The sequence below is a fragment of the Alosa sapidissima genome, chromosome 7, assembly GCF_018492685.1.
Source record: "Alosa sapidissima isolate fAloSap1 chromosome 7, fAloSap1.pri, whole genome shotgun sequence".
In the NCBI taxonomy this organism is placed as follows: domain Eukaryota; kingdom Metazoa; phylum Chordata; class Actinopteri; order Clupeiformes; family Clupeidae; genus Alosa; species Alosa sapidissima.
In genome coordinates, this window is record NC_055963.1 from 34,480,174 (window position 1) to 34,534,897 (window position 54,724).

Genomic DNA, 54,724 nt, shown 5'->3' on the forward strand with positions numbered 1-54,724 from the left:
GGATGGGTATTGCTGTGTGCGCATGCACATATCAAGATGCGATAAGCATCCGTTATATTTAAAGTAGCTTTGGCCTCACACATTTTTCATGCACATAGTGCAACCCAAAGCGCTCCACACAAAACATTGACACATAAGGCAGCATAGTCGACACCTTATCTGTGACGCCAAGACATAAACAAATATATTCACACTGTTCTCCATTTGGAAAATAAGTAATGTAATCTAGTGTATGGATATGTATGCTACCATATATGGAGACTACAAATATGTCTGCCACATATTCACACATAAAGTTCTCCATATATTTAGAAAATAAGTAGTGGAATCTAGTGTATGGATATGTATGCCACCATACATAGAGACTACATATAAGTCTGTCACATATTCACACATAAACTTCTCCATATATTTGGAAAACAAATAATTGGATCTAGTATATGAAGATATATAGCATCTTATATGGGAAATTAAAATATTTTGTATGCATGTATGGACATATAGCTTTGAATATATGTTTGACATAAATATTTGAATCACATATATGTCCATAAAAGTAAAATTATAAGTCCCTGTTATTTGACATATATGTTCATATATTGCCATATATCACATTTTTGTATGGGTACATATTAAGGCTTATTCTCAAATTCAGATTGCGTTAGGGGGGCGGGATACATTTTTTCGGACATTTCATTTTTTTTCCGGCCAATGTCCGGTAATTACTGGACAACGGAAACCCTGGTTTATACACAACTGTAAGTTCACCAGAGGGCAGGTTGTTCCTTTTCAGAGTAAAACAGGGCCGTAGTCACCATAGACATTGAGGGGGACGTGTCCCCCCCAATATTCAAATATGACCAAAATGTCCCCCCCCCCCCCCAATATTCGGACATAGAAAAATAAAGAAAGAATAAAGCGCTATACTAGGCCTACAGGAAACCAACACGTATCTGAAATGTAATCAAACGTAAATAACGCACAAATTAGTGACCTATGGTTTCAGAGTAGCCTACACCCCTGAGTGGTTTGTCCTGGTGATTTTCCGTTTTTCGTTAGTGGCGTGCGCTATCAAAAGCTTCCATTTACTGCACCCTACTGCGGTGAGGTAGGCTAGGGCTGTCAACAATATCGCAAAAGCTACCGGTACAATTTTCACAAAACTTCTTGGAAAGGTGTAGCACAGGCTAAGGAAATCCCATACATGTTTGGAGCCGATCTAACTGAAAGGGAACATTTTCCATATTGTAGCCTATTCTCGCAATGATAGCGAAAGTGAAACGTTTTATTTTAAATGATGAATTTGTGAAAGCCTGTGTCATTTCTTTCACGTCTTTCAACATAAATAATGCATTCATATGCTAGTAGTAATGCCAGAAATTACAGTGTATAGGCCTCTTAGAAATGATTGTTGCATCTTGCATATTATTTAGATGTGCACTCAATCGCGCATCCATGCAGGCAAAACGTGATCAAATGTGGCGACGTTTACAATACGTGATAACCTACAGTTAATGTGAATCGCGGACAATCACCAAAGAAAGTAATTTGCACCTCCATTCACCAATTAAAGGCTGTAGTAGGCCTAGTGTTTCTACGTTGGCACAAAACGTCATTTCTGTCAGAAGCCAGTCTATAATGCATACAGGGGTAACATGAGGTGAGTCAGACAGAAGAGGGGCCTGTCTTAGTAGCCTATTCCTGAATCCTGTCCCTTTCAAACTACGTTAAAATTGTGTGATTAGCCGCCAGCATAATAAAATCTAAATTAAAAGACACAATCTTATTAGGCTCCAAACCTATGAGTCTAAGCCTTAGTTTAAAATAATCTTCAGGTGTAAGTAATAAGTCAAAGAACCACATTCTGTGTAATATAGAGGTTATCATAAGATACTCAGGATGGACCAGTGAAGTTGCTTCTTCTCCACCCTTCTCTTTTCACAAAACTCACCGGTGTGGGGGGGGGGGGGGGGCATCTGTGTCCGTCAAAAGTTTGGAATAATTGACTGACCTAACTAATGACTTGTTTGTGATTTTTAATAATATTTTTGCATGGTAGGAAATGTATTGAAATTCTGTTTGGGGGTCCCTCAGACCCCACCACAGATTTGGTCCCCCCCAATGTTGACATCATGACTACGGCCTTGGAGTAAAAGATATTGTCAAACCTCGACTGAATTGTGTGTATTCCAGAAGGAGCTTTTTATTTTTTTTTACAGAGATTTATGTTTTTACAGTGCCAGAGTCCCCCCCGCATGCTGGCGGAGTCGTAAACACACGATCTGTGTGCATGTGTGCTTGAAGAGGTGGAACGGCGACCGTGACGGGGATCTAATGCGATGTGATGGCCGCTCTAGTGCCGCGTCCCAACATCTGTAAGGTGGTGATGTCTTTAGCAGGGCTGGCCCCTGCCTAGACTCTCTCTCTCTGTTTCTCTCTCTCACTTTGTTTCTCTCACTCTCTCTCTCAAACACATGCTCTCTCTCCCGCTGGTCATAGTCCGCTCTTAGGGGCCTGGCTAAGGAGAGCCGGGGGGTAGGATTGAGCAGGTACACACACACATACACACACACACACACACACACGCACACACACACACACACACACACACACACACACACACACATTACATACACACACACACACACACACACACACGCACGCACGCACGCACGCGCACGCACACGCACACACACACGCACACACACACAGGATTTGATGTTGACAAATTCCTTGATTTTAAATATTTTGAAAACCAAAGAAATGGTACTTAACTTTAGGAAAAGGCTCCCACTCAAACCAGTTTCTGTACACGGGAGTGATGTTGACATGGTGGAAGAGTATAAGTACTGTACTTAGGTACTATCATTGACAATAAGCTCACAATGAGGGCAAATACTCTAGCAAGATACACAAAGGCACGACAAAGATTTTATTTCTTAAGGAAATTGCGTAGCCTTATAAGGCTGATACAGTGATTTTGACATTGTTTTATTTAACCTTTATACAGAGTGTTGTGACCTTTGCAATTCAATGTTGGGGGGGGGGGGGGGGGGGGTCTGTCTGTTCAAAACAGGAATATGATGGATAAGATTACAAAGATAAGGATAATAAATAATAACTGGATCAGATGTGAAAAGTATCATGCAGATTTCTGATGAATACACCATTAATTTGGCCTTGAAGATACTGGATGATCCATCCCACCCTCTCTTCTCTGAGTACTCCCCTCTCCCCTCGGGACTCAGTTTAAGGGCTGTATTTTGCACACTGGCGCATGGCGTAAAACTCGTTTTCCACCCGCGCAAAGTTTAATTCGGTATTTTGCACGTTTATTTTTTAAACAATGCGCCCAGGGGTGTGGCAATTAACAACCTAGGGAGGGGCCTGGCGCATTGTCTAAAAATCGCTATTGTACACCTGGTCAGAAGTCTATGGCGAGTTGTAATATGTTATTTTAAGAGTGCATTGTCAACAGTCATAGTGCACGCACCATCCTTCTATCATTCATGAACGCACACCAGCGCACGTCCATGCAAAACATTACAAATTGCACGATTACAATGGGAAACATAATTAGAATAAAGATATTCCGAAATACTGTACATCTCATGATGAGTAGTTATTCACCATCATTTGCAAATTGGTAATGACGATTAAAAGTGATAAGGGGAGAGGCAAGAGACACGTATGGAGCACAGCCGAAGACACACTGTCACGAGATATAAGCAACTCCTCTGCAGGATAAATGTTGTTTTGTTCAGTCATGTTCAGTTCAGTCAGTTTGTTCAGGGTACAGTAAGTGTTGCTTTTTTCAGCCTATGTTTTCGATGGTAACCCATTGTCAGTCAATAGTGAAAGTAACTGCATATAACTGTCTTGTCGTTGACTGACACCTTGGTGAAGTTAGTTTCACTTTGCCAATGAGTTCAAATAATAGACAAGTGCAAATGTGTGAAGGCTATGCTAGGTTTTCACGCCTCAAAACATCCTTCATACTGAACACACACACTCACACACACACAAACAGAAGACCCAAAACTTGGTTCACACAGGCAAGAAAAAGGAGTGGCACCCCAATACTGGCCCAGGTAACACAGCCGATCACAGAACAGTAGCTACACACACACACTCACCTGCCCATCACAGAACAGTAGCTACACACACATTCACCTGCCAACCATAACATTGTTAAACTCAGACACGCTGCAATATCACCAGCACACACAAAGCACTCAAATCCACAGACAGGCAGACACACAGACAGACAGAACGAATCAGAGAGACAGGCAGACAGACCGAGAGAATCAGAGAGACAGACAGACAGACAGACAGACACATAGGCAGACAGACAAAACGAATCAGCGAGACAGGCAGACATACAGAAAGACAATTCTTCATTCAATCCTTTCATGGAACAATTCCCTCAAACCACGTAGCAATTTCAGATTTACAGATTTTCTCTGTTTAGGTCTTGTGTGAATATTACCAGCCTCCAAGTCTAGTGGAGTTTGGGGCGCGGCACAACCACGTTCCCTTCATATAAAGAGAGAGGACGGACAAGGCAAGGTTCAGGTGTTGCACACTGGTAATCCTTTATTAGTTAAAATATATTAGTAATAAATACTTAAATATTCAGACAAATCAATGTTCATTCTTCAGACAAATTCAACATTAGATCCACTAACACACATTCTTCAATTCTCTTGCCTTTGACCAAATTGCAAAGCAATTCATCAACTTGTAACATCACTAAAAGCTAATGGCTACATGGTTAATGGTGACGACAAACATTTGCTTGAATTAACATTTTCTTGAATTAACATTAGCTTTAATTAATAAAGATCACATCAAATCATATCAAAATCACTCAAGTAAACAGCAATCTCTTCAAAACACAACCTTAGATGGCAACATTAAAATTACACAAACCTTGATATGAGAGAGAATGGACAAGGCAAGGTTCAGGTGTTGCATACACTGGCATTCATGATTTCTTCTTCTCTGCCAGCTATTTAGTACCTGCCCCCATCTCTCCCACCCAGGGTGCCCTCTACAGGCCCGGAGCTACTCTCCCAGATACTCTCCCAGGCAGCAGTCTTGATGTGTGAACCGGTAATGTATGCTGTGTCAATGTGTGCAGATACTAACATTATAACTAGCATAATAACATTGAAACTTTTCATTTAAATTATTAATTATAAAAATGGGTAATACTTTATAATAACTACACACAATTCATCATGTATTAAGCATTTGTAAACTATCAGCAAATGGTTTGTTCATCATAAAGTCGTAATGTACATACATTACATCGTGTGAGCAATACATCGTAAAGTATTGCTCATACATTATTTCTCATTAGCAAAGCATTTGTACACACAGTTATGGTATTTACTAATAGTTTACAAATGCTTAACAAATGATCAATTGTGTGTAGTTATTACCTAAGTGTTACCTAAAAATGTTATATTATAAAAAAAAAAAAACATTTCCCAACTGGGCCCCCAACATGAACATGTTTGGGTGATATATCTGTGTTGAGTGTGTACTGTATGTGGTCTGTTGGTGATATACAGTATCTGTATTGAGTGTGTATGTGTGTGTTCTGTGGGTGATATATAAGGGAAAACGGCCACCGAGGTCCCATTATACAGAATTAATGGACAATTCATATCCGAGGCGAGGTGCGTCGGGGAGTATCCTCCACCGAGTCCATTAAGTTATCCCGCTTATCGCCCAGTTGCCACTATAGGCATGCCTTTATAGCACACAAAGGAAACAAGCGGTTCAGTTTAAAAAGAAGCCGACTTGTTCACTTTCTTCTTTGGTCCTGACTGTGATAGCGTGGACAGTTTGTTACAGTTGATTCCATTGTTGTGAAGCCTGCTTCCAGTTGTTATAGTTCCCATTCAATGATCATTGATATTTGACATATATTGATATTGATCATTGAACGGTGATTAAACCTTTTTACCAGATCTACTTCATAGGTGTCCCATTATTCAGAATTAATAGCCATCGTACCAGGCAATCAGAAGAGAGTATTTCTTCTCTAGGTGATACATCTCTATTCAGTGTGTGTGTGTGTGTGTGTCTCTGTGTGTATGTATTATGTGGGTGATGTCTATTCAGTATGCATGTATTATAGCGATAGGCGATAGCTCTACTATCGGCGATATAGCTATGGGCGATGGCTCTACTGAGTGTGTATGTATGTGTTCTGTGGATGATACAGTATTTATATATTGAGTGTTTATGTAAGTGTTTATTTATTTATTTATTTATTTATTATTTGTTTATTTATCTTTGTATACAAAGATATGAATACTTCTTACTTGTGCTTTCCTGGACTTCCTCCTAGTTTCAGGCATAATGTTGCCATACGTCAGATCTTTGGAATTAGTATCTACCCCAAGCCGACTGAGAGAAAGAGAGATTGAGAGAAAGCGAAAAAGAAAGAGTGAGAGAGTGAGAGAAAGAGATAGTGAGTGTAAGGGAGAGAATGATTAGAAGAATAAAAATAAGAAATTATGAATTATAGCATAATTGTCTGTAATAAATATCTGATTGTGAAAAGTTGCCGATTGCTCCATTTATGCTCGCTGGCCAAGTAATTCAAGTAGTCACTGGTTTAGCCGGTGGGTCTGCTAATGTGCAATTGCTAATCTGCAAAAATGATGTCTGCCATACCACAACAAATGTCTGATCATGAATGTGTAATTTACTCCCATGACAACAATTTTTGAAGATATTATGTTCACTTTGCACGTCACAGCATAATATCACTGAGATGAATTGACTGGCAGCATTCCATTTGAATCTCCAGCACAAATCTGAATGAGAAAGAGTTGCTATGCAATAGACCATTAATTCCCAACCTTGGGGTCGCCTAAAATTCAAATGGGGTCAGCTGAGATACTGGGTATCTTAAAATTGATCAGGACATTACATGTACATACAAAGTAGTTGGTGCATAGAAAGACAAAAGATATAGTGCAGTGTAGACAGTGTACAGTTGTTTTCAGAAGGTGGTTTAGAGTAGTATAAATTAAATATAAGTATGTGCAGTGTATTAGCAGTAACCTTAGAAGAGCAGAATAAATATGGCCATGTAATATAAACAACATGTACAGATATGTGCAATGTAGTGGCAGTACCATTATAGTAGTAGTAAGAAAATTATTAGATATATGCAGTGTATTATGCAGTGAATATATTACAGACAAACTGAATAAATATGGATATTTAGTATAAACCATATAAACAGATATGTACAGTATGTACAGCTATGTGCAGCGTGGTAACAGTACCATTGTAGTGCAGAAACAGTAACATTATAATAGTGTTAAGAATTAAGTGTATGTGCAGGATGAAGAGCAGTAGAATATGGCTATGGATAAGTTTGTAAATAAATAGACACTATGGATGGGATAGGGTAGTCCAGTTGTGAGGCGGGGGGATGTCCGTCTCCTTATTGTCCCTGTCAAGGCTGCCAGGGTCGTATAGTATATAGTATAAGTATATACTCTACGACCATGGCAGCCTTGAGTCACCATGGTCGTGGACACCTCAACAAGCACAGACAAGGAGGCATCAGGCGGGGGCGGGGGGTGATGGGGGCTTAAGTTCGTTGGATGTCACCGGGATGCAGAGCTAGAGTTTAGTAGGGTGACAGTCGCAGGAAAGAAGCTTCCTCTGAACCTGCTGGTTCAGGTGCGGAGAGACCTGTAAAGCCTCCCTGAGGAGAGTGGGGTGAACAGTCTGTGGTTGGGGTGAGAACAGTCTTTGATGATGCTGCACACCTTACGCAAGCATCGCTTGCCCTGGATGGCCTCAATGGAGGGGAGTGAGGAACCGGTGATGCGTTGGGCAGCCCTCTGCAGTGCTTTCCGGTCATGGGCAGAGCAGTTGCCATACCAAAAAGGTGATGAAGGTGGAGCTCATAAATCAAATATTCAGTCACAGTCTAGCAGATGCCCTGCAGTACTGCAATGTAGAGCTGCAACTTCCTCAGTTCCAGGGGTGTGAGGAGACCGTTCAGCTCATTTGTGGTAGTCCTTGAGCAAGGCAGTTGTTCTGGGGAGATATAAAATAAATAAATGGATAAAAAGGGATTTGAGATGCATCTTATTTTTGTGAATCAGTCATGTGAATAATACAGTGTTGGGCAAGCTACTTTTGAATTGTAGTGAGCGAAACTATCAGTTACTCTGCTATGAAAAACACTACACAAAACTACCTCCCCAGTCAAATGTAGCAAGCTTAGTAACACAAACACAGCAGTAGGCTAGTTCACTACATAGGAAGCTACTTTAAATTGTGCTAATTTCACATGACAAAAGTGTAGCTTGTTTGGCCAAGCTACTTCATATAAAGAAGTTAAGCTATTGAAAAGTTACTTTATTCAGGAAATAGTGAAGCTACCACCAACACACTTATTACTAGCTAAGCTACAAGTAGCAACTGCCCGATAATAGGCTACAGTCTGTGCAACTTGTGTAAAATTCGCCGGCCAATGTTATATTAGTAATATTTGATTCATTTCTACAATAGCATTCTTGTGTCAGTTGTAATGTAAGTCAGTGTTATGGAATATGACTCATCAAGTCTCAGTTCATAGCCGGGTGAACACCTGAACACCTAGCAAGTAGCCTAGCTAGCTGGCTACGATTTACATACAATAACAAAGATCCTTGCTCCTTTTCAACTCTCTGGTAATATTGCATTCACAAAATACAACCAATAGTACGATAATGTTAAATCTTACTTGTGAAAAGTAATCCCCCGAACCCTGTTTGCGATGGTCCGCCGATTTGAGCAGGAATATGCTGCACATTGCTCTGGCATCTTGTTTCTTCTGCTGCAACTATAGCAGCTGCATTTCCTGTTTCCAGCAGCCAATGCTGTGTCTTCTCTGGCACAAAGGCTCTGGCATTGCAGCAAATCACCCAGACATCATTTTTTTACCTCTGACGTCAGACGCAAAGTTTTTGCGCGTGGCACACATAAAAATTTGACGTCTGACGCTCAGACGTCTATTTTTTACTCCTGAAGAAGTAAAAAATCTACACGTGGAGGCGTTATTTTGACAGACGTTTTGTCTTGAACAGCTTGCCATACGCACCTGACCTGTGCCTGCATAAGCGGTCCTAGAAGGAGATTGTCGCGGTTGTCGTATGAGACGACTCAACGTTGTCGGAAAAGGTGAGTTTGTGATGTATAACAAACGAACGATCATCGTCATCAAGTTTTATGAAATGAATTAAAATCTTCTGAAATCCAGGCTGAGTTTGCCACGTTTAGCCTAAATAATCAGACAGATAGCTTGCAGAGAAGCAGCCCGTTATCACAAAGCCTATACTATTTTTTTTGGTAGGCATTAGGCAAACTGTATGCTACGTCTATGTCTGCTGATAGTTTTTCACATTTCGTTTTAGCAAGAAGAATGAATGATGGAAGTAATGCATCACATTAATTATTTTATTCAAAATGGTTAAAGGAATTAGCCGGAGTAAAATGCACTTTAGATCAATTTACGGATGATTGGGAGTACATACGTTGAGTTGACATCAAAATCATGTCATTCGGATGTGTTTTGAGAAAGTTCGATTTTACTGTTTTTAGTCAAAACTCGTTAGCGTGTAAGTGAGAAGGGCATATTATTTCGCCGCTACAAAACGCTATTTTTATACCTCTTCTACAGTTCCAAACAACATTACACTTGGTGGTAGTGAGTAGAGGGTCCCTAAAGCCAAACCGAAGTATCCCGAGGTCTTTATGTGGTCGGATAGAGAGTCCAGAATGAATTTCATCAAGCCAGTACCTTTCCGGAAATGTTGCCATCTTTGCTCCAAACACATTTGTCGCCCTAGGCAATTGCCTAGCTCGCCTATAGCAATCGCAGGCCCTGTACATACATTCCATGTTGGTCAGTGTTGGGAGCAGTCGTGTTTGTGTTGTTATTTGTCTTTGTCTCAGGAGATTCTGTTGCTGAGAAACAGGCAAGTTTAGGAAGTTTTCAGAACATTTCATGATCAGTTTAGCCTTGTGCTAAGCAGCAGTAGCATCAATTACACGGTTTATTTCTATTCACAATGTGAAAGTCTGGAGTAACCTAATCAGGAAAAAAGATGTTAAGGTGTGATATAACGAGTGACACAGTGTAAATTATTTGTTACATATTTATTTAATATTTATTTCACTTCTACAATTTATCGGAGAATTTATCTAAAATTGTCAGGAGGCGCTCCTCCCTGGCAGACGCCTCTCTCTCTGGCAGCCATCTCCCTCTCCCTCCTGTCCTCCCTCTCCCTCATCTCCCTGAAAAACCTCTCCTCCCTCTCTACATCCTCACGGTGCCGCCTCTCCTCCCTCTCCACAGCCTCTTGGTGCCTCCTCTCCTCGCGCTCTGCAGCCTCTCTCTCTCTCTTCTCCTCTCTCTCTCGCTGCTCTCTCTGCATCTCCTGCATCACCTTATCAGCCTGCTTCTCATTCTCCTGTAAGGCTTTCAAAATTTCCAGTGTATCTACCCGGCGCCTCTTTGGGGTAGACACCTCAGGAGTCACCGGTGTCACCACAGAAGGGGGTGAGGCCCTCGCCACTTCCGGGTTGGATGAGGCAAAGAGAGCAGGCGGCTCCATAGACGGCCTGCTCCCTATTGCCTCATCCATCAGTGAGTACCACTTCCAAGAAGCAGCGGTGGCCTCACCCCCCTCTGTACTAACACCAGTACGAGGGTTCTTAAGTGCCTGTGGATGGAACGACAACAAAAAAGCTGCACTATTTCACTATCAAATGCTAAACACTATAACCATGCATTTACATTTCTTACTTACAAAAATACACTACCGTTCAAATGTTTAAAGTCTCTCAATCACCCTAGGTAAAAACACTGACAATGATTCCCAAACAATCCTAAAAGAGTTTTCCAAAAAGATATGTATGGAACAACCTTGTACTAACCTTGTATTTCTGGACCAAGTTCTCCCATCGCTTCCTGATGGCTTTGGCATCCAGCCTCCCCTCCAACCCCCTTTTCTTAATGAATTCCCTGGTAAAAAACACAACAGCAGATCATATCAATGCATTAAATAATACAGAGGCCCACTACCAGAACATTTAACATGACATGAGTACTGGGTTCGCCCACCTAATATGTTATGTTACACATGAAATGCAACTACATTATTACTATATTTCTTATGTTTTGTTTGCAACAAGAATATCACAACATTTATTTTGAGGAGATTATTTATCCTGGGGTTGGGCCAGAGATGCATAGACTGCTTTACATGTGTTTAGCCTCCACTACAGCACTGTCAATAACAACGAGCATATGTGATCACGTTAGTTTGAAGTGAAGAACGTAGCGTAATACAACTGGTAATGCAATGTACTTACTCGAATCCAGTAAGGGTCGCATTTCTCCTCCCCGTAAACAAATCTGCGTTGGCAGCACGCCATGGGATAAGCTCCCTTGTATCTTCGTCCGTCCCTAAAACAGATCAAAATACCTCGATGAGACAAAAGGAACTCACCTTGCCCGTCAATAGTATACGTGATATGAAAAATTACAACGGCACAACACTGTATTCACCAGCACAATAAAATAGTCACGAAGCCAGTTTCATAACTTTCTAGCGTTCACACAGATAACATGCTCGTCCCAATGGATGGATTAACGTGTTAGGTAGCATTAACATACAACGTTATGTTACGTTAACTTGCCAAATGATTATGTCGGCTTCAATCTGTGAGGCCACGTAAGTAATACATTATACGTCAGTAAACGTTTCGTATTACTGCTGTTACTTACATTAATACGATAGAGTTCACATTTAAAACGTGCTCGTCCCAATGGATGGCTTAACGTGGCTTAACGTGCTAGGTTGCTAGGTAGCATTAACATGTAACTTACGCTAATTAACTCGCCAAATGATTATATCGGCTTCAGTCAGTGAGGGACATGTAAGTGATGCATTAGACGACAGTACAATGCCTCGTATTACCACCATTACTTACATTTATATGATTGCGGTGTCGCAGCTCCGGCTGTCTCGGCTGAATTGTCCACCATTATTTTCAAAATTGGAAAATCTTCCCGACGTCCCTGGTCCCTCCCTTTCCGCTTTGTAGTCAAGATGGCGTCCGTTTAGTGCGAGTAGGGTCCATCGTTGCACACTGAATTTTATGACCGTTTTTAGGGGGTCATCCGGGTACCTTCAGTGCACTGACTTTTTGTGTTATCTACACTATATACTTAAAACTAAGTGTTCGAAGTGTAGAAGTAGGCGGAATGAGACAGACCCACTTTCAACTCTCCGTTTGGGACTTCCGGTAATGGCGGGGTGCTGAGAGGCTGCGATAGACCAACCCTCCTGATTATAACTCCTTGAAAACGTTCAAATTCTACTCATTATCGAAAATTTAGTACTGATTTCGACAGATTTGTGACGATGTCACAAAGGAGGAAGAAGACGGCTGCTCAAAAACAGCAAGAGCAAGAAAAAGACACCGAAATACGAGAGCTTTCTGAATCTGAACACGAGGAGGTGAGGGACGGCGAGTGTGAGTCTGAATCTCTTGACGATAACTCCACAAGTAACCCCAGCACTTCGGATGTCATGAATGCAATAAAAGGAATGGAAAAGCGAATTACAGTTAAGATAGATGGGGTATTAGAAAGGGTTAAAGAAATAACCGAAAGAGTTGAAGAAGCGGAAGGACGCATTTCGGGGGCAGAGGACGAAGTAAACCAACTTAAAACTCGCATTACCACTTTACAATCCGAAGTGAAGTTGCTGCTAGAGAAAACGGACGAGATGGAGAATCGGAGTCGGAGAAATAATGTGAGGCTGGTGGGTTTGCCGGAGAACGAAGAAGGACGAGATGCGTGTACGTTCCTGGAAAGTTGGATTCCGTCAATCCTAGAGATGAAGGATAGGCCTACCGCGCTAGCACTGTAGAGAGCACATCGAATTGGCCTACGGCCTCAGGCAGAGAATGACGCCAATGCTAGGCCAATTCGCCCGAGAACTCTCATTATGAAGTTTCTCAACTACAGACAGAAGGAAGAGGTTTTGCGGGCGGCCTAAGCTAAAGGGACAGTAGAATATAAGGAGCAAGCAATCCGATTCTTCCCCGACGTCACCGCGGAAACACACAAGACAGAAGCTACGGCAGAGAGGAATCGATAAGCATCGTGTCGTCTTTCCTGCGAGACTGCTCCTCACCTACGAAGGGAAAACCGTGCTGTATGACACTCCTGCCGAGGTAGAGCACTTAGTGGAAGGACTGGGTAGGCCTAACTGAGGAAGAGAGGTGTTATTTAAAACTGACTTTGCCATATCCTGATTTTTGACCGCAGTTATATGTTTAAAGTAGGCCTATGTTTAAAAAGTTAATTGCAGATGGACTATATCCTAATCACTTCAGACAGCTGAAGATTTTTTTCTAGTTCTAGTATCAGCAGATTTTTTTTTTCTCTCTTCAGTCTTCAATCTTTTTTCAACAAGGTGTCTGATGGATAGCCTTTTTGTATTGTGTTAATCCAAAAGAGGGATAATCAGACTGAAGCCTAATTTGATTAACAGTGTACCTACTCTGAACAAGGTTTTCAGTTATTCTCAGATTGAGATAAGCTAAGTTAAAATAGGCTATCTGCATGTTTAAGGCCTGTGAAATTTGAAGTTCACTTTGGTGAAAATATGAGTAGAATGATACAACAAGGTAAAGGTTAAAAGTAGTAAATTGAGAGAGCCAATCAGTAGTTAGCTCCTCACAGATGTGTGGATCTAATGTACCCATACAGGGAGAAAACACAGAGGGGGGAGGGGGGATACGTAATGGATGGATTTGTGTGAAGGGATTTAAAAGGTTCAGTTTCAGAGTTTTGGTTTGTGTGGTGCTTATTGTGTTATTGTGCGTGTTTTTTGTTTTTAGTTTTAGCTTCTCTTTGGTAGGTTTATCTCATGATATGAAAGAGGTGCAAAAGGTGAGAAATTACAGTAAAAACTGATGTCTGAAACTGAAAAGGTGAAATTCATAACTTGGAATTGTTGGGGAATGGGTAGCCTTAAAAAAGTGAAACAAGTAATGGACAGAATCAAATTACTTCAGGCAAAAATAATATTTTTGCAGGAAACGCACATGACAACAGGGGAAACCATTAGAATACAGAGGAGATGGCAGGGTCAGGTCTTTTCATGTTGTTATGCCTCCAATGCCAGAGGAGTGATGATACTTGTTCACAAAACCATCCCCTTACAAGTTGAAAAAGTAACAAAAGATCCAGTTGGTAGATATATTATAGTTGAGAGCTTTTTGTTTGGAGGTAAAGTTAATGTAATTAATGTGTACGGCCCTAATGATGATAGTCTTGCTTTCTTCAGTGATTTGTTTCTCTCAATATCAGGTTTAAGAGGACAAAATATTATGGCAGGTGATATGAACTGCACACTGGATCCAGTGAAAGATCGCTCAACTGTCTTAGATACTACACATGCTAAATCTAGGAAAATAATAAACAAATTTATGAGAGGTTTAAACATGTTGGATATTTGGAGACACCTTAACCCTAGTTCTTTGGTTTACTCATGTTATTCTGGGACACATAAGTCATACTCACACATTGACTACTTTTTGGTATCAGCAACACTGCTTGCAAAGATTACAGATTGTACATATCATACCGTGGTAATATCTGACCATGCTGCTGTATCATTAACATATAATGATAAAAGGATGACCAACACACCTCCTAAATGGCGATTGCAGGCAGGATGGCTACAAGACCCTTCATTTGTAGAATTTTTGGGTAAACAAATAGACTTTTATTTTGAGATAAATACATCTGAAACATCCGCTTGTATAAGATGGGAGGCGTTCAAAGCCTACATTAGGGGTCAGATTATTGGATTTTGTAGCTCAAAATCCAAACAATCTAGGAAAGACATAAGGCAGTTGGAAAGACAGATCAGTGAATTGGAAAGGACTATATATCAGAATAGGGTAGCAAATAAAGATGAACATGATAAATTACTTCTTTTAAGGGCCCAATATAACGAAAAATCAGCAGTAAGAGTGGCAGCAAAAATCATTAAACTAAAACAGAATTTCTACGAACATGGAGATAAAGCAGGAAAATTACTTGCTTGGCAAATTAAAAAAAGACAAGAGGAACGGGCTATTGTTACAATTGAAACACCATCAGGAAATATTACAGATCCATTAAAGATAAATGAAGCTTTCAGAGACTATTATAATAATCTATATAGCCCAGGGCCCACTTCCCCGAAAGCATCTTAAGCCTAAGAGCGTCGTAAAGTCCCTCTTACGAACGTCTTAAGATTTGCCGACTGTTTCCCGAAACCATCGTAGCTTAAGAGCATCGTGAAAACACTCGTAGATCTACGAGTGCTCCAGAGTACTCGTTACCGGCTAAGAGCGTCTTAACAGTACTTCTCACTGAGGTCACCAACAGGACATACAGAGGAATTACAACTTAGAATACATAATCCAATTTACGTTAGCATTCTTTATTGTGTTTACCTGTGATGAATCAGATTTTAGCGTGCAAAATAGCCTACATTTAATGGTCATAATAATGTGATGAAAAGCGGACAAAAATGCAATCAAGTTATGAAACGAGACGTTGCCAGAATAGTTTGACATTATCTTTGCTAAGTGAATATTTTATTAGGCCTATGAGGTAAAAAGCAGAGAAAGCAACATGTGGTTTAGTCTGTAGCCTACTGCATCAAAATCTAAGCCTACACATTTCCTCTCTTTCTTACTCGACTTCTTTCTTATCTTCAAACGTGTTCTTAAGTGGCACCGCGAAAAATGATTGCATGGTGCAACAATCTAATCTTAAAATAATTACAATTATTTATGTCTCTGTGTGGTATATAACCTACTTGGGATGCTTACATGCAGATGTCAAAGTGTTTCTATTTTCGTATTGATGTGAATTAATGTGTAGATCCGAAGTTTAAATGGTAGGCCTATAGCTGTGACGTGCAGTCACCTGACATCACCGTCAAATCAGAGGATATTTCAGAACTATTAACGTGGACAGCTCCCCTTAAGAGCATCTTAAGAGCAGTGCATGCGCGTTCACGCTACGAGCATGTTCGGGAAACAGTCGGAAAAACCAAACGAACGATCGTAAGATGAATCGTAGAAAACCCTCTTAAGAGCGTGTCTCCGTCGTTATCGGGGAAGTGGGCCCAGATATCTCTCCTAACGATGAGCTACGAACACAATTTATAGATGACCTTGATTTGCCTCAGATTTCAGAGGAAGATCAGCTGAATCTTGAAGAGGGGATTAGTGTAGAAGAGATATCATTAGCTATTGATGCAATGTCATCAGGAAAGACGCCAGGTCCAGATGGCCTTCCCATAGACATATATAAGAAATTTAAAAACAAATTGATAAGTCCCTTTTTAGATATGGTAGTAGAGGCATTTGAATCGGGCCTTCTTCCAGCATCAATGAGACGAGCACTAATCACGCTGTTACCAAAACCAGGAAAAAGCAATACAAAATGTGAAAACATGCGCCCAATAAGTCTTTTTAATTCAGATACTAAAATATTATGTAAAGTGTTGGCACGAAGATTGGAAGCAGTATTACCTAATTTAATAGGAGAGGACCAAAATGGTTTTATACAAAACAGACAAGGATTTCATAACGTAAGAAGGCTTCTCAACATCCTTCATAACCAGCGGAATGCGCAAGACACTGCTGTCTTGTCGCTAGACGCAGAGAAGGCCTTCGACCGTGTAACGTGGCCCTATCTATTTGATCTAATGGTTAAATTTGGCTTTGGGGAGAAATTTTGCAAATGGGTTAAGATTCTCTGTAATGACCTAGTAGCAGAGGTGCTTACGAACAATACAGTGTCGAAACCCTTTAATATATCAAGGGGATGTCAGCAGGGATCGCCTCTCTCTCCTCTCCTCTTTGTCATTTCCATAGAACCCTTTGCCATTGCAGTTAGAAAAAATATGGTCATTGCTGGAGTTAAAGTTGATCAGATGGAACACAAAATTGCTTTATTTGCCGATGATGTTCTCCTCTTTCTCAAAAATCTTAGTCATTCTATACCGGCTCTTTTAGAACTTTTTTATTTGGGAAGATATCAGGATACAAAGTAAATCACTCAAAAAGTATGTTAATGCTACTAGACAATAATGATAGAGTACAATACCAGAAAAATCCTACAATGTTTCATTTAACTGATACTTTTTTTACATTACATTACATTACATTACTTTTACATATCTGGGAATACGAATTGTACCTAAACTTGAGAACATAGTTTCTGTAAATTATGAACCACTATTTGAAAAAATATCTAATTCTATTGATAGTTGGACATTACTACCCATATCCTTAATTGGTCGCATAAATGTTTTAAAAATTAATATTCTGCCCAAATTACTGTACTTATTTCAGAATATCCCTCTACCACCCCCAAAGCACCTTTTCATGAGACTTATAAGTTATTCACTAATTTTATTTGGAACAACAGGCGTCCCAGACTCCGCCTTTCACTTTCGTACTTGCCTTATGATCGAGGGGGGCTCCAGTGCCCTAATGTGCAATGGTACTATTGGGCTGCTCAGCTCAGAACTATAATGTTTTATTTTTCCACAGAAGGTACCCCATCGTGGGTTAATATGGAATCAGTTGAAGTCACACATGGTCTGACCTTAAAAAGGTACATATATTCAGCTAATCTTAAATATCACAGGAAAAAATGCTCAAACCCAATTGTTCTTAATATGATTAATGTATGGTATGTGGTGAAGAAATATTTTGGAATTCCTAATAATCTGTCTTGTTATAGCCCCATTTGGGGTAATACAGACTTCAAACCGGGAAGATTGGATGCAGGGTTTAAAAGTTGGGCAGATAAAGGGATAAGGTCCATAAAATACTTGTATTCTTCAAACAAACTGATGTCCTTTGAGGAAATAGTTAATACATTTAATATACCAAAAAATCATTTCTTTAAATATTTACAAATAAGAAACTTTATTTTTGTAGCCCAAAAGAACTCTTTAGACATGCCAGTACTAAACAGCTTAGAGACAGAAATGGTAAAAGACTGCTATGCAAGAGGCTTAATTTCACATATATACAGAATTATAATATCAGGATCACAAGAATCATCAGTTAATAAATTAGAAGCCTGGAAGAAAGATTTAAAAGAAGATCTATGTTTGGGTGATTGGACAGAGGCATGTAAGGAAGCTCAAACGCAAACAATAAGTGTAAGATTGAAATTATTGCAATATAAATGGTTGATGCGGACTTGCATAACTCCAGCTATTCTACACAAGTACAATAAGAATATTCCTGATACCTGTACAAAATGCAACAAATTCAAAGGTGATTTTTATCATTGTATTTGGGAGTGTGAATACATAATGTCTTTCTATATGATCAATACATAATGTCTTTCTATATGATCAATAAAATTACAAGTATCAATCTAACACTATCAGCAAAAACATTTGTTCTGCACTTATACCCTCTAGAAATGTCATTGAGAAGAAAGGAATATGTTTTCCTTGACGTGTGTTTGTTGCAAGCGAAGCGTTTAATTGCTTTATTTTGGAAAAAAATCCAAGCACCAAATGTAAATGACTGGCTGAAAGAAATGGCACCTAACATGGCCATGGAAAAAATAACTTATATAGTGAAAGGTAAAAGCAACAAATTTGAGGAGATATGGTACCCATTCTTGTCCTTTCTGGAAGAGGGTGGAGGTAATGGGATGTCAGATGTAATACTAATACCGACTGAGAAGCTTTTTATTTTTACTTTTATCTTTATCTTTATTTTAGGTTTTGTTTTTTCTGTTATATTATTGTTATTTTAATTTGGTGTATGTTTGGATTGTATGGTATTTTTATTCTGCTGTACTGTCCTTCAATTTCTGTGTTTAATGTGTAATTGTATGAAAGTTAAAATCTAATAAAAATATTTTGGGAAAAAAGAAAAAAAAAAAAAAAAAAAACTCTCCGTTTGGGACATCACTCGGTGTCACTGACATCCCATTCAAAGATGCAGAGTTAATGTCCCGTCCCACACACTCCCCTGCTAGCTGACAGAACTGCCTCTTGGATCCATTGAAACGGTGCTTGAAGAGGACAGAGGCAGTCCCACTCTCATACCCGCTTATCATGGGGTTGAGTACGGACAGTATTGGACCATCTGGAAAACAAAAGCCCATCGTGACTGAGCAGAGTCTTGTTGTGGCGGCTGCTAAAACAGCCAGGTTAGGGGGGTGCTGTACCGCACCAGGCTACAGCACTTGTACCATACGGGTCCAAGTGCCCACGGGGACCCAGGTTCGAGTCCAACCTGTGGTCATATCCCGATCCCACCCCATCTCTCTCTCTCCCAATCTATCACTTCCGGTCTGCCTCTTCACTGCCCTATCATAATAAAAGGCAAAAAGGCAACACCTGATCTGAGTTGCTAAGATACGCACTACAACTTAGTATGTTAACCAGCCGCCTCAGTCATGCAGTCAGTATTCAATGCAAAGCTTATATTTGGGGCTGTATGTCACATCCATAAATAGGCCTATACCTTTAATATGGGGTGAAGAGAGCTTTTTAAAGTTTACTATAAGCTATTTTGTAGTATCCCAGTTTATACTATTTTTTGTGCTCTAATGCCATGTTATCTGTTTAGAAAGATAAAAATAAAATCTTTATATTTAGAAATATAGCTTAATACCTTTTGATATTTTTTATTTCTGAGCAGTCTTTCGTTTGGGGTTGCTCAGTTCTGGGTTTAACAGTGCAACAATAGTCACTCACCAGCATCTTCATGTCTGATGTTCATCATGTTCACAGTGAAGATTCTGTGTGTGATGCCATCAGAAATGGACACACCAGCAGCACACTTAGACAGATTGTCTTTCTTACACCAGAGCTTAGTATGATTTTCATGTTTCTTCTCATAGAGGCAGGGGATGATGGCTGACTGGCCCTCCTGTACAGACACAGCACTGATCCTACTGCAGTCTGTGGAAATCACAATAAATACTTCCAGGTGTTACCATAGAAACATGCTGTCTAAATTTACATATTAGACACTTACTTTTCTCCAAAAAAACTTACAACACAGAATAACAATAACCAGAACAATAGCACTAAAAGTAACAGTTTAAAAATGTGTGTAGTGCAGACAGCACAGTACTCTATTGCAGTGGTTCTCAAACTTTTTCTGTCATTCCCCACTTTGGAGGTGGGGAATTTTCAAGCCCCACCTGATTTCGCATTTTGGTTCCACGTTACATTTCCCATCTCGGTCCGCTGGATCAAGATGTTATTTTAATTCATATGTTGGTCTGTTTATGACACTTATGTTTGGGTGTGGCTGTTTTGTTTTGAATTTATGTCAAAAAAGAAAGGCATTATTAAAAATAGACACAAAAAACAAATTCCCTCCTGTTTCTCGTGCCCCACCTGTCATGTCCCTATTCCCCACTAGTGGGGCCCGCCCCACACTTTGAAAACAACTGCTCTGTTGGGTAAAGCTGGCCAACTACAGCTCGCTCTTAAAGGAACACGCCACCCAATGTCAGTAGTAATATATGTTCTTACCTTAACTTTCACGAGTTGAGTCATACCTCTCCCCTGTCGGTACGTGCACTCAAACGCTCTGGTGCGTGGCTGGACTGTGTTAGCATGTTGCTATGCTAGCAGGCTTTGCCGTAACTAGCCGTAGAAGTAATCAAAAACATCCATGTTTTCCCGACTTAAATACAGTTGCACGAGTAGTTGATAGAAATGTCTACGGCCACGCAACATGAAACGTGGCGATTTTCCAAGCGAATAAACAGGAGAACTACAATGTGTGGCGCAATAGCACTTGGGAGTACTTCGACCTAGCGTAGTAGGATTGTTAACACCTAATTGTAAATCCTATCCACCACAGAGTTTAGAATCCATGCTGGATCGACCCTCAGCCTCTCCCTCCCCTCTGAGCGAGAGAGAGGCACACACACTAGAGATGCGCTGATGGGCTATTATTTCAACCATAACTGCATAGCAAAACTTATCCATCAGCCATCCATCAGCACCAAAGTTTTTGGACCAATTTTCAAAACCGCAGCCGCCCACCATCCGCTGGTTGTTTTAATGTAGGCTATATGGGTGATGCAGCGCTGCTGACGTGAGGCTAGAAAGCCCTTGCCTGTTCTAGAAAGACTGATCCAATGCAGCAAATATATTAAAAGGCTAAAGTCGTACATTGGCTATGTTGTAGCCTATCCCTAGAATATCAGCAGCAAACTCAGTCTCTGTCTCGTGGCGTGTTCCTTTAATACATCTGTGCCTAGGGGCCCGAAAGTTCATAATCCGCCCATGGAGCTGGCAAACACATTGCAGAACTCTGCAGGTCCAGGACTCATGCTGCAGGACACTGAAGTCAAGTGCTTGCTCTTTGCAGATGATTTGGTTTTGCTGTCACCGACGAAAGAAGGCCTCCAACATCACATGCCTTGTTTTCTCGATCGATTCGCTCGACGTGCACACATACATATCGTTTTGCTCCTATTATATCACCTAGCCAGGAGCAAAAGTATCGTCACTCGTAGAAGCAGATTCGAGCACTTGTATCAATTGACTTGTAGTCGTGCAAGAAAATCAAAGCGATCTGTAGAATTTTATTAATGAGAAATTATTTCACAGATGCACAACTTCGGATGCATTAGTTCACATTTGGGTTTACAAATGCACGAATGTTGTGCATGTTCTCAGATTATGAAACACGGATGTGCAAATGTGTTTCGCACCAACTGCGCTGCAACGATTGGAGCAAAAGTGTCGAGTGTGTGACTCTTGAAAGTTGTGACTCACAGGATAGGATTTGTGCACCTGTAAAAAGGATTTGTGAACCCGTAGCCCCTATTTTGTGTTAACAAGATATAAAAAAATATGTACAACTTCAACTTTACTGTTACACATTTATGACTTTAGTGTGCACATGCAAAATCTGCAGTTAAATGTGTTCGCCACTTTTGCACCCAATATACCTTCATACAGAAATAAGCATGTCTCCTCATCAGTACCAAAGGCAATGCTGCACAGCTTAAGAAGATAAAGAGAGGTCCAGATAGAGAGCGACACCATGCTGCTTGTGCCACGGCTAAAAGAGCTAAAGGATCCTGAACTCAACACACTGCTAACAACAGCACAGCAAACATTACTCTTGTTGTAAAATAAGGCCTGTTGTTAAAGTTGTAACACACACACATGCACTTGAACTGTTTTCCATGTTGTTAATTGCTTTTACTAAAAATGCGTTTGCCAAATGTAATGTAATGTAAAGCAATACCAACAAAACACACACACTTGTATGGTGGTATAAAAAACAAGGCCTTGTTTGAGGAGATAGAAAAAAACACACACACATGCCTGCAGCAAAGACGATCATATCACAGCCATGAGCACGCACACACACACACACACACAAACACAAACACAAACACACACACACACACAGAAACACACACGTCTGCAGCAGAGCTAAGCATCTCTTGGGCAGCCAACAACACAACCCCTCCCGCCACACACACATTCCACCAATCACCAACCCCCCGCCACACACACACACTCACCAATAACACCATCAACACACAAACCACATGCAGTAGCTACATGTTTATCAGAGAACAGAGAAGCTCAAAACCTTGAGCCGTGTGCGATGATGGACACCTACTCCCAAGTGTTGCTGGTGTGGACACACACACACAGACACACACACACATTCAAGTACATACTGCATGTGAGTAGGCCTTCATATTCAGTATGAGTAAGTACACACTGCATGTGAGTAGGCCTGCATATTCAGTATGAGTAAGTAGGTATGAGTGATCTGCATACTATAAGTCAACTTTTTCTTCTGAGGGCAAGCTCACTATGCCTGGCTCTAAGAGAGGGCCAGAGACTCGGAGTATATCAGTAACCATAAATAGCTTAGCGCTGTGAAGAAAGGCAGTCTACCTTAGTTGAATATTCCATTACATTTAATCTATAGGCTATTGCAATTCCATTGTTATCTGTGTTTATATTGCCATCTTGCCATATCAGTGTAAAATGTAGCTCAAATGAAATAATACTAATAATAGCATTCTCAAAACTATAAGCAGGTCCCAAAAGTATATTTTGAACTCTGAACTTTGCATACACAGCTCAAGTTGTGAACAAGCAATATCCTACAAATTTAAAGTTCTCAAACTATGAGTTTTATGAAGTGGTGGCAGAAACATCTGAAATGACCACCATTCTAACTTTCACTCACCTGATGAGAACTTTGTGAACTCTGTATGAATATTTGAACGAGTGAATAAAAAAATATAAACTAGATGTACTGCATAGCGGTACAAAATATGACCGCCGCTCAGTCCTGTACATCCATTCCGCGAAAATAATTCATATTAATGAATTTGTCTCCATCTTCTACTCCATCCCCCACTCTTGAAACTTTTGTGTATGCTTGTTTGGAATGTGTGTTTGCGGGCCGCACACAAAGTAGCCTACTGGCGCTGCAAAGGTGAATAGATTTGTAGCACTTGCCAAAAAATTTGTAGCATTGTTATAAAACCTTTAAAATATCTAAACAATCACAAGTAGGGCAGTTCATCACAGTCCATCCATTGCAACTGGACTGATGAAAGGTACACCTGTAGGCTACATTGTATTTGGGAAAAGCAGAAGGTAGCAGCATAATGTATTTATTTATTTATTTATTTATTTATTTATTTTATTAATAAACAAAAACATCTCTGTCAGTTCCATGCCGTTTTCAACAGCTATCAAAAACAAAGGTCGTTTTTGGATGGATGGATTTTTTTGTGAATGTTTCTTCTTCTACATAAGATTTTAGTCATCTTTAGTTCATGTAATACTTTATTGTCAATGCACAAATTAAGTAACAGTAGTCTGAAACGTTATTGTTAAACAAAACAATCCATGATAGCTTCAGCGAAAGTTCTACTAGGAAGACTCGTAGTGTAACTTACTCCTCCCATGCTTACACGGAGCCAATCTTAGCTTTGCCTACTTTCGGGAAAGCCCTGCAATCTGATCATTCACTCATTCAATCAACGCTAGCCTATAGGAATTCAGTGGGCTCTTTAAATACGTACCACCTAACACTGCTTCTGCTTCTCAGTATGCTGACTTTGACGTCCCCTCCACCTCCCCTCCAGCCACCTCTGCCAGCAGTCCACGTCCATCGGGCACGGTCTGCCTACCACATCATCTTCCTTCAGCCACCGCCACCAGTTGGTCTCCGTCTCGTCGTGGGGGGTAGGCTCCCCGCCCCTGCCTTCATCCATCGGCAGGAGACGAGATCCGCTCATCGCTGGACGGATCCGAGACGGGGCCTACGCCAAAGACTGTTACCTGTTCAGGACTCATGCTTGCATCCAAGCTGTTCCTTTACTAATTAAATTGTTAACTGATTCTATTCTGTCTACTGAGTCTTTCTGGTAGAACTGTCAGTTCCATGCAGTTTTCAACAGCTATCAAGAAGAGAGGTCATGTCATAGATTTTTGTGAATGTTTATTCTTCTACATATTCATAAGTTTAGTCATCTAGTTCATATGATATTCAGCTTTATTGTCAATGCACAAATTAAATACCAGTAGTCTAAAACAAAATGCCGTTTTACCCAGTGGTGCAAATAACTGACATGTCCAAAAGGGCCTTCATGAAATGCGTTGCGAGACTGTTCATACACAATTTAACGGGCCAAGTTGAAGAGCTACTGTCCATTACTGTTTGTGCATTTAATATGCTGATTTATGTTCCCTTGCATTTTGCAACTATGAGGTCCATGGTTAGTCTGGCTTTCGCCAGACCAAGCTCAATCTTTTGACGCAATCTTTTGATTTTCACCCAGCCTAGTCCATGGTAGGCACCCGATAGAAATATTGTTTAATTTTGCGATTGAGATATCCGGGCACTGGCGCCCCCCCTGTATGCTGACGTTCGCCCCCCGGTTTCAGAGCTATTCTAAATGCAAAAATGCATAGAGGGACCAAACCGTGGCTGTTAACAAACTATAAGCTATATAAGGTAGGCCCTATGCTAGGCCTATTACACAACACAAATTGTCACTAGGCTATGCTGGCGACCCAAATCAAATCTCATTTGGGAACCAATGGCTTACAGTATCAAGCGGACTTAAACTGCCACCTCTTGGCGAAAAGTTAATAGTTTTGCACATCAGTAGTAGGCTAATACATTCACGTAGCTGTGTGAATCACGGAAAGGGTGAATGAAGTGGACACTTCTAAATGGAACCCAACCCCACTGTACAGTAGCTCAAGGTCTGTGGCTAAAGCAGCCATAATTAAAGCGTTATCATTGTTTAGATACTTCACACACGCGTGTTTTTCAATCGCATAGACTACAACTACCAAGCTGGAATCAAAGCACATCAACTTCCCTCTCACACCCTAAACACGCACTTCGAACAAACAAAAAGCGCCTCAGTCTCACGGTATGGCCATAGGCAAAACTGTATCTGACCGTAACATTGGTACTAAATAAATCATCCATCGCAAAGAATGATTTTTGTAGCACGTGCAACAAATATGTGTAGGTACAGCCCTGCCCTGAATACATCTCAACGTGCGCTCTAAAACATCTGGTTTAAATGTAGTCTACATTAGGCTACATTAGGCTGACGCATTTTGGAGATGTAGATCATGGGTGCGTTAATAAATCTACATTGCGGCAGGTTGACACAAATTATTCACTTTGACGAATTGATGTAGTTTCAGTTAGCCTACTTTACTTTGAGCCATGCTCTTCCTTACTTGAATCACCTTTGAAAATAGAGGATTGAAGTAGCCTATATGGGTGTTTGGGAATGAACGTTGACTCGGATGCTTTTTGAAGAAATGTGCCATGTGTTTAGGATGCATCATAGACAGGTTATCTTTCAGGTAGCCTATATATTTTCCATTAGAAAACCATCACGTAGCAGCTAACTCACTTAGCTCCTGTTAGTAGCCTAGGTTATGGTCATAAGCAAATGAGATGACCGTCGAAAGATACAATTAGTGCTGTTATCAATTTGCTTGGTAGCCTATAAACGCATTTATGGTTTTCTACAAATACATCAATAATCAAATCGGCCTCCATCACTCAACCACGCTAGGTAACATTAACATTATTTTACCTGCTATTGATAGGATTAACGTAGCCTACCTGCAGTAAAAAACAAGCATGTCCGATAAACATTCTCAGATTTATTTTGGCTTCAAGAGGAAATGGGAATTGCATGTCATGCAGAAATCATCCTACCCTTATTAGACGTTCTCTGCGGTAAACTACTGTACAGTCTTGTCCTTGTAGGAAGCGTAGTGTCTTTCCAACCCACTTTAGATTAACTTCCAACAAAATTACGTCTCACTGCAACGATGCGCCATCTAGTGGACAAACGACTACGTGACGCTAATACTGGAAGTGCAGCCAAATTATTATGACTGCCGCTAGCGAAGAGGTCATATAGGGATTGTCAAAGTTTTTTTTTGTTGTTGTTTGTTTTTTTTCCGTCATCTACTTCCTGAATTTTTGGTCAACGATACCCGGGACACCGAACCACCGGGGCACATGAAATTTGGTGGGTATGTAGCCCTACTAGACTTTTATGGAAAAATTTTGTTTCGTTTCGTTCTATCTAGTCGAATATAACCTAAAACTAGCTTAATTAAAATGCCACAGCCCATACTGATTTTTCGTTTTAGAATATAGATATTAAGAGAATAAATCATTATGCAAATACTTTTACTTTTAATACTTAAAGTACATTTAAAAGCAGGTACTTTTTACTTTTACTTAAGTAGGGTTGTCATTGTGGTACTTTTACTTTTACTAAATGGACCCCAGAGCGATAGCACAAAATCAATACGTCTTACAAGGCGAAAACGCAGAAAGGCTAGATTCAGCGCTAGCTATCAAGGTAATCTCTTTGATCTAGAAAATATGATTAGACAAATTAGGAAAGAAACTGACCAGGAATTGAATCGTAATGTTAAACCAATGACCTTGCAACCTACTCTTGAATTAAGTTCACCTGAAAGCGTGGAAGTGAATGAATGTGTTGAAGCAGATGTTGAACAATGTGCAGGATTACTAAACCAGATCACCCTGACCTCAGAAATAGTTGATGATTATTGAATGTGAATAAAAGAATGGAAAAAGAACCATAACTGCAAACAATGACCTCATAATAAATAATAAAGTGCGATGAATGAAATGTATCATTACAAGTATTTTAGTAGCCTGACCTTGTAAAGTCTAGGGAATTATGCATGTAAAGAATTGTATGTCTCAAACTGTGAAATGGGTAAAGTGCCTTAAACTGTTTAAATGAATGTATTCAGATTGCATTGTGTGAAGAGTTAATGCCATAAGTGTTTGTAACCTGTAAGAATGTAACCGATCTCTCTTGATGACTGTAAAAGTGTATGTTGCTAAATGTAATGTGTCACATGGTTATAATTGCCATTGAATGTAAACTGTTTGTGTAACCTCTGGAAACTATCTGTAAACCTGAATGTAATGTATCATCTCCGAAATGTAACCCGGAGAAGTATGTTAATGCGTGTCATCTTAAATTGTAGGTTGAGATCAGTAACTTCTAGAATGTATTAGCTATCGTGAGAATTTTCCCAGCTATCGTGAGAATTTTCCCAGCTACCGTGAGAATATTCCCAGCCATCGTGGGAACTTCTAGAAGGTTCTAAACTGTCGTGGGAAAATAGGATTGATTTGTCTCAGGAATGTGTGGGGGAGGTTAAGTCCACCTAGTATAAATAGGGGTCGAACTAAACGATCGGGGCTGCTTCTTCTTTTTATCTTCTACTGCTACGTGCTTTTTGCTGTTACGCTTGATTGTCAGGATTCGTTGTCCGTACTTCGTTGAGAAGCCAAGTGTTGGAACGTTGTGCCAGGCTGAAGCCGCGGACCGTAACTCCGCACCACCTGTTGCCGGGATCGCACTGCTACTCCGACAGTAAGAGACTGCAGAACGATAATCAGCGGATTTTTTTCCCCTTCTTGAGGACTTACTCTTTTTTTTCCCTTATATACCCTTTTTCTCCGTTGGTGGATTTACTATTTTTATTGTAGGCCTACTCTCTTTTGTGGATTACTCTTTTTTATATTTTCTATAACATTGTAACCTGCAAGTGGATATTACGCCGCATTTTGTAACATCACCAAAGTGCTGAAAAGTAAAGAACTCATTTAACCTTGGCATCCAATTCTTCTTTTTTTCTTTTCTTGGTTTTTCTACGAATTCCAGCAGGAGGGTAAGATAACTGGTTCCTTCTGTGGTTATTCATCTGCTCTGTCTAAGACTTGGGTTAGTTGGACTTGAGTACTGCTGGACGGTAACAAAATCTCCATCCTTATAAAACCTGAGCAAGAAGTAGCCTATAACCTGTGTCTCTAGATAACTTCTAGGGTCAAACATCTTCGCACGTTAGCCAACTGTTCGAGACCTAGGCGTAGTCACTCCTTATTTCATAAACATCTCAATAAATCCACCACGGAAGCCTGATCAACTTCCGAGGGGGATATTCAAAATAGGAGCAATTGGTTATCTGCGCCGCAGAGGGAAGACATGCGAATGCACTCGACAGTAGGTCCCTGCTATCTACAATAACCTCAAGGGGGTATCGTAGGTCTTTACTGCCTAGGCCTGGGGTTACGTCTGAGAAACAGCTGACGTTGACTAGGTTCTGGGGGTTACCTGCAGGGGGCAACACACCCCCCAACATTCTAAATCAATTGTATGCACCATATTGCTATGTAGCATAGTAATGTTATACACCATTTCAAAGCTTTGACTCTTGGGAATCCAAAAATGACAACTTTTTTCATGTACAATCTGTATAGTGCTTTACATTCTCAGATAAATCTTATTATGTCTCAATTAAATTTGATCCAAAATGCCCCCCTCCCCCCCTTCCGCTTTTGGTGCTACCCTGACTTCTGGCTGCAGTGTAGCTGCAGCACAATAAGTAGATGCAACATATTGGGTGCTGAAATATTCACAAGAATCCATAGAAATTGAATCTTCATGTTGTGTTATCCAATATTAGTTGTACAGATGTATAGTCTATCTTATACACACTCATTGAACCAACAAAGTAAATGCAAAAATAGAGACATTTTTGCAATCATTCCATATTTAGTGTAGTCATTCCATATCAGAACCCCTGAAGTATAATCCAAATACAAGCATAAAACCTCAAAGTGTTACCTTTCATTTGAGACCAGGATTATGCTTCTACACAAAGGGGTTTATGTGCAGTAAGCATTTGATTGTCAGTATGCATTTTGGATAACAAAAAGTCCTATGGGGAGTATCCATAGGCATTTTACAAAACGCATGGGCATACCTTGGCAAATAATAGTCCAAAGCACTCATATTTTCATTCTATATTGATCTACTTTTGCACACAACTTCACAAGACCTGGTGCTAGGGCTCAGTTGTGTTTCTAAGGGATATCAAGAGACCTAGAGGGCTGAAATGTGGTCAGTTCAGAGATGCTTGTAATCCGGCAGAAAGAAAAAACTATATTCTAGCCTCTGTAACTCTTTGTGAGTACATCACACATTTATTGTGACTGTTTCCTACGAAGTTCTCAGCTTTCTATAGAGGTCCAACATTTGATGGTAGGCCCCAGAAGAGGTGGGAACAATGCCCTTGTAAATAGGCACAGTGCAATTTCAGGCAAAAACTTCAAATTCTTTTTGAGAATTAAGCTGTTAATCGCCCCTATCTTCAGTTAAGATGTTCAGAACTGCACCAGATTTTATGTGTATGATTGACCTGGCATGGGTATGCCAAGTTTCGTAGAATTTCATCCATAGGGGGGTCTAAAAAAAATTAGGTTATGTGTACATTTAGTGACTGTACACTCATTGACCTGTAGATGGTGGTGCACACATATACACATGCACACACACACAGGCACCCACATACTATCGGTATTAGAACGGCCAATACATAATTACAAATTCAGTAGGATTAAAAGAAAGCCAAAATAAATATTCATCATCATCATCATGGCTGCATTTCCAGTATTGGCGATAAGTAGTCGTTTGTCCACTAGATGGCGCATCGTTGCAGTGAGACGTAATTTTGTTGGAAGTTAAAAGTGGGTTGGAAAAACAATGGACGCTTCCTACAAGGACTATAGTTTACCTCAGAGAACGTCTAATAAGGATAGGATGATGTTCACATGAAATGTAATTCCCATTTCTTCTTGAAGCCGAAATAAATCTGAGGATGTTTATCGGACATGCTTGGTTTTTACTGCAGGTACGTTAATCTTATAATATCAATAAGGACCTAGGTAATGTTACCTTTAGCGTTGGTTGAGTGATGGAGGCCAATTTGATTGATTGCATTTGTAGAAAACTATAAATGCGGTTATACCAAGCAAATTAATAGCAGCACTGTAATTGTATCTTTCGACTGTGCAATGGATGATTTTACCAACGTTACACCGGTCTGATACAGTTTTGCCTATACATGCGTGAGACTGAGACGCCTGTTTATTTTAAGTGCGTGCAGGGTGTGAGAGGGGAATCGATGTGCTTTGATTTCAGCTTGGTAGTTGTAGTCTGTGAAATTAAAAAGCACGTGTGTGTAAAGTATCCAAACAATGACACCTTCATTTCATTATGGCTGCTTTAGCAACACACCTTAAGCTACTGTGTAGTGGGTCCCATTTAGAAGTGGCAACTTCATTCGCGCTTTCCTTGACTCATAGAGCTGCGTGAATTTTATTACAACTTTTCGCCACGATATGACAGTTTAAGTCCGCTTGATACTGTAAGGCGTAAGCCATTGGTTTCCAAAGGAGATTTTATTTGTGTCGCCAGCATAGCCTATTGACAATTTATGTTGTAAATAGGCCTACCTTATAGACCTACTGTAGCTTAGGGAAGCTAACAGCTTTCTATTAGGATCTAGTTTGTTAGTTGCAGTTTTGTCATAACTCCCTGATGCATTTTTGCATTTAGAATAGCCAGAGCGTGGATATCTCAATCGGAAAATTAAACAATATCGGGCGCCTATGGACTAGGCTGGGTGAACCCAGCCTGATCTGCCCGCTATTTATTTTTTGATTTCTTAAAAGATTGAGCTTGGTCTGGTGAAAGCCAGACTAGCCATGGACCTCAGTTACACAATGCAAGGGAACATGAATCAGCCTATATTTGCACGAACAATAACGGACAACAGCTCTTCAACTTTGGCCCGTTAAAATGTGTATGAACAGTCTAGCGACGCATTTCATCAAGGCCCATTTGGACATGTCAGTTATTTGCACCACTGGTTAGATGTAAAACAGCATTTCGTTTCAGACTACTGTTACTTAATTTGTGCATTAACAATAATGTTTCAGACTACTGTTACTTAATTTGTGCATTGACAATAAAGTATTGAAAGCATGAACTAAAGATGACTAAAATCTTATGTAGAAGAAGAAACATTCACAAAAAAATCCATCCATCCAAAAACGACCTTTGTTTTTGATAACTGTTGAAAACGGCATGGAACTGACAGAGATGTTTTTGTTTATTAATAAAAATAAATAAATAAATAAATAAATAAATAAATAACATTATGCTGATACCTTTTGCTTTTCCCAAATACAATGTAGCCTACAGGTGTGACCTTTCATCAATCCAGTTGCAATGGATGAACTGTGATGAACTGCCCTACTTGTGATTGTTTAGAGATTTTAAGGGTTTTATAACAATGCTACATCTTCTTTGGCTATTCTACAATCTATTCACCTTTTCAGCACCAGTAGGCTACTTTCTTTTGTAATTGAAATTCTACGAAACTTGGCATACCCCCAGAGAATGTCAGGTTAATCATACACATAAAATTTGGTGCAGTTCTGAACATCATAACTGAAGAGAGGGGCGATTAAAGCAGAATGATATTGCATTTTCATTTTTTACCGGGGGGGTGCAAATCACAAATGAGTGATTATGGGCCAGGTTGATGTGGGCCCTTGAGACCAACATACCATAAAAATTTCTTCATCCTCGGTGCCAGGGTTCAGGTAGTTATTTAGGAAAAACTGCATTCTTTGGGTTTCGGGGGGCTCAGCGCGGAGGGGGAGTGGCCCCCGGGGACCAAACGAAATTTTTCCGTAAAAGTCTAGTGGGGCTACATACCCACCAAATTTCATGTGCCCCGGTGGTTCGGTGTCCCGGGTATCGTTGACCAAAAATTCAGGAAGTAGATGACGGAAAAAAAAAAAACTTTGACAATCCCTATATGACCGCTTCGCTTGCTTCGCTTGCTTCGCTAGCGGCGGTCATAAATAATTATACCAGAAAGTTCCAGAATTATGACTTGAATACATTACATTACATTACATTACATTTAGCAGACACTTCTTGACCAAAGTGACTTACATATGTCAGCTATATTACAAGGGATCACATTGTCCCCGGAGCAACTTGGGGTTAAGTGCCTTGCTCAAGGGCACAACGGTGGAAGCCGGGAATTGAACCGACAACTTTCAGGCTACTGCACGCTAGCCCAGCTCCTTAACCACTACACTACCACCGCCCCAGAAGTTAGTTAGTTATTAACAATTAATTGATAAACTTTTAGAATACTTTGAGCACTGATGCAGTCAGCAGAGGCCTCTTACATTGTTTGCAGGTACAGTAGGCCTACTATACATTTCATTCCGTTTTCGATGGCAAACGTGAAACAGCGCCAAAACAACCACCAGTGGACAAAAAGAGTATTACATGTGTACTGTTAAGACCCGCCATAGAGAATGAATGGGGGAAATTACGGAGGTTATAGTTTGACGATGTCGTACTCCCGTGCGGGCCGGATCCTATATACCACGGACATGTTTTGGGGGGCCACCTAAAATGAGGTGGTGGGCCGTAGTTTGGGGACCACTGCTATAAGTCATCTCTCTGCCCAGTAGAGTCCTCTTTGAGGGAGAGCTGGAGGGAGTGGATCCTGTCCCTTCTAATGCAGTTCCATCTCCTCATCAGCACCAAAGGCAAACAGAACAGAAATGCATTGTTAGAACATCATCAGGTGCTATCAGAACAGACACACACTGGTAGAACATCAGGTGCAAAAGGAACAGGGAACACACTGTTAGAACATCAGGTGCTATCTGAACAGAGACACACTGAACATTAGGTATCTCAACAGAGAACATACTGATAGAACATCAGGTGCAAACAGAAAAGAGATATGATGTGAGGACACCTGAACTACAGAACAAGATTGTAAACTAACACACATGACCACGTTGAGACAGGTGAGAACATCAGGTGAGACAAGGAAACAACTACACACACTTTAAAGGCACCCTTAAGAGTTTTTTTCCATTTCATTTTGATGGCACATAACCTCATAACATGACAAACGGCACTTCTGCCATCGCCTGAGCGGCCCTCTATAGACGAGTACCGACCTACTGTAGCAACTTTCTATGTTTGGGTAAGAACACTTACAACTTGCCGGAGGTTCGTATGGTTATTCCAGGCTAGTAGAAGTAGGAAAGAGAGTAGAGGAAGTGTAAGCCTCTAGTTCTCAGGCCAGGTGTCAGTGACCCTTCCAGAAAGGGGTCACCGCAGGGTCTCTGTGTGAGTGTGTGTGTGTGTTCATGTGCACAAGCACATTATGTGTTGCTGATAACAGTCACCAGTGCAGTTGTGTAGTGAGTACCTCGTCCATCTGACGCTGTAAGAGATGTGTTGGTGACAGACGCTAGAGTGTCCCTCCCGTCGGACATGTTAGGAGATGTGTAGGTGACAGACGCTAGAGCAGGGGTGGCTAACCAATCCAGCATGAAGAGCCAAAAAAAAATTCCACACAACTCAAAAGAGCCGCACAACAAAAAAAGATGCCCACACTACAACAGCGACTTAGGCCTACAGTTTAAATAGATCTTCTCTTTTTCATTTTAAGTGAGACACTTGGCAGATGCTACAAATGATTGTTTTCAGGAATGAGTAGCAAGCAACAAAGATATCTGACACACATCACAAATTTCCCCTCACTAAATGACTTATTAGCATGAGAAATGCTCCAATGCAACAACTGATATGATGACAATGTGACCGTCAAATGTTCCGTCAAGTGAAAGAAAATACACAAAAAGACAAACAAGTCTGCTTCTCTGACTGACGTCTATATAGCCTACCTTTACGTTGTAGCCTACTTGCAAAGGTCAGTGCCTTTGGGAAATGTTCAGGTTTGAAGCTTTATGCATCAGTTAAGTCTGGCATACCAAGTACCAAACTAACGTGTAGAACACGTTTTTTAACTGTGTTATTTTGGTTACATTGACATATCAACCAGAAGGGTTATGCTAGCGTACAAAAAAGATTAATCCTCCTTTTGAATGTCTGTGTTCCTCTTTCTATTTATACTTAGCGTCAGGGTTTTCATGATTGCAACAGTAGCATTACACTTGGCTAAAGAAACAAATGTGTCTGCTTCTTTTTGGGCTATATTCCTATTCATAACATGACGGTAAAATTATTTTAATTTAAACATTGCAGCCTAACTATTGGCATTACTATCAACTTATGAAAAGCATTTTCATTTACCAGAAATATAGGCTAAATCCAAGGAGATGTGAGGACATCAGTTGAGCAGCCGCGAGCCGCACGGGAGGAGGCAAAGAGCCGCAGGTTGGCCACCCCTGCACTAGAGTGTCCCTCCCCTCGGACATGTTAGGGATGCTAGCAGACGCTAGCAGTGGTGGCTTTTAGCCTCCTTGCTAATCACAACACTCCTCAGACCCATCCCATACACTGCTCACCACACCACCTAAGCACACACACACACACACTTCAGAAATAATCCACACACACCTTTCAGTTGAATATTATAGAGAGAGAGAGAGAGAGAGAGAGAGAGAGAGAGAGAATAAAATAGGATGGCTGTTCTAAAGAGAGCACAGCAGGGTGTGTTGGGCTCCAGACTCACGTGTCTGTTAAACTGATGCAGATACTCTATCAGTGTGTGAGTGTGTGTGTGTGCATGTGAGTGTGTGGGGGATGGGTGATCTGGCGTGCATTATACGGCAGTGACGGTTGGCGGTCTGCTGGAATTCCGGACAAAATCTCTAGAGGAGCATGTCAGATCAGGATGAGTGAGGCTACCCCCTACACACACACACAGAGAGAGGCTCACAGACACACATACACAAATACACAAACACACACACACACAGAGAAAGATGTATAACATGTATACACAGATATATACGCATACATAAAAACACACACCCACAGAAAGAGAGTGTGAGAGAGAGAGAGCAAGACAAAGTCCCAATGGAAACCAGCCTCAGACAGAGGGCCCAGAGGAGCTATAGGCACCAACAGGAAAACAATCAGGATGAAGGGAGAGAGGTGAGGGATAGAGAGAGAGAGGGAGGAAGACAGGAGAGGTGGGCTAGAAAGACAAATGGGGGGATAGAGAGAGGGGGGGTGTTGAGGCCAGGTGGGGGCTTGGAGGGGATTGTTTGTGTGTGTGTGTGTGTGTGTGCGGGATTGTTTAAGGGGATTGTCTGAGCGTTTCCTTTCTCTTGTGTGTGTCTCCATCTGATCTCCGCTCTGATCCTCATTCAGCATGGGGATTCTGCTCCTGACACACACACACAGACGCACACACACACACAGATGCACATGCACACACACACACAGAAACACACACACACAAACGAACACACCGACACACACACAGAAAGAAAGGGAGAGACAGAGAGAGACCAGGACCTCCATGGCCACACATACACATACAGAAACACATACAGACAGCTGCAGGCAGGCACACACACACACTGGTGTGAGATTCAGCTGCCATATTAGTGTAGGTACGGTCTTTTGAAAAGTCAGTGTTTGGGGATACTGCTTAAAGCCCCCCTGGGTAGGGTTAGCTATATTTCCCCCTGTTGGAGAAGTTGTGCATTGTGTAGTTCCGCAGTTGAAACGGTTATGTTCGGCAGAACAATGTGGATGTTACAAGGTAAGAAACACGATTTAAAACAAGTTTCTTGTTTCTCACTTCTCTTAGCGGGACGATAGTCCCAATGTTGCAAGGTTGGTTTTCCGCCTGGGGACGCTAGGGGGAGCGGGGAACGTCACCATTGTCACTGGAACAGGTCAAGTTGCCCTTTAACTGAGTGGAAGCAGAGATGCTATATAGACCAACAGCCTTTTATAAACCAACAAGAGTAGTCTATGCTTTAAATCTTAACTGAACTTTCAAAAAGAGAGTAGCCTATTTATTTCCCAGTGTTTATCCACAGACATATACATTAAAATACCAAGGCCTCGATAATACATACAGATCCATCAAGTGCAGCTAATTAAAATAAATGTTAGGCCTCGTTGCTGGGTCTCAGAATATGCGACAAACTAAATGAAATAATAAATGGGCTATTGTGTTGAGGAGTTGATAGGCAGAAGCAAATTAAATTTCTGATTTTTAATAATTTCTGATTTTATTTAATAGATCGGCATCATGAGGAACATCAGCCATCATGAGGAACATCAGCCATTATGAGGAACATCAACCATCATAAGGAACATCAGCCATTATGAGGAACATCAGCCATCATGAGGAACATTGGGCATCATGAGGAACAATGGGCATCTTGAGGAACATCAGCCATCATGAGGAACATCAGCCATCATGAGGAACATCAGCCATCATGAAGAACATCAGCCATCATGAGGAACATTGGGCATCTTGAGGAACATTGGGTATCTTCTGACATCATCAGGGTCATCAGACATCATCAGGACCATTGGGGAGCAGCATGTAACATCAACCCACAGCCTCCTACCGTTCCTCTGGAACGTTCTCTCCAGGGAGAGAGAGAGACTCACAGACAGTAACAGATGGAGAGAAGCATGATGGATTGGCCGAGTATCTAGACAGGCTTACCACACACACACGCACACACACACATGCACGCACGCACGCACACACAGACACACACACACACACACACACACACACACACACACCAGAACCCTTTTCTTCTTGTTTTATCTTCCCCTCAGATCCCTCCGTTCCAGGAGAAAGGAGGAATGGGAGGAGAAGAAAGGAGGAATAGGAGGAGAAGAAAGGAGGAATAGGAGGAGAAGAAAGGAGGAACAGGAGAAGAAAGGAGGAATAGGAGGAGAAGAAAGGAGGAATAGGAGGAGAAGAAAGGAGGAACAGGAGAAGAAAGGAGGAATAGGAGGAGAAGAAAGGAGGAACAGGAGAAGAAAGGAGGAATAGGAGAAGAAAGGAGGAACAGGAGAAGAAAGGAGGAATAGGAGGAGAAGAAAGGAGGAACAGGAGAAGAAAGGAGGAATAGGAGGAGAAGAAAGGAGGAACAGGAGAAGAAAGGAGGAATATGAGGAGAAGAAAGGAGGAATAGGAGAAGAAAGGAGGAACAGGAGAAGAAAGGAGGAATAGGAGGAGAAGAAAGGAGGAACAGGAGAAGAAAGGAGGAATAGGAGGAGAAGAAAGGAGGAACAGGAGAAGAAAGGAGGAATAGGAGGAGAAGAAAGCAGATCAGCAGACCCTCCGCGCTTCAACTTCCTTACTATCAGCAGGTGCAGCCTGTGTGTGTGTGTGTGTGTGTGTGTGTGTGTGTGTGTGTGTGTGTGTGTGTGTGTGTGTGTGTGTGTGTGTGTGTGTGTAGTGTGTGTATAGTGCGTGTGTGTGTGTATGTATGTGAAGCCCCTCCTTAAGGGCAGTAAATGTCTGCGCTGGATCGTCGCTTGTGAGGAGACTTCCTGTTGCTCTCCGTCTGGAAGTAACCGAATCCTCAAAGGGCCCTTGACACACGAAACCCCAATACTGTGAGAAACACACACACACACACACGTTCACATGTACACTCACACAAACACACACATGTACACAGGCATGTGCACTGCGTGAACACTCACAGTCACACTCACAATCATAGTCACACTCACAGTCTCACACACACACACACACACACACACACACACACACTATACACACACACACAAACACAGACACACACACACAGGTTTCTCCCTCCAGCAACCCCCCCCCCCCCCCTCCTTCTCTCCGTCAGTAATCACACGCTCGGATTCTCCTCCTCCTCAATGGGCTTCCCCTCTTCTCCACTCTTCAAAGTGCCACGGGAGAACCGGAAGGCTGCGGAACGCGTTCTCTAATCTCTGCCTCAGTCTCAACCCCCCGAGCAGCAGAGGAACCGGAAAACTGCGGAACACGCTCTAATCTCAGTGCGGGCCCCTGGGTGCCATTGCCGTTACCTGCCCCAGCTCTTTGTGCTGTCGGCTGGGGGCCGAGTGTGTGAACGTCTGTCTGTCTGAGTGTGTGTGTGTGTGTGTGTGTGTGTGTGTGTGTGTATGTGTACAACTCTAGGATGTGTTTACTGCACAGCTCAAGGTCAGAGAACAGCACACTGTTTCATGGAGCAGCACTGGTACAGACACACACACTCACATACCAGACACACACACACACACACACCAGACTCATGCCAGACACACACACACACACACACACCAGACTCATCATACCAGACACACACACACACACACACACACACACACACACACCAGACTCAGGCCAGACACACACACACACACACACCAGACTCACACCAGACATAGACACACACCAGATTCACACAAACACACCAGACTAGACTAGGCTTTCAGACTTTCATGATTGAATAGCCAGCAGCACAGATACACTGAAGCTATATCCAGTAGTCCAGTAGGTCAGATCGAGGGAGTGTTTGTGTTCATTAGTGTCGATGGCCAGCTGGTTTGGTGTTTGGTATGTGTGTGTGTGTGTGTGTGTGTGTATGTGTGTGCACTTCTCGTCTGCTCCACAAAACATCTGACCGGGCTCGGGCTCAGATGTGAGCCAGGTTTAGACTGGAGGATAGATGACACACACACAGACACACACACACCGGAGGTGCGACCTGCTTCAGCTGTGCTGGCTGGGGTCACATCATCCCTCATAGCATAGGTCAAAGGTCACCAGGAAAATGGCCATCCAGTGGGAAAGATTCCTTCCTGCCAGCGGGTGTCTCCGGGAAGACAGGGGGGTGCTGTGGTCGACGCGGGGTTAACGAGAGGGATCCGTCAGGGCTGAGGAGCTGCACTGTGCCTAGACCAAAACAACACACACTAAAAAACCGCACTGAGCTCAGACCGAAACAACTCACACTAAAGAACCGCACTGAGCTCAGACCGAAACAACACACACTAAAGAACCGCACTGAGCTCAGACCGAAACAACACACACTAAAGAACCGCACTGAACACACACTAAAGAACCGCACTGAGCTCAGACCGAAACAACACACACTAAAGGACCGCACTGAGCTCAGACCGAAACAACACACACTAAAGAACCGCACTGAGCTCAGACCGAAACAACTCACACTAAAGAACCGCACTGAACACAGACAAAAACAACTCTACAGGAGAACGCACTAAAGAACCAATTTGTGTTCAGAGACAAACAACTCTTCAGGAGAATACACTAAAGTACTGCACACGCACACTCATCTCATGAAGGAATATTCTGAATCTATACACGCACCCACACATATTAACGGCAATCTCATGAAGGGATATTCTGAATCTATACACACACACACACACACACATTAACGCCCATCTCATGAAGGGATATTCTGAATCTATACACCACACACACTTACTCTACTGTCCATCTGATAGGAGTAGTTTCCAATGTCCCCCTCACTAACAGAGGAATGTGCGCTTGTGTGTGTGAGTGTGTGTGTGTGTGGGAATAATGGGGCCAGACTCGAAGCGTGTCCTAGAATAGCAGGGCCACAGCTCAGAACAGACCCATAAGAGAAGGAGCCGTTTTTGCTGGTCTAAAATAATTTTCATATTTGTATAGCCGTCTTCTGGGCTGGGTCACAGGCGTGGACGCACGGTTCTCATGCCCTGTGGCCCGGTCATATCCTGTCCCTAAAGCAGACACCAGGGACCCACCAGGGTCTCCCCAAACACACCTGTGGCCTTAAATCATCTGAGGCCTCTGATCTGGAGCAGATGGATTACCTGGGACTTTCTGCCTGATGCTTTTGGTTAGGTCATGATTCACATAGCTTCTGTTCTGTATAAGTCTACTATAAAATGCTGCCAGGCGATGTCGAATATAAAGGACTGTGTTGGAACAAATCCACTATTAAATGCTGTAGCAGTCCAATAAAGTGTTGTATCAGTGTAAATCCACTATAAAGGGTTAGGTCACATAGCAACAGTCAGCAGCAGCCAAGTCATGTTGTAGGCCCCTTCATCCATTAGCGTTAGGGATATGGAAACACGTTAGGGATATGCATTAGCGTTAGGGATATGGAAACACGTAACAGCGATATGTGTCCTTAGGCCTACATGTTCATTACTGTGCTAAACTGCTCTAAAAAAAAAATGTTACCACATAAAAAAAGTCAATGTATGAGTAAGAAGAAACAAGATACCGTATGTGAAAATAAATGAACAAACCTACCTAAAATATGGCAAATAATCTGGAACTCATTTGTGAGGGACTGTGAGGTATGGAAGTATATAGTACAAGTATATACTCTTTTGATCCCGTGAGGGAAATTTGGTCTCTGCATTTATCCCAATTAGTGAAACACACACAGCACACAGTGAACACAGAGTGAGGTGAAACACACACTAACCCGGAGCAGTGAGCTGCCTGCTACAGTGGCGCTTGGGGAGCAGTGAGGGGTTAGGTGCCTTGCTCAAGGGCACTTCAGTCGTGGATGTGGGCATAGGAGAGCAGTGCTCAGCAACTTCCCCCGCCCACATTTTTCCTACTGGTTGGGGATCGAACCGGCAACCCTTCGGTTACAAGCCCGAAACCCTAACCAGTAAGCCACGGCTTCCCCACAAGTAAGTGATGTGAACAGGTTTGTGATGTAAAGCAACACAACACAAGTTCCCATTTATGGTATCCCATTACGTGTTACGTGTATCCCATTTATGGAACTTGTGTTGCGGAATGGGTCGGATGATGAGAGCAACACAAGTTCCCATTTATGTCGAAAACTTGCAAAAAGGGTAATGTTCAGTATGCAGCAACAAAGCTACACAGTGTATGCTAATACCAGGAGTTTCAGGCGCATTATTCTGCCTATTATAAATCTGTGCATCATCAAAATGAGTTTGAACCCATCATTGAACCCATCATTTTAAGGCAAAGGAATGACACAGAATTGCTTTTAAGTGTCTACTGCAAGCTACACCTCTCTGTCCATATGCATACAGGCTATGGCCGCTGATGCTTTGAAAAATGGAGAAGTTTCTTTAAGCCTCAAAAGCAACTTCCAAATGTCATAATGTTACAAGTGTCACACAAATGTCACAATACTGAATACCTTATTGCTGGTGTGGTGTGGTCGCCAAAGACACGAGGAAAGGAACTGCACTTAGTCTGATTTTTTATAATTTAAAATATATTAAAAGTTATGGAAATTAGTGTAGGCCTAACAACATGACAAACATCTGAAAACGTTGTGGAGTAACATCTTCACCTAGTGGATATTTGACTTTACAGCACTGTCAGTTGAAAATAATGTCCTTTCTTGAAAAATAAATTATATTTTTATATGCAGGCTACTAAACGTAGAGTCTATGCTCATGTCCGTGGAATGATACGTGGTCCTGGTGTTGACTACAAGCTCTTTCTTCGGTACCCAGACGTTTAACAGTCACAGTTCACCTCACTGCAGGTTTGGTGTGGACGCGCCTAAGTACGTGCGCAGGTCGGATATGTTTGACTTGATTATTTTTGCTGGAATAGTTTCCATATTTAGCCTCTTGTAGGCGGCGAAGCGGTGACATCCTCCGAACGAGTAGAAGTAGTTTCCTCCCCTCTCCCCCTTTATCCACAGCACATCAATGGGGGGAACTGTACGCATGTCCAGCGTTTCCTGTGGAGGTAATTACACAAACACGCGTCAGGAGATGACAGTTATAACATTGTAGCATGGCATACATTATCATAAACTAGGATACTAGACAGTCAAAGTTAACTTTGCAAACAAGCCTAAATCAATTCGGCTATATGACCCTTAAATGTTGCTCTTTACATCCAATGTTTACATCCAATAGCAAGAAGAGCCCGATGATGTGCGTCATCTAGCCTATAGATACTAATCGTTGACAATGACAATGACTTTACGTTAGGCTCACCCATTGGACCCTATAAAAATGATCTTTACGGCCAAATCGGCAACATTGTTAGAGTAGCCTGGACTGTCACGGGAAGTGGCCTAGACTAACTTACTTACCTGTATTGTGTTCATGAGACTCTGAACTTTGTTCTCGTCCAAAACCGACGGAATGGGTCGGATGATGACATTCATTGGAACGCTGTGAACTTCCTCAATATTATCAGAATGAATGGACCTGTTTTCGGGCGGAAGGCTGCCCATGTTCAATTGGTGGCAGTCTACAAACTGTTGAAAAGGAGAAATGTTCAAAGTCTTCTTAACACCTCTCAGGCTCTTCGCAAAGTGCATCATAGTGATATGTACAAAACGGCGTTACCATATCCGGAAGTGCGATCACTCGGCGCATGCGCAGGCACCATAGAATTTAAAAAATTGACCTATGGCAAAATATTTGGCCTAAACTTGAAAAAGGATACCAGGTGATGTTCAGGCACCACATAATTTAAAACATTAACATATATAGCAAAATATTTGGCCTAAACTTGAAAAAGGATACCAGCTGATGTTGCCAATAACAGTGAACAGATGAACAACTGCTAGTCTAATTCACAATTAACCACAAACATTTTTTTAACCACATGCATTCCAATACAAATTTCAAGTTTTGCCTGAAATTGCACTGTGTCTATTTACAAGGGCATTGTTCCCACCTCTTTTGGAGCCTACCATCACATGTTTGACCTCTATAGAAAGCTGAGAACCTATAGGAAACAGTTAAAATAACTGTGTGATGTACTGACACAGAGTTACAAAGGCTAGAATAGTTTTTTCTTTCTGCCAGATTACAAGCATCTCTGAACTGACCACATTTCAGCCCTCTAGATCACTTGATATCACTTAGAAACACAACTGAGCCCTACATGTAGAACCAGGTCTTGTGAAGCTGTGTGCAAAGATCAATATAGAATGAAAATGTGAGTGCACATCCTCACCATTGATCAAACTAGCAGTTCTGCATGTATTCAGGTGAAAATATAGGCGTAGGCCTATAAATATGTAGAAAATATGTTTAAAGCATGAATATGTAGATTATATGCTTAAAGCATAATTTATCTTGCAGAGGGGGTTACCGTTGCACTTGTTGTCATTAGTCATTGTTATTGTTTTGTGCTACATGTAGCCTCTAGCTAAATGGCTGGAAAACAAATTGTTACATTGTATTGCAGGTGCAGCAAGACCATGCAATGCATGAATTGGTGACCGGATTGAAGCAGCAATGTAATCTAGTGTGTAAGAGCATTACATCAACATTAACATGACCAACACAGTACATATGCCAAAAAAATACATGCCATCTCATCTCAACTATGGGCGCAGCCATGTTTGTTGTAAGGTCGTACGTCCACCTCGGGGTACCCTCAAGTACTCCGAGGTAAAGTGGGCGTGCCTGCCCAAAATGCTGCAAGAAAGCTGGGTAATTTACACTTTCCAACTCGGGCGGCGGATTTACGAGACATCTCGAAAGCACCATAATAAGGGGAGAACTGCCACTGAACTCTCTGAAAACTTCTGAACTGGTTGCAGTTCCTCCTGTGGTTCCACATGAGGGCGCTCGTCCACGAGTGCAGAATGCATGGAGGTCTATGGAGCTGTACCCCTCAAAATCCACTTTTCTCGGGTTATATGTTTTTTTTTTCAAGTAATTTGAATATTGTATTCGAAAGGGGAGGTAAATAAAATACACTTGGTTGAGTATTATATTTTTTAAAGTCACTTAATTGTTCTAAAAAGCCTTTCAAACGTGTCAATGACGTCATTCATTAGCACAATGCTAGCGTGTTATGGGCAACACAGTGGAACTCTGGTGGAACTGCAACCAAAATTCGGTACAATGGGACTTAATACGGAGTGGCCAGGCTCTCCGTAGTTGGGCTCTGTTAATACTTTTCCATTTCAGTACATACTAAAAAGTGCAGATTTTGTTTTTGAAAGCCGGCGGGCAAAGTTTGCACAGAAATGTAAGATTTTTCCCATCCTCACCGACCTTGTCATAAAACTTGTTTAAATGATCATAGGACGCCTCCTTGCTGCTTTCTCGCCTACATGCTGCTGTCGCCTCCATGCTGCTTTTTGTTTTGATGGCGCATGCGGCGATATGACCCTGGTGGCTGGTGTTGCCAGATTGGGTGTTTTTTTCTGCTACATAAGGTCTGTTTACGTTGTGTTTTAGCCGGGTTTTCGCCTGGAAGGCTCTATAGAAATCTGGCACCCTGTTAAACGAAGTTAAACTGAGAGAGCGTGCCGTTCTCAGACACCAGAATGAATGAGTTCACAGTAACGTTCATCAGGCAGTAATACAGAACGTTCAGTTCACGTTCGCCCAAAATATGAATGAGTTCATGAACTATCGTTCAATGAACGCGTTCAGGCACAACACTGCACGCACGCACGCATGCATGTACACACACACACACATATTGCCATGCCATTACAGTAACTGGGACGTGTAGGAAAAGGTGAGTCTGTGGCTTGGGAGAGACAGATCAGTCAGCTGGGATCATTACTGCGTTAGCGCGTCCCACTTGCCTGAAGGACGCACAGTAATGAGATGATGGCAGGCAATGAGGTGCGGGTTACTCCATCGCATTAACGCACAGGGCCGCCCGCTGAGATTACCCATGCAGAGGAACAGCCAAGGCAGTTAGGGACCTGTCAATTAGGAGCCCTGTCAATTAATGAAATATTGATTGGCTGCAGGACATGGCAGAGAGAGAGTGTCAGTGTTCCTGGGCTTCAAAGTGACACACATTCACAGACACACACACACACACACATACACACACACACATACATACATGCATACATATACACAACAGAGAGAGAGAGTGGGCTTCAAAGTGACAAAAGTGACAAAGAACAAAAAGCTCTGTTGCGTGGTGAGGGGTCTTTTACATGCTAATGGAGCTCAGTGTGTCTAAGGGGAAAACTTCACTTCTCCCCCTCCCAAGACATCTCTCTCTCACACACACACACATTAACACACTCACACTCACATGCGATACATATACTTACACGCTCTCACTCACTCACACATGCACGCATTCACACACACACACACACAAATGAAGATGTAAATCCCTCTCCTCCCTCCCCAGACGATCACTGTTCTTTGCTGTCTTCGCCAGAATGCCACCTACTTCCTGCCTGACCTGTCAATCACCCAGGCCCCCAATGGGCTGTCAAAGGGAGCCGAGAATTAGAAGTGACTGGCTGTCCGTGCAACTCACACATCTGACATCCCAGAGAGGCGGAGAATGTCACACACAGACAGCACACACACACACACACACTCTCTTTTTTCTCTCTCTCTCTCTCTCTTTCACACATACACATACACACACACACACACACACACACACATGCTCACATACACAAGTGAAGCAGTCAGTTTTGCGTAGTCTGTGTGTATGAATACATTTTGAACTCATAATTAGGCACAGTCTGATGTGTTTTCTACTGTGTGTCCATACAAACTGACGGCATTTAAACCAATAACTGTGTTGTGGCTTTCTGTGTCCATGCTGTTCGTGTGAGGCAGTGGGTCAAGCTGCCGGAGTAGACACAGAAGAATGGGAGCCAGTATAACCTGCGTTGTGTAGAAATGGAAGGCTCAGCCTTGCACACGCCCGGACGCTGACCCCCAAACAGCAGCACCTCGGATCGAAGGTCGAGCATGCTACCGATCGAACTGAGCGCCCAGGCCGCTAGCTCTCTTGCCAGCGCTACTCTCAAGGTGTCATTTACCAGTGCACATACTGCACAGCTATGGACCAGCCGGTTACCATTTACATGAGCAAACAGTGAGACAATCATATGTGTTTCTGAAATATATTTGTGAAGTGAATCTTTGTGTTTGGTGCTTTGTTGGAGTGATGCTGAAGAGCGTAGTACTCTTTACAATCACTGTGTTGGGGTGATACTGAAGAACGTGTTTTTGGACACATTATCTGTTCCTTTACAATTCATACAAAAATAATAGTAGATTGAATTGAATTTAAAATATAATTAAAATGAAAAGCCAATAGCCAATAGAAAATACATAAACATACATCGTGCATCAAGCAAAAGTGGATTCAAGACAACACAAGACAAAGCCAGAGTGTAAACTGTAACGCCTAGGGAAGCAAGACCTCAACTGCATGGTTGCTTTTGTCCAGCAGATGGCACTGTAGGCAACATGTGTCTCCACCTGAGCCTGCTCCTCAGCTCCCCTGGTGGTCAGAGGAGAAAACACACCCTGACCCCCAGAGCCAACCCTTCACTTCCTCTTCCAGCAGACAGATAATGCAGCTCTCAAAGGCCCCCTGAGTGCAGAGGGGTCATAAGAAGGGCTCATGTACACTTTATACCTTTGGATACTGTGCATGCATACCACATAACTCATTTAGATGACTGGTAAAACAGTCACTGTACCAGCACAGCATACCAAAGGTTTAGACTGCAACAGGCAACGTGCCACAGGTCAGTTGGAGAAGTCTGAGATAAGACCAATATCCCTCTCAAGTCAGAAAGAGAGAGAGAGAGAGAGTGTGTGTGTGTGTGTGTGTTCTTGTTGTGTTGTGTTGTGTGTAAGGAGGAGATCAAGAGTCCAGGTCAGGCTCCCTCAGCCTCATGAAGTGTAGTGTGCGCTTGTGTGTGTGTTTGTGTGTGTGTGAGCACAGGTCAGGCTTACCCAGCCTCAGGAAGTGTAGTGTGTTGAATATTGCAGATGGAGCTGAATAATTGATGCTTTATGCAGCCTAATGGCAGTAAAACCAGCCTGGACACGCACACACACACGCACACACACACACACACACACACACACACACACACCACGCACACACATTCAATCACATTCAAACGCACACACATACAGTGTTTAAGGTGAGGTACACCACTTAAGCACACCCCCCACACTTACTACTGTTTGTCCAAAGCTAACACACACACACACACACACACACACACACACACACACACACATGAAACACACAACAGACACACACAACAGACACTTGGTCCGTTCCAAACAGAAAGCATCATCTCTGTTGTTTGTGTCTTCAGAATGACCATTATGGGGGGTGGGGGGTGGTCTGAAGGTTTCTTAGGAAAAGAAGATTTGGTCCATTTGAAATGGCACTTGTTGCTCACGTTGGGTATTTTATAACCAGTGTTGGGAGTAATGCATTACAAAAGTCATGTAATTACAGTAATGCATTGCTTTTTGCTGAAATGCAGTAATGTAAGGCATTACCAATACAATTTCAGTAATATTTTACTCGGTACAATTCTCAGTAAGTGAAGTTACTTTGCTTTTTAATCCAAAATTGAGAAATGCTCAATTGGCACCAGAGAAGATTATCCAAGAATTAAAAAAAGTCATCTATGCTGGTCCTGGAATTTGATTGCCTTGTTTAGATGACTGTAAAAAGGGAATTTCAGTGTATCTCTGCCATTCATGCAACAGATCTAACATGGTTAGGCTATACTTCTCATTTCAAGCAGTGAGAATAACTAAAATGTTGCTTTTACAAAGATCGCAGCCATTATTCTCAAACTATTTGCATTAAGTCTACACCACTGTAAGTGGAAGGAAAGGCAACCAGCAATGATGAGAACCATTTAAAGTGAACATACAATTTCACTATGGCTATATTTTACTATATTAAAGCAACACAAAAGAGTTTTTTGTACCTTAAAATGTTTTCAAAATTGTTTCCGTGGTTCATCAACTCGTAACAGGGTGAACGGCACTTCTGCATTCGGCCCTCTATCGGCTATAACCGCACTATGTAAGTTTGCCAGATCGGGTAGCGGGTTTGTAGTTCGATGGAATGAGACATAAGAAACTACAAATTTGACTTGCATGATGTCGCAATACATCGTACTTTCATAAAATCATGCAACATATTCAACCTTGTCTATGGACATCGTTATTTGCAAAGCCGTTGCTGGATAAACAAATAGCGTGCGTGCGACAGAGGAAAAGTTCTTTGGTGTTGCTTTAAGTTGTGAGTGACCTTTGGCCTTTGGGGCCTACATTGTCCCATGAGCCATAACTGCAACCATTATATTGTTCTTTTGTTAGCCTTAAGCCTAGCTCAGTCATTATGCCATACCAGATCACCTCATGCCGTGGTATGAGCTGCATTGAACACATGAAGATCTATTGAGAACACCAAATCCATATTTCCTGTTATTTTGGTGAAAGTAATGTAAACGTAGTGTAATGCCTTACAATTCAAAGACAGTAATATCGTAATGTAACAAATTACTTTGAGATGACAGTAACAAGTAATAAATAATGCATTACGCTTTTGAAGTAACTTGCCTAACACTGTTTATAACACATCGTTTCTTTTTTCTTATACACTTATTTGTTTAGATAAGATTCAACTTTATTGTTATTGTGCATAGTACAAGTACAGAGACAACAAAATGCAGTTTGCGTCTAACCAGAAATGTAAAAAAGCAGAAAAGTGCAATGTAACATACACAGTATGGACAGGTGGTGCATAAGCAGTATAATATATATAGACACACACACACACACACACACACACACACACACACACACACACACACACACACAGACTTTGCATGAAATCTGAAACACCTACAGCCTGAAAGATCATCCAAGATGACATCAGCTAAAATGCTGTTAATGAACAGGAAGCAGTGTGACAGGCACCCTTGACGAGAAAAGTGCAGAGAGAGAGGATGAGAGGAGTGTGTGTCAGAGGAGTGGAGAAAGAGGTGTCTGTGTCTGAGAAGTAGAAATAGAGAAAGAGGTGTGTTTGTGTGTGTGTGTGTGTGTGTGTGTGTGTGTGTGTGTGTGTGAGAGAGAGAGAGAGAGGTGAGAGTGTGTGTCTGTTGATATTTTTTCAGAGGTTCATTAGTCCCTCTCTCCCCTTTAGAGGACATTGAAGGACACACACACACACACACACACTCACACACACACACACACACACACACACACACACACACTCACACACACTCCCCTGTCCTGTGTATTCCCAGGAAGTGTGTGGTGGCGGCCGCAGCTATGACTCATTTTTATTTAGTTCTAGATTCTGTGGCGCTTTGTGAGGAGACGAGGATCCAGCATAAAATCAATGTTCCATTAAAGTTTAATGATCAGGAATGGCTTAATAGCATGGGAACAGATGCTTCAGCCCTCTCAGCACGGACACATCAACCCACGGAGCCACCCCCCCCCCCCCCCACACACACACACACACACACACACACACACACGCTGATGGCTTCAACAGGGGGGTGGGGGGAGTCTAATGTATGGAAAATACGGCTCCTATATACAGCACACACCTGTACTGTATGGAGCACACAGCTAGAACATTTTGAACACATACCTGTAATGCATGGAATGCACAAGGCGTTAACATAACACACAGCTAGAATGTATGGAACGCAAGGCTTTGATACATAGAACACAGAGGCTAGAACATGTGGAACACAAGGCTGTGATACATAGAGCACATAGCTAGAACATGTGGAACACAAGGCTGTGATACATAGAGCACACAGCTAGAACATGTGGAACACAAGGCTGTGATACATAGAACACACAACTAGAACATGTGGAACACAAGACTGTGATACATAGAACACAGCTAGAACATGTGGAACACAAGGCTACACTGATGAAGGCCGCAAGGCCGAAACGTTTCTTACCCCTGCTGCTATGAAGTGAAAATAAACCATCAAAAAGAAACGTTTTTGGAGTGCGACCATTTTCTGAGTTTCTGAACAGCTTGTTGGATCACGCACCCACTGAAAACAAATAGGAGAGCATGGGTGTTTTGAAGAAATATAATGTGCATATGTATATAAATATAATGTGTATATGTATATATAATGTATAGGGTGAATACCTCACCTGATCTGTAGCACAAAGACTGCTCCTGTCAACTACAGCGTCTAGGCTCCATTCTGCTGCTAGTGTGATATGCACATATATGCTGGTGCAGATGATCAACGCCCAAACAAAGCAGTTTTACCTTTTGCTTTCATTCACCACAGACAGTGTGCAATCTACTTCTAATCAAAAACATGTAAATACAGGTTTGATTATAGGCTGCAAACGAATAATGGTGTGGTCAGAGAAAAGAGGAACCTGTTATTAGATCCAGTCATCCAGAGCATGGGATTAGCAGTGGGCTTTATTCAGGTTTGGTCTGTTGTAGTAGGGTTTAGTCTGGTATGGACTGGTTTAGTCTGACATGATCTAGTTTAGTCTAGTTTGATTTGGTATGGTCTGAGTTGGTCTGTTATGGTCTGGATTAGTCTGATTTAGTCTGGTATGGACTGGTTTAGTCTGATATGATCTAGTCTAGTTTGATTTGGTATGGTCTGGGTTAGTCTGATACTGTCTGGATTAGTCTGGTGTGATCGGGCAGCTCTGTGCTGTGTGTGCAGCAGTCAGACAGAGTAGAGGGTTGAGTGTTGGCAAAGTGAGCTGAAAATAGATTTTGTGTTGATGAGTCAGAGAGATGGGAGCTGGAGGAGGCGGCTGGACAGACAGGACACACACACGTACAGTACACAGAGAGAGAGAGAGAGGCATGTGTGAGAGAAAGGGAGAGTGTGTGTGTATTTATGTATGTGAGGGGGTGTATGAGAGACAGAGCCGGACAGTAACGGAGTAGATTTACTTGAGTACAGTACTTGAGTACAATTTTCAGGGATCTGTACTTTACTCGAGTATCATTTTTGGGGAGTACTCATGACTTTACTCAAGTACATTTGAGAGGCAAATATTGTACTCTTTACTTCACTACATTTCCATAACCGTGAGTACTCGTTACTACTTCTAAAAAAAAGGAAAAAAGAAAAATCTCGGAAACCCTCAATTTGTTGTTTCCCTCTCAAACGTGATTGGATTGTGCAGGCGCCACTGATTGGGACAGCCTATCAGCATTCACCCTTCAGCTTTCCGCCAAAGTCAACTCCATGGTCAGATTTAGATAAGAGATGAAACCATGGACGAAACAATAGATGAAGACGCAGCAGGTCCATCCCGGGAATGTACCAACCTGTGGCCCCACCTCGCCAGACTATTTCAATATTCTGAACAAGTTAATGATAGTTTTCGCTTCAAGTGTTTCAATTACAAAATAGTATTTTGTATTTGAAATACGTATTTTAAATACATGTATTAGAAATACTGCCCATCCCTGACAACATGGTAAAAAGATGAAAATGACTTGATTTTACTTCCAATTCATTTTACATTCTCCAAGGTATTAACATTAACATTTTTCTCCATGTAGGACTCCATGTAGGACATTTCTGTACATAAATGTAAGCACTGTGGCAGTAGTAATGCAATATTTAGAAAATGTAGGCTACTCTTGTACTCTTGATACTCAAGTACTTTTAAAAACAAGTACTTTAGTACTTTTGCTTAAGTAGACATCTGACTGTTGTACTTTTACTTGTACTTGAGTAAAATTTAGCAAAGGGTATCTGTACTTTTACTCAAGTAATGAAGCTGTGTACTCTGATGAGAGATATTGAGATTAAGAGGGTCTGTGTGTGTTTGTGTATGTGTGTGTGTGTGTGTGTGAGAGAGAGAGTGGAATTGGGAGATGTGTAGACTGAGGAGCATATGGAGGCTGTGGAGAGGTCTGTCCATATGTTGCCGTCTTTTGTTATGGAAATGAATGTGATTTTGGCACCTCTCTTCTCTTGACTGCGCAGCCAAGCTGGGAGCTCAAACAAAAGAAACGCAGGAGCACTGAGAAGACATCACTGATAGATCTCGACGTGCAGACTGTGTGAGAGTGTTAATGCGTGCGTGCGTGTGTGTGTGTTGAATGACAGAGGCAGAGACAGAAAAAATATAATATCTTTGGTGACTTAATATTTTCATCTTTCAGAAATCTAGGAGGCTATTACCAGAATTCATCTACTCTTACAAAAAGACCAAAAGAGAACAAAACTGGTAAAAATCTAAATTTTGTATCATGCTTATTATTACCACTCTCTCTCTCACACACACACACTTGGAGCAGTGAGCTCACCAGGGCCACACAAACACTAGAGGCACGCACACACGGAGCAGCGGGCAGCCCTTGCTCCGACGCCCAGGGAGCAGTTGCTCAAGGGCACCTCATCCGTGGATGTAGATGTGGGAGAGTGATGTCCAATCACTCCCCCTACCCACATTTCCTACCAGTCAGGGATTGAAGCGGCCACCCTTCGGCCACAAGTGTCCATCCCACACCCTGGTGCCTCTGCTGTGAGACATCCTGAAGGAGAAAGGAGGTGTATGCTGTCTTCCAAATGCATCCGTGTCTGACTGTAACGGTGCGGTTGCCTGTTACGGGTACAGTTTATTTCATACGGGAAACACAAAGAACGGACAACTTGATTTACAAACACACTTTATTTGCACACACGAACACGAACGGCATCCAGCATGGTTGCAACGGTAACTGCAAAACACAAACACATACGAGACAATATTAATGATCAGCCTTACTTTCAGGGTGGCCAACCGAAGGTTGAGGGAACACGGACATTCAGCAAACTTTTCATTGTGTCGGACAATAGCGCTTCCTGGTCTGGGGACTGAGAAAAGACCCGACGGAAAGTTGCAAGGAACATTATAAGTTTGTGGAGTGTGACGTACTGCACAAGCAGAGGTCAAGTGTGCAGGACAAGAGGGGTGTTTGGGACGTTCTGGTTATCTATGATGTGTTTAAGGTTATGAAATGATACAATAGGATTGCCTTGTTATGAAACAGTGAGTTTTATGGTATGGAATGTATTATTGGATATTTATATAGAGAAGATGCGTTTTGTTAGTTGATTGATTGTGCATTGGTTTAGTCGGCAGAGTTAAATTCTCTGGAGGGACTATGGTTGAGAGCAGAAGGAGGTAGAATGGTCTGAGGTGAGCAAGTGATTGCTCCTGCTTATAGGCCTAACACTCGTTTTGTGATTTGCAGCAGTTTGCCCTATAATTGAAAAGGGTTGTCAAAGTTCATTTTGATATAGTTTTTGAAGTTTAGTGATTGATTTGAGATTATTGTTTGGAGTTTTGTTTTTTCTTTTATTGTTCCTATTTCTCCATACTGGTACTTGCATGCTCAGCTGCTAAGGTGGAAATAAAACCTGGCTATTCTTGAGAAACCTCACAACTGTCTCCTATTTCCATCACCGCAACGCCATCCCGATCACACTGACTCTGCATGCCACTATTTCTTCAGGCACAATATCAAATTATCCAACACATTGTTATTTGGTGTAAATGACATTTACAAAAAACAGCCATACTGTATGTCCAAGAAGATTTCAAGGAACTGTTTTTCTGTCTTATATGAGCTTGGGATACAAATTGTCATCAGAGGCCTAATCAGTATATATACTCTTTTGATCCTGTGAGGGAAATTTGGTCTCTGCATTTATCCCATTCCACACAGTGAACACAAAGTGAGGTGAAGCACATACTAATCCCGGCACAGTGAGCTGCCTGCAACAACAGCGGCGCTCGGGGAGCAGTGAGGGGTTATGTGCCTTGCTCAAGGGCACTTCAGCCGTGCCTACTGGTCGGGGTTCAAACCGGCAACCCTCCAGTTACAAGTCCGAAGCGCTAACCAGTACGCCAAGGCTGCCCAGCTTACATGTAAACACCAGCGGTTGCAAAAACATGTCACTTTCACTTGGGAGGAACTTTATAGACAATTTGAACCTTTTCAGGAATCCCAGGATTTAAAACAAACAAGCACAGAACTCAGGATTGGGGCCAAAGTCTTAACTGAAAACTATGGCCTCTCTCTCCATCACTATAGCCTTTCTCTCCATCACGTGACCTTTTTTCTGCTGACCTTGACCTGATTTACAATTTTTAGTATTCATAGCTTTTGTTAATGTAAAGCACATTAAAAGCTCTATGTAATGCACTACATACCTAAACATGTGCCATATCTTGCCTGTGTGTGTGTGTACACTACATACCTAATGTAATGCACTACATACCTAAACATGTGCCATACCTTGCCTGTGTTTGTGTGTGTGTGTGTGTGTGTGTGTGTGTGTGTGTGTGTGTGTGTGTGTGTGTTTGACTCCTGGTTGGCACACAGTGCTGCCTGCTGCCCCTGTCATGGCTGATTAATGCCCCCCCTCGTGCCCGCCTGCCTGACCTTGGCACCTCAGCCAATCAGCATGCAGCGGAACTTCAGCTGGAGCGACCTCATTGGCCGGTGTGATGCTGTGAAGGTGTAGGACGGGGTGGAGCTGTTTGGATATTTTGGGAGGACTCCACGGCGTCCATCTCAAAGGTGAGTTTGCATCATCCACAAGTTCATCAGCAGGCAAGTCCAGCTGGGAGCAGGAGCTGCTCGTC

The 54,724-nt window shown here is 41.9% G+C and overlaps 1 protein-coding gene and 1 long non-coding RNA gene across 2 annotated transcripts; both read right to left on the reverse strand.

Annotated features, from left to right (window-relative positions):
- Nucleotides 1-10,929: 10,929 nt before the first annotated feature.
- Nucleotides 10,930-12,315, reverse strand: LOC121713730. The gene is made up of 3 exons (XR_006032931.1): nt 12,025-12,315; nt 11,404-11,497; nt 10,930-11,053 (listed from the first exon to the last, which is right to left on the reverse strand). It is a non-coding gene; the product is annotated as an uncharacterized LOC121713730 (long non-coding RNA).
- Nucleotides 12,316-41,565: 29,250 nt separating this feature from the next.
- On the reverse strand, nt 41,566-42,691 carry srxn1 (sulfiredoxin 1 homolog (S. cerevisiae)). The gene is made up of 2 exons (XM_042097967.1): nt 42,424-42,691; nt 41,566-42,063 (listed from the first exon to the last, which is right to left on the reverse strand). The coding sequence occupies exons 1-2, from the start codon at nt 42,655-42,657 to the stop codon at nt 41,854-41,856; spliced, it is 444 nt and encodes a 147-aa protein (XP_041953901.1). The 5' UTR covers nt 42,658-42,691; the 3' UTR covers nt 41,566-41,853.
- Between the last annotated feature and the right edge of the window lie 12,033 nt (nt 42,692-54,724).

Coding starts and splice junctions, on each gene's coding strand:
- srxn1 (XM_042097967.1), bottom strand. CDS start 42,657: ATGATGCACTTTGCGAAGAGCCTGAGAGGTGTTAAGAAGACTTTGAAC. Junction 42,064..42,423: donor GTCTCATGAACACAATACAG/GTAAGTAAGTTA, acceptor TTACCTCCACAG/GAAACGCTGGACATGCGTAC.